This window comes from Brienomyrus brachyistius, chromosome 25 (genome assembly GCF_023856365.1).
Source record: "Brienomyrus brachyistius isolate T26 chromosome 25, BBRACH_0.4, whole genome shotgun sequence".
Taxonomy (NCBI): Eukaryota; Metazoa; Chordata; class Actinopteri; order Osteoglossiformes; family Mormyridae; genus Brienomyrus; species Brienomyrus brachyistius.
This window is the reverse complement of record NC_064557.1, coordinates 7,271,473-7,343,561: the sequence shown is the minus strand read 5'-3', so window position 1 is coordinate 7,343,561 and position 72,089 is coordinate 7,271,473. Positions and strand designations below refer to the sequence as shown.

Genomic DNA, 72,089 nt, shown 5'->3' with positions numbered 1-72,089 from the left:
CATTTTCTGCATTCTTCCAAGTATCACTGCTCTCAAACACACCCCTCTGTTTCGAGTCAATAAAGTTATTCAGTGCCACTGAGAACTTACCCAATGGTGGGCGCGGGGCCTGTGGAAAGGCCAGTCAAGTGACATTTGCAGACCGATACATCGGAAAGCAGCGGCAGATTCCAGCTGATTTTCTCTCCATGGAGAGACATCATACTTTCAAAGGCGCCATTTCAAAACGTCTCCCCCCATGCCGTCCATTTTCCGCGCGAGGAACCAGCAGGACTAAGCTCTGTTCATTATAATGGAGCCTTCCGATGGACAATGCTAATGTGTTTGTCGCCGTGTGGAAAATGTAGGGTCATTTCCATCCTTTATTTGTGTTTAATGCCATGGCAACATTGAAAAACATTTAAATAACGGCCATTGGCGTGTTTATCAATTTAAAGGTCGCTTTGGGCTCTCCTGTTCTATTATTTCTTACCATAAATGCTCGATTTTATTCTATTTTACTTCCGGAATTGGTAAAGGCTTTTCATCTTTTAATATATTTGGTCACATAATGGTGGAGTTTTTAGTTCAGAAAACACGACTGCTTATCTAACATGCTGATGTAGCACGATTGGGCAAAATAACAGAATTCCATAATAATGTTTTGGCTTCCCAGATGCTAGTAGTGATATCTGCTTTTTGTCCAAAAAATGAACCACGGATCCAGTGATATTAGAAGACTCTTCATTTCAAGGTCTTGATGCAACGAAATGACAATGCAGCTTAACATCCACTTCCTGGCACTTTAACGTTTTTAGTCACCTTGGTACTGGAGAGCAAATGAAACCTGAGTGGTAAACATACCACTTTCACACAAATGAACACAAAAAAATACGTGATTGATAATCCCTCCCCAACCACCCCCACCCTTGCTCTAGAAATCTCATTTAATGAGTGTTTTTGATTCAGAAGAGGACAAAAGGTTTATAAACTCTTCAAACACAGTCCAAACAAAATAAAACTGTTTCAGTCCATAATTTTAATGTTTAGTCAAGTAACGTACATCTTTGACTGAGAAGTTGCCTGGTTATCATCTGTACATAGGCCCATCCCTCCATTTTGTGTAACTGCTAGTCCAACTGAAGATCACGGGGGTCTGGAGCCTATCCTGTTACCGGCGCATGTCAGGGAACATCTCAGGATGGGGCGCCAACCCAACCCACGTCAAGAAAAGTTTCATGGTAGTAAGTGTATGTTAAAGGTACCACCTGTGCACATTATGATCGCAAATCTATCAGTTTTCTGTACCGGCTCCTCCTATACTGGGCTGCACGGGTCTGGAGCCTATCCTGGAAGCTATGAGCACAAGGCAGGTAATTACCCAGGATGAGATGCCAATTCAGCACAGGGCACACACACCTCAGCATAATTTTGGTGCTGTGAGGGGAAACCTCACAACGATATGGGTGGAACACGCAAACTCCACAGTCACAGGGCCAGAGCGGAGACTCAAAGCTTAGAAGCAGGGACAGGAGGCAACAGCGCAACCACTGTACCGCCGCGCCGTCTATTCACAAATCTACAATTTGCAAATATCATGTTGCAAAATGGTGTACGTAAAGCTAAAATGAAAATACAACGTCTGAAACCACCGCTAGGAAGGATATCACTTAGCGGGATGGACTGACTGCTTCATACAGCAAAAACTATGTACCTGCTTTACTGAAAATGTCTGTGGACCCAAGGTGGGCCGTTCACTTATCATCCACTTCCTGTTTGCTTCCTGTTGTTCAGAACCAGGCAGTGATTGACACCGACCACGGGCTCGCATGTTCCGCTTCGTCCATTACCGTCACCCACATCCTTGCCAATTTTATTATCGCCGGCTGTTTTCCTCTCTGACCCTCCTCGTTCTCCTTCATTTTGCTCGAATTGCATTTGCACACAGCTGGACGTCGTCTTTGTTGTCTGGAGGCCACAGGCCTGTGTGGGCAGTGCATCTCTTCTGAACATATAATTGGAAGAACGTGATGTGGAGCAGCAAGGTTTTTATAAGCCAGAATACAGTACATAACCCGCATCTTCTACATCGTCTTTGTAGATTTATTGATGGTGAATAATTAAATGGTTCATCCACCTTTCAGCTTATATGGTTGTTTTAATTTATTTCATTTTATTTATTTATTATTTGGTGAAGAAGATCTAGTCAGATGTGCAAATGGTCGTCTTTAAGCAATTATTTCATGATTTATTCATGCTAATGAAAGTCTGATTCTGTTTCTCATTTTTGTAACACTTTCTCATATATCAAAATGATTTGTATTTTTTTTAACATTAACACCTAAGAGGAATATAATACAAAAATCCTTTTTACAGACCAATAGGAAAAAGACGGGAGTGCTGTGACAGATGACCTGCCCCCCACTATCCCCCACGCTAAACCCTATACAGCTGCTTTGGGATGAACTGGATCGAAGTTTGCCCAGAACGTACCTAAATGCATTACGGACTGTTTGTACGCATTCCAGGTGCCGACATCCGGAAGCTGGATGAAAGAATGCAAGGAGTCTGCAGTTCTGCCATCACTTTGCAAAAGGCCCGATGTTTTGAAGAGTCTAGAATAGTCATTTGCAGACCGCAAAGGCAATTCACAGAAGGATGTTTATTTTAAACATTCTACAGTTATAAGCACCACAGATCACATTACTGTATGAAATAGACTGAACCACCAGAAACATGGGGGGGGGTTGGAATTTGTTTGGAAGACTGAGGTATTTATTCTCTCGAGTGATGGAACAGAACATGGAGATTAAGCAGTGATGAGCACAAGCATTGCGGTTTTGGAAGAAAAACCGTAATCAATTATATAATAAAGACGATAAATCGCACTAATTAAATATGAAATTCATGCACTGTTTTAACTATGTTTAATCAAAGATGTCACAAGTAGCTACGTTATATAATGTTAATGTATGGTGAGTGCATTGCATTCTTGTTTTGGTGTAATAGAATAATATTTTTACGGTTATTTTATTTCTTCCAAAAAGCAAATGCAATCATAATTTCACTGGAGTGTTTCTTCTCTCTAGAGGTCGTGTGCAGTTCAGCCTTAATGCGAACGTTCGCGCTGGAGCTGGTTTGATTTTCCTTCCTTGCAGAATATCCGCCGCTTGTTTCCTCCTCCCTGGTTCGCGTGTTATAATCTCATGTTGTTTTCCTAATAAATCTAAGGAGCTGTAGTATCGCTTAGGGTGGAATTGAAATATTTATAAAAATAAAGAAGCTTTGGCACTTAATTCCAGATTGTTGTGGCTTTAATATTGCGTATGGTGAGCCGTGTGAATCATTTTTGCAGGCAATAGAGCTTCTTTATTTACTTCATATCGTAAGAATGGCAAATCTACATGCAGTACGTAACCATTTTCTTACTCAGTCATGTGAAGAATAGCACAGTATGGAGTAGAACTTTATTGACACCAGTGGTGAAATTCTCTTTTTCCCTACTTTGTCTTCCTCTCACACAAGCACAAATACAGGCGAGAGCAAGCTGGGGGGGGGGGGGGGGGGGGTCACAGCTCAGGGTCTGCCAGCATGCAGCACCCATGTAGTTGGGGGTTAAGGGCCTCACTCGGGGGCCCAGAGGTGGAGCCGCCGAGCCAGCAAGGAGGTGGCGTATTCTAATATTCTTAGGTGCTGTATACTGATATGCATTTGCTTTTTATATAGTGATACTAGTGTTTGATTTGTATTTTCTCACTTGTGCTAATAAAGTGTGAAATTTATCGCATGCGGCTATGAGCTGCTTTCCTTGTTTTTCCGGCACTTGTCTTCAGAGGAAGCTTTCAATGCAATCCGAACTTCCCAGGGTGTAATTCCTTAGGTGACAGAGATGCAGCTGTTATTTATAAGTCCCAGTAGTGGCTGTAGTGCTGGGCTGGGATGGGGGGGGGGGACATAACAAGAATAATCTGATGGCTGCAGTCTGAGGCTGCGAAGTGAGAAGGTGGTTTAATTAATTTTCTTATTTATTATTGTTACAATGTTTTTCGTTTTTTCTCTGGAGCTTTCCGGGGTGTTCCACACATCTCTGTGACACGTTCTTAAAGCTCATTTGCCAGTGTTAAGCTGAACCAGAGAGACTCTCCTTTCAGTCCAGCAGCGCACATTCTGAAAGCGGCACAGAGTCAGTTGTCTGCTCAGCTCTTTCTTCCCGTTTAAAAAGACACGGTGAGAGTAACAAGGTGGAGATGCAGCCCTCATTTAATAAGAGGTAGCAAATGTAGTTTAACAAAAATGCAAAAAGTCAGAAACTAAATTTAATGACTTAATCGTAACCATATTGTGAATATAATTCCAAAATAAATTAGTAAACAAAGAAAGAACAAGTAGTCAAATAAAGATATACAAATTACAATCATTTATTAATGAGAAATCTCAGCCCTTTATTGCGAAAAGTTCTTTGCTGATAGTGTAGCATCTAACATTGCAGATTTTCTTTTTAAATTAGTAGCGATAACATGGTCTTCCAGCATTAAGCTCAAAGATCAAGTGTGCAGTCTGCCCCTATCTAAAGTAAAACTGCAGACCTCCAGGCACTAATTAGATATGACCAGAGAGACATTAGTCTTGAGTCCTCAGAAATCATGTCTGACAAATTGCTTTACCTTCAACAGTCGCTGAAGGTGTCAGCAAAACAGGCACATTGTTTAAGCAGCCGGTTACTGAAAACATATTACTGAAAATGATAATGATAGATAATTTGACAGCAAAGACTCTGAAAGTAATTAAAATAAATCCAAACTTTGATTAAAAGAGTCTAATTCAAACCCTTTTAGTCCACATGCAATCCTTTTGTCTATTTTCCGGCTTTATTTATGATCTTGGTGGATGGCAGACGTTGCTCCTAATCCAGCTTTACAAAGAGCACTCAGAGACATCAAAAGTAGCTTTATCCGAATTTCATTTCATGCAACATTTGGTCTGAATGCGTGCTACATTCATCACACCGGGCCTGGATCCAGCGATGCAATTATTAATAGAATGACGCAGCAAAGATAGCTTAGAATCCAAGACAGGTTCAAAATATAAAAATTTGCAGGACGTAACATATTAAACAGATGCATTTTTATGAAGTTGATGGTAAGTACTCCAAGCTTTCCCACTTCCCACGCCCTCTTCTTGCAAAGGCTTCCTAAGAATTTCGAAACCAAGACTGAAGACTTGCCTCCACAAATCAAAAGCCACAAACCGAAACAAACTGCAATACTGCCATATCTAAATTACTTTCATTGACTGGCATACACAATAATACTAATATTTAGATGAATATTTTTTTTTAAAAAAGGGGATAATTAATGAATTTGTCATCCACCCTCGTATTGGTTTAAAACGGAGCCTGTTCCGGAGAGCAGTGTTTGCCAATCCGGACACCCACAGTCGGTCCGCGTTTTTGCTCCCTCCCAGCTCCCTATCAGGCCGTCCACATTTTTGGTGAAGGTGGAAGGGAGCAAAGAAGTGGACCGTCTGTGGGTCTCCAAGGACCGGATTGGCAAACACTGGCAGAGAGTGGAGTTCACAAGGCAGAGTGACACGCTGGACAGGATGCCAGTCCCTTTCAATAGCAGCCAATTTGAAATATACATTATTGTACAAAATATGGTGACAACGTTTCAGTGGTTGGTAGGTGGTAGGGGTTTGTATATATAGGCATGTAGCTTTCTGCTTACTGACAGTAAAAAAATAAATAATAATTCAGCATAGGTATTTAAGGCTCTATACAAACAACAGGGATCTCATCATGTCATAGCGTGATGTCTAACACCTGTCACGCAAGTCTCTCCGTGCCACTGCGGACGGCACCCACACTGACAGGTACAGAACCCGGCAGCATCTCCAAGCCAATATCTATAACGGAGTAGCTGGCTTCACAAGACTGTGTCTGCCATTTCTGTGCCTGTAAAATCCAGAAAGGCACTACACTGCATCTCCAGCCCTCTGCTTAAGACCGATAGGAAGAAAGAGTCAGTAACACCTGATGATCGATTTTTGATACATCATTGGTATAAAATTTGACACTTTTGTGTTTTAATGAAATGCAGAGAATTTACATTGTGATTACACGAGTTGAGCTTATACTGAAAACTAGAAGTACTGATCAAACACGCATGCAATCAAATTTATGCAAGACGTAGGTTAGTGATATTTAAAAACAAAACATGCTTTCAAAATACAAAATGAATACAGAAGCACAGCATAGTATAGTAAAGCATAGCATAGCTTAGCATAGAATAGCATACCACACCATAGTATAGCTTAGCATAGAATAGCATACCACACCATAGTATAGCTTAGCATAGAATAGCATACCACACCATAGTATAGCTTAGCATAGAATAGCATACCACACCATAGTATAGCTTAGCATAGAATAGCATACCACACCATAGCATAGCTTAGCATAGAATAGCATAAAACACCATAATCTTCTATGTGGAAGTTGCCGCCATTTGCTGTACTTGCTGTTCCCTACCTTACTGTGGCACCACACCTCATTCTATTTTTTCTTTTTTCAGTAATTGTTAAATGCAGTCTACCCCTCCTTTTATCCATCCATCCACCCATTCATCCATCCCGAGGCATCTTAAGCTAAGCAAAGTTGGTTCATTTCATCCATATGTAGATGGCCTATGGGGGACATGGTTCTTCCAGTGGTATTGGTGTTTCAACAGGGGATACCCATAGATGACCAGTTTCCCAGGGGGTTGGGGGGGGGGGTTGGGTGGCATTACTGCAGAGGGTGCCTTCCTCCCTCGGGACGTGTACATTATCTGACATGTTGACTGTGGTGACTCACGTTTCCCATTGGCCGTTGGAAAGTGAAGAGTAACACAGCCCCCCCCCCCCCCCCCCCGCGCCCCCCCCGAGTCAGGCTCTGATATCTGCCATTTCATACAATGCAACAAAACGCTCTGAAGTCTTTTGCTTGTTTACAGTACTTTGTAAATGTCTATGCTGTTTAAAATGAACAAATAAGATTGAGAAAGTGGTAGATTCATGTAGGTTAACCCGCTTCCACCGTGTCTCGATGGCAATTTCAATTTCACATAGTGAGCAAACGAGGCATGTCGCTTGTTATGCGCTATGTTTGTAAAATCATACATTTAAGATTATTTAAGTATAAACATTATAATTTACGAGTGTGTGTTTGGCTGAGGGGGTATCTCCATTCCTTCACACCTCCAGGAGAATTAATTTCGAAATAAAAATGGGTTTTTTAATTTAGTATATTAGAATTAGAATTTTTGACTCCTGCTCATGGGCTTGCAAACACCTAACAAAGAAGATAAGCAGGACTTTCTTTTTTGTTTCCTGCTGCTCAGTTGCTGTCATTTAACAATTTACATTTTTATATGCCATTTTACATATGAAACTTTGCTGCTTAGTCTCTGAAGCATTAACATTCATTTATACACATGCGGTATCACAGTCAATATGAACTTTGCTGACTAATTTGATATTCAGGCACATACTGTAGCTTCGTTATTTTTTGGAACCAGGATTACTTTAGCAAACTAACAGCCTAAGAATGGAATAAAAAAATAATCGACACCTTCTGTAGCAACACTTTCCGATATTGTTCACACATGGAGTTTGGCGACGATGCCAGCATATGAAATGTTCATATTACCACAGATTGCAATTACAACTTTTGCATTAAAAGAAATCCAACCTTGAGCAATGTCGTGATAATAAAGTAGTTAGCGTTTGCTTTACTTTGCTATAATTGCATTACGCACAGATGGGAAAACTCATGGGTATTACTCACTGGTACCTGGAGAGTCAAACTTCCCCAACAAGGATTTCTATAAGCCCAGTCCTGTCTCCCTGCCTGTCACATTTCAACCAACAGGCAGACAGCACATGTGTTAGGAAATCATGGCAGTCGAGCGCGCTCCAGCCCCACGGATAATGAAGAGTGGGCATCTGCGCGGATTGATAGGCCGGCGCTGGAAGGACATCCAGGGCGGCTGCCATTCCCGCGCGCTGTCGGTAAAGGCGCGAGCCAGATAATCAGCACGCGCCCCCACCTCGCTCCCAGGACATACCCGGGCACGTCATCGCAAAACAGTTTCGAAGCATGCTCACAAATTGTTATGAAATATGGTTACTCTACCAAACAAGCTATTTATTCAGCATAAAACATAAGCAGGTGTTCAGTGGTACAAACGCCGTCATTTTTCAAGGACAACAACTTAGGCTATTTTTTTTTAGCCATTGCTCGCAAATAAAAATAAATAGTAGGACTACAGTAACTGCTCTTTACTATTGCACAGGGCTCATGAAATACAACTATGAAATATCAAAACTTCAACAGGTGTGGTCTTATAGTGTAACAACAAAACATAATATTTTCATACAAGCAATCGAATAGATGACCTTCTCCTACAGCATGTATAACATTTCTTACATTCTACTTCTCTCCCAGATTGCAAGAAGCACTCTCGGCACCACCCGAAACTCTTGACGTGATTCGCCGATGACCTTGACCATCACTTACTGCCAAAAGTGCTTCTACACTTATTTTTTTTTTCTGCCTGCCACTAGACGGAAAGGTGGAGGGGAAAGTAAAGGTGTCCATCCCTTTTTGGCAGCCATGTGGAATATGCAGTAAGATATCGATGAGGCGTAGGGCCGCTGCTGTCGTCAGTGACATCGCGGCGTAACCCACCTGCGCATTGACAGCTGAACAGATCTACTAGCGCCTGCGGCCACCCAGATGGAGGGTAACGTGCAGAGTTATCTCAAAATACCTCCAGGTTTCCTACGGCAAATAAGTCTCAAATATAAATCAAAACTGAGCTCTGTGGACACACAGTTTGTTGAATTCCGTAGTCAGAAACCACCAGTATACAGACACATGATAACTTAATTGCATACATACCTGACAATACTTCTTTATTTGAAAATTGAGAGAATTCCTACTTTAAGAAGCAAAAAAATAACCCTTCGCAACAACAATAATAATAAAAATATATTACCTCAACTCCATTACTCCCCAAAGGTAACTGAAAAAGTGTGTGTGTGTGTGTCAGTAGATTTCAATTTGCCTGAATAAGATATTAATAAGAATATATCAGAAAATGAAACATGAAAATGTTTTCAGCCCTATAAATAAGACACACCGTTGCAATTTCTGATGTAGGGTGTGTGTCTGCGTATCTTAGAAAGAGTCATTTTAGTTGCAGAGCTTCTGCGTTCTAATTAGCAGCATTAATTCAAGATCTGCTGCCTTAAAAAAATAAAATAAGCTATCAACCAAAAAAACTAAGTGATAATCAGTAACTGACATAGATTCAAAAGTGTTTAAATATGCAAAAAGTAAACTTGAGTTGTCCAATAAAATGCATGTAAATACACGTGATATGTGTGAATATAACTCTCTGAGGCAATGATTAAAATATAGCAAAACAACTACGAACAAAATAACTCATATCCTGTGAGTCTCCTCACTATGGGAAACAAATTCAGGTCTTAAATTAAAATGCAATGAAAGCCTGTAACATAACAGTTGAAGTGAACCTGAAGCTATCAGTCCTTCTGTGTCTCTGATGAAAACTAGAAAAGTTACGGGGAGTTTTAGCCACAACGTGGGAAAGTTTTGCAACATTGCGTTGTGTAAAATGGGATGGACAATTATGAAACTAAGTTCATTCATGTCAGCAGTCTTGTAAGGTTCTTTTTTCCTTTCATTTTATTTTAACCAAGCTGTAGTTTGTTTATCCAGGGTTACCCTTATATTACCAGCAGTTGCATCAACCCGCAACTGAATACTCCAGGTAGATACAAAAAAAAAAAAAGATCGTGCAGTGTTTCACAGTTTTCTATCTGAAAAAAGGCTTCAAACCTTCTTTGAAAAGCTTTTTTTTCTGACGTTTTAATGTTCGTAGACTGTTTCATTAGCAAGTATATCATACGTTGCTGTGTAATAACAGACAGCATTCCTCTGGGCATTTCCTGTTTCCTCCCACTGTCAAAATGAATAAATTATGCAAATCTGTCCGTAGTGTGTACCCTGTGATGGACAGGTATCGCTTCTGGGGTCTCCTGTCATGAGAATTTGGATTAATACTCACCCTAATTCTTACTTTATAAGCGGTTGTAGAATATGGATTGAATTTTGCATGTGATAACTATATGTATGCTAGCTAAATAATTTTGTGAATGTTGATTTTGAACGAACTGGTGGACTGGCTCAAAAGGGCCCTAAGACTTAACTGAGAACCACTGTCTGAAAATACATTGCCTCAGCATATATACTACATTTTATTTATTTTATTTTTTAAGAGTTGAGGTTAAAACAATAATTCTACGATTGCGATAAATACAGTAAAAAGTGTTCAAGTTCACAAATCCTCCCAGTCATCAATCATAAATTTACTATCTGTCAAAAATGATATGAACCCAGCGTGATCTAATATCACGCCATAAATCTTTGCAATTTCCTTCGGTTTCTCCACACATACAAGCCATTCTCATGTTTATGTGTGTCTTTCACAACTAAATCTATTTCTTTATTAATTGTATAGAGCTCTGTTAATTAGAAGTGTAGTTGTTGGTTTATTATTATTATTATTATTATTATTATTATTTATTTTCTTATCACTGTAGGAATGCAAGCTGACTTAGCTTAAGGACACAACCATGTGACTATAGGAATTTCTGGGAAGGGGGTCAGAGTTTTATTTCTGGAATTTTCCCTTTTCAGGGTGAGTGAAATCAGGGAGAGTGAGGGGTTAGTAACAGAAGGGAAAGGGGGAGGTCTTGAGAGCAGAGTACTGAGAGGGGAAGGAGCCTCAGCGTGTCCAATCAGGACAGCCACGCATCCCACCAATAATCAGGGGGGAAAAAGATCAGCTGACTCAGAGCCACGTGGTCACATGACTTTCCCCCCTCCCTAACCCTCACAGTCACCCCAGAGATACCAGCTGCAAACCCGAATCGTACATTAATGGCTCCTTTAACAATTATACAACTGAGTTGGCTGTGTTTCGTCCTACTGAATCCTTCACAGTTCTGTGTGCAAAGTCAATAATAATGAAAAGTCCCAATTCTGGCTATTAACTAATTCGTGCAGAGACAGCGATGGCGTGAAGTAGCTCAATTTGATAAAGTTAGACAGAAAGCAATTTTAAGAGCTTACTTAACATTATACAATAGATGTAGATTTAAAGTAAATTTTAAACTTTACATAATAATATTTTACGCCTGTTGCTAACGGAGAGTAGACAAATTATAGACACTGCGGTTAACCAGTTATGTTACTTACTCATGGAATATGAATGGAAACTCAAAACTGCACGTTTTCACCTACCTCTCTTAGATTGTGTTAACCTGTAAAACCTATTTTAGTCTAAATTCAACAACATGAAAAATCTGCAGTAGGTTCACGCTCCGTTCCCTTGTCTCACCTGTTAAGAACTGTGGTTAAGTTTTCCTTATTCTTAGGATATTACTGCGAGTTACCACTGTTGAATTAACCTACATTTAGTTGCCTAACTGAAGTTATGTGTCCACAGGGATTTAATTTTTTTTTTACCCATTTTTAGAGGATGGATGCTTTACTGGAGCAATTCAGGTCAAGCACCTTGCTCAAGGGTGAACTATCAGCTTTCAGGTTATGAATCCCTGTCCTTAACCACAATGTTACCTGTTACCTATAAACCATTCCCACTCCCTGTATAAATTACACACATATCTTGTACCTAAGAACCCTGGTTTAAAGTACAGAGTTTGGAAGTGGTGCTCACAAATGGTTTGCGTACTCTTTCAGCAACAACAGTGTGTGCCCTCAGTCTTCCGTCAAACAGGTGATATTCATTCATCCACATCATTTATGTCTCTCCTTGGTAGACGGCTGTCTATGCCCTGACACACAGCACACCACACCAGAGGGAGAGAGTGAGATATAACTCTGTGGAGGAGGTCAAGCAAACTACACCAAACCCCAGTACTAACTAACCTTCTTTATTTGGAGCATGACAGCCATATCTCCAGGGAGTAAGCAAGGCCAAATTAACAAACGGAATCCACCACCAAATCCACCCCACAAACTTACTAAACTAATCGAATCTAAAAGAAAAGAAAAGCAAAACACAACATAACCTTTCTTCCTAACTAATTCCAAAAACAAGACAGAAGTTAAGCACAAAGGAAAAGGCGCCTATACCCCCTCCTGCACCTCAGATTTAATTTCACAAACTTAACCAAGCAAGCTTAGCCAAACATCAAACTACTCCAAGCAAAGGCCTCCACTCCAACTCCCGCCCAGAACATCTCTCCAGCTCTCCACGCAGATGTTCAGATCCCTGCTCTTCCTTTGCTCTCAGGAAGCTCTTACTGCATGTATCGTCCCCCCCATGTTTCCATCAGCACCACCGAGGGGAGCACAGACATACACACACAGGCAGAGTCCGCTCCTGTGTGCGAGGAGCCTGCCCCTCTAATTTATCAAGTTATGCAAGGCTTCGGACTGACATATGAACCTCCCTTTTCCTGTCTTTTTAGATTATGTGAGATGGTACAGATTTACACTGCAGCAGGCTTTGCCAGCCGCATAACAAACCACCCAGGGTTTCATAAATGCGTTGTAATCAACCGTGTATGTTTTTAACACCTTCGGAGACAATATGCTGACAAACACCCCGAGAGGTTTAGCGAATGTGAAGTTGCACATAGCCTGTAGTATTATGCCGGGATCCAGACAAAAGTCAAAAGATTGGATTCGCTCCACATGCTGTTCTTTTGGCCTAATTGGCACGTTTAAGTGTCTTTCTGAGTATTGAGTTTCTTCGTAGCACAATAAACAGCAAAACGGGGCTTCTGGAAGCCTGACAGACTCAACAAATCATTTATTAGCTCATAGTCAAAGCTAAGCCCCCTGATATTTATTTTGGAAAACTATATGCACAGAAGGATGGTTCCACAACTCATAGTTTTTTTCATTGACATTTATTGGTTAGCTTTCTAAAACAATTCATAAGTTATGAAAAGAAAAAAAAAAAAAAATATATATATATACAGTATATATATATACACACACACACACACACACACACATATTTCCAGCACATGCCAGTGGTCCTCATTCAGCACCACACAAGTGGACAGCAACAACAGGCTTCTTGCGGTTGGCGTGGAAACCACATGTGGGCTAACAGGCTAACAGGATGCGGCTGGCAGCCACTAATTACCCCAACCAGGGGGTGGGATTGTCTATAATCTGCACTGGGGAGGTGGGGAAAGCAAGCAGCTTATGTTTTTTATCCCTGCCCTAGTAGACAGCCCAGAGGGTGAGTGCCACCTCCCGGGCCCCCTGCTGGCCCGCTTGGGGAACAGCCACCACTCCCTACATTGACAACCACAGCCGCTCTATTCTCCTTCTCCTGTGTATTAATTTCCTGCTTCCCTAAATAAAGCTCGCTCCTCCCAGGGTATTTTCCTGCATCCACGTCTCCCGGGCCTCCTTGCCCACCATAATTTATTTTTTTGCTGCACAATAATTCATGTATTATTTTGTATTATGTATTCATGTATTTTTTTTTTGTTTTATTTTAAAACAGTGAGTCTTTCAACACATCACTTAAAATTAGCACTAAGCAATCTCTTTTTTGCAAACGTGTATTTTCAACAGAGGTAGGCATTTCAGGTGGAGAAAGTAAAACTCCTGACTAAGATTTTGTTTCAACCGACCATGTGAGCTTCAAGAGTCACAGTCACAGTGTTGTCAAGTGGTTGGTTGGAACAAAATCAATACAGTTAGCCTGTGCAAATGAATCCGTTGTGTCCTGCCCCGATCGTCTGCTACTTCCGCGTGCCACGCCCCCTCGTTAACCTCGCGTGGAATCCCCGTGTGATCAGCTGATTCTGCTTGTTGTCATTAGTCCTCTGTATTAATCCGCATCTCCATTTGTTTCCCCAGTCCGGTCATTGTCTTGTTTTTCTGCTCGTTCTTCCATTAAACCTCGTACTGTATCTTCCCCAACGCCTGGCATTCTGATCTCCGTTGTTTGCGCTCCGTCCGCCGATCGGTGTGACACATTGTTTCGGAAAACATCTTTTCTCGACTTCACTCTGCATTTGATTTGATCATAAAACGCAATCATCTACAATTAGGCTACATATTAAGAATTACTGTAAATGGAAAATAATCCCTAAATACATTACAGTACAGGGAATGGTTATAAATTGTGTGTGTCCCCTTATATTTAAAATCTATGTATTATTAGCACAATGTTCTACAATGTTCTTGAGCTGCAGCAGCTTTTTAAAATACATTTCATAAGCAATACCTGAGAGGTGCAGTTTAATTCAAAATGTTAAGTATGCTTTTGCTATACCTATTAGACTGGGATGACCACAGAAATGAACGTGAATTAGCCTAGATTAACCTATCTAGACATCTATCTATCTAGATATCTGTGGATAAAAGGTATGGCCGTAAGGAATGAGGGTGAATTCATCGATGTAGTCTCACCAGCATGACATTTCTACATTCAAAATCTGAATTGGTATTTGTCACTGTTGACGATTCAGCTGAGGTCAAGATGAACAATGACCCAATAATCATGAAACACTCTGGAATGAACTTTATAAGTCATAACTCAGCAATAGGTCAGAGTTTTACATGCAGAAAGGAGCAAAATGCAGCCACCTTTGACCAAACGCCACTGTACAGCAAGTTTTCTAATAAGATACAGCTTGCATTCATCTCAGGGTCAAGTTAAGGACTTCTGTATTGATTCATGTGCCTTTCATGGCCAGAATTTCTCTCGAGGCTAGACAATTCAACAGTAGGGTAAACATTGCAATACTATATACATCACAGTATAGATTAGAATAATAGGGAAAACATTTTAAATGGGATGGTTCTGAACTACTGCAAAGGTCATGTGGTATTCAATTTACTCATACGGACTTAAGAGTGAGAAAAATCCGCGTCTTTTTCGACTTTATTCTTAACACGTATGTTATTGTAAACGAGGACATACTTAACACTCACCCTACAATGGATCTGTATAGAAACGCCTGTGGGTGGTAGAGTCGATAGTCATTTCCACGTTAATGGAATTACTTGAGGATCGATCACATGCACGTCAAGCCAAACATATATAAAGTCAAAGATCACGTAATTCAAAGGCACTGGGAGGCTGAATAGGCTGTGCATTGCCAGAGAATGGATGGCAAGTTCCATCGAAACCAGAACCATCAGCTGCAAATGCAGCACACGTCTGACTGCCAGTCATCGTTATTACCGTCTGCTACTTCTTACAGCTTGAGATATCCAAGCTCTAGTCTCCTTTGTCGTATTGCACTGAAACACATACAATTATCAGTAGTGTCAGACAATGTGGGATGCAAGAAACAATGTTATGGATTCTCTAATTATGAAGGTTAAAAGTCTGTGGTCTGCCTCATATTCACGGCATGTGAATAAAAACGTAGATTTCGTATTTTTATTTGTGTTTTAGGACACTTGTACATGTAGCCTTTTAGATGCTATAAACGAACTTATCAGTACTTATGGTTTGCTGATTATGTAAATATGACGTGCAAATGTGCAAACAGTTATGTTATTTTGATTTATATCGTAGCAATTATATGCTTTCTGTGCTCACGACAAGGTCGGCCTTTTATGAAGTCTGCGGATGAAAGGGAAGTTGAGATTGAGGAGGTGCGGCTGCTGATTCGAACCCGTGGCGCGTGCCGGGCAGATTCGTATCCCTGACGCGCATATGCCTTCTTCCCGAAGGATCAATAACTTGCTTTCTTTCAAATTCAGTCAGACGCAGTGACATCTTAATCGGTGCGATTCCCAAGAGACGCACATCTCTTTCCAAATCTGTCCCACTTTTCTGCATAAATTTAAAGAGTCCCTGACTTCAGTTTGATTCAAAAACAATTAGTTGTCAGTATAAACAGTGTATCCGGAATTAATTATGTTGTCTTTTTCACCGTCGTAGATTAGGAGCTTGCATTTAAAAGGCTGTTTGAAAAATATGAAAATTAGTTCTAAATTTTGATTTTCATCACCCGCTCTTATAGTGTCGTTAGTGTTTGCGATGATTTTCTTGCTGCATGAAACAGCTTCACTTCCACCTGCACTTATGGGTGACCTTCTGACATCCCTATGCATATTTCAGTGGTACCAAACAGGATTCAGCAGAATTTCTTTTGTTTTCTCTTCTGATCCTTACTGTCCTATAATGCAAACATGACTCTCTTTTGCTATCTAGCAGTAGATGCACCTAAACCTTAAGTTCTCACTTGGTCCAGAGTTCCAGCTCTTTATAGACCAACGTATTGCTTTTGCTGCCTGCCCACTGCTTTTGTTAATCCCACATCCACTCCTGCCACCTGGGGCAAGTGCAACAATGTGTTATAAACAGCCTGTCATTGCTTTTTAACTAAATCGGCGCAATATATGCATTTTTAACCTTGTTAATAAATCAGTGATCCATTGGCAGTCAAGAAACATTCTTTGCTTTTGTTTCCAAATCAAATTGCAGTTTATTGCCTCTCTCCTCTGTTCACATTGCTTGACACGCCGGTATGACAATGTTTTATTATTATGCTATTTGAGATTTACTATTTGTAAATTCTGTTTCATTTGTGATCAGATACATATAGAAAAAAAGAATGTTTACATAATAACAGTATGAAATCACTTAGCAACCACATCTAATGAAATTCTACATATCTGCCAATATTCTTTTGCATTTTTAATGTTTGCAAAAGGTTTTTTCAGGATGTAGGTTTTTTTTGTAATTGTTTGCATTTATTTTGTCTTCAAGCGCTCTTTCCTTTCACCTTATCGAGGTGCAAGTGTGGCCCAGTTTAATTTGACTTGCTATTGGCAAGGAGAGGTAAATTTAATTGATGTCCTTGTTAAGGAGTATTGACATTTCCTGAGGCGTATCATCTGCCCAGAGAACACACATGGCCACAACAGCCGCAATTTATCCACGGCAGAGCTGCTCTTTAAGGATGGATTGAAACGTCTAGAGGTGCCTCAGAGTTACTGTTTTGGCAACTGTGGCAAGAAAGCCGAGACTATATGTACACACCTTTCCCTGCTACCTGCTGTTGTATGTGTGTGTCTGTGATTGTGTTAATATCACATTGTGGGGAACCCCACAATGTGATACAAACATGTTATTTTGACATTGTGGGGACCGTTTTTTATATCTGAGAATCTCAGAAGATCAGATCTGAGAGAAACTCTTATTTTGTTTAATTACTTATGGTTAAGCTTAGGGCTGGGTTGGGGTTAAGGTCTTCATGTTGGGATTAGAGTTTTCCCCATATAAATGAATATAGAGTCCCCACAAAGATATAATTACACACCTGTATGTGTGTGTGTGTGTGAGTATGTGAGCGGGTATACCTATCCTTATGGGGACACAATGTCCCCATAACGTGATAAATATCCGTTTTTTTCCCTTATCGGGACCGGATTCCTGGTCCCCCTAAGGGAAAACTCTATTTTATAAAAATCGGTGGCTGCTATGAAAAAGTGAAAAAATGCAAAAACTCATAGTTAGCGTTAGCATTTTTCCCATAGAAGTGAATGAGCGGACCCCATAAGGATAGGTATACCCTACATGTGCGTGTGTGTGTGTGAGAGAGATGGTCCTTTCTGAACATACTGGGACTACGCAAGATCAGGTGCCGCACAAAAGCAGGAAGAATGTTAATGGCCATGATGGGTTAATGGCCATAATGGATGTCATGACATTGTCTTTTTAATGCAGCGGCATTCACACCAGCTTCACCGACACAAGAAATTCATGATTTTTATGTACCTGCGATTTGGATATAAGGGTGCCTTCACTGAATATTACCGATAATAGCTGACGTAAAAATATACTATTTGACAGCTCACATCCAGAGACCTTGTTCACATTGTTACCATATTATCTAAACCAGTGCTCATACAGTAGAGGGCATCCTGGAGGAAAGACCTATCACCAGTTTGGCTTGATTCTTACATTTGTGAATCTGCGATTTTATCTACCATAGAAAATAACGTCTAGTTTGCATCAAACGTAGTAAGTTTAGGCATCTGCAAAATGGCCATACCATAGCACATGTACGGATACTCCAGTTGTTTGGAAAATAACTGGTTTCTGTAGACGAAAACTATATAATTCATTGCGCAACAGTCACAGCTGAATCACATTGAATATTAATTATTTAGCCATAGCATCACATAGTCAAATTGATGTAAAGTCTTTTCAGGATTGCACTCGTAAGGGTGTGAAACGGTGAATTCAAATTTCGGTCACTGACTATAAACAGAAACTCTGTTCATTTCAAATCTCGAAATGCATGTTACATCACAACTTGGTCAGTAATAATATCTATTCTGGCGCTGCGTGCAGGCACAAGTAAAACAATTAAATAAAAAATAAATGAGTACAATAAAGTCGTAAGTTCAATTGCAAACGAACATTGTGTTTCGTTTAATAACCCGTGATTCAGTCCAAATAGTTGAAAACAGAGGCTTGGAAAGAATATTTGAATTGTGTGGAAACCAGCAATTATTTATTAAGATGATTCTGCAGGTGCAATAAAGGCAATGTGAGGTTCATATGGGGGAGGCAGGTGGTCAGCGCAGGTGGTAATTATCAAGTTTAATTAAGTAGAATATATCAGTCCAAGAAAGATAGGTATATTTAAGAAAGGACGGGTTCTTCGGTATAATTGTGAAGTTGAATCGTATGTTATTTAAAGCTAAAGAGGAGCTGGTTCAGAGAAGATAGATACAGTAAGTTGGCTGAAGGTATCAGGACCTTTGCATCTCAAAATAGACCCCCCCCCCCCAACTTCTGGAATGTTCCTGCTAGGGTCATGGGTCACATTGTATCCTTCTAGTATACTCACGCTGGCCACCCTGCCCGTTGACGTACACGAGGAGACTGCAGAGTGTACCTTTCAAAGGCAGAGCAGATACACCTACCAGGAGGGCCAAAGGTTTTCTACAGGAAAACAATCTCGGAAGAACCACATTCCTGTCAAAAGATAAAAGTTTACACAAGGATGACTGGCACCAAATCTAATCAGATTTGTATGTCTTTTCAATTTTTAGGGGTGGGAGCCAGTATTACGTTTGGTCAGACAACTGGAACCAAATCAACAGGAATGTATTGGATCAATACAAAATAACAAGATATGCAACCACTGCATGGCTGATTAGTTTCTTTGTCTGTTCAGTTGCATTTTACTGACTGCATATAAGGTATGTGAATTCATGTCATCACCGTCCAATGAAAACAAACAGTTTATGTCCAGTGTTTCATGATTGTGACATTTGAATATCAATGAAATGTAGCCATTTTCCTTCTTCTGAAAGCTTTAGACACAAAATTGACCAATGAAACGTGTTTTTCGAAGTCAAATATTTAAATCGTATTTATGTTTGTTTGTTAGTTAACGTTCATGTTTATGGTTCTTTGTATGGATTACTTTATAATATACTTTATTATTTTTGACAACTCACAGTTGAGAGCCTGCTAACTAACATCACTGACGATTGATAATTGTTTGATTCTCGTTGGCACGGACATATTTGCCTGGTTGACAACAATCCATGTATGTCCATTTAAAGCATTCACTGATGGCTATGCAAAGATAGGTTTCTGTTTATAGTGATAAGAGAGTCCCATTAAGTGGTTATAGGTTTATTTTGTAGAGTAATTTCAGAGAAAAAGTGTTTTTTCACACTCCTGAAATAATGGAAGTTTGGAGATACGTGGTTTTAATCGGACAGTGACGATATATCAGAATAATCTCTGAACATCCAAAACAGGCAGGACCACATTTGCATTTGTGCTTCTTCAAGACACGCTGATGCCCAGAGGTACATTTATTACTAAGTGGGTCCCTTTTGTTTCCCATTGGCCTCCCACGTTTTCCCCTTAACCTTCTCCCAGTCTCTGAACAGATGGTGTTTCTTAAAGGTACGGTCCACCGACACACATGTCACTCTGAAACTCTGCCTGCACTCAAAGCCGGAATCACGAGTGCTTCACTGATTTCGCGTAGTTCACTTGTAGATTTTCTCATGCAGTAAAAAAAGAAAGAAAGAGTAATCACTGGAACACAAAATTCTGCAAACTACCACAGGGGATCATGAACGTTGAGGAATTTAGCAAAAACACGTAGCTGTTTCTAAAAGTATCCACTCATGATAACTCAAACCTGACATAAATTGGAAAATTTCCAGTCTTCAATAACAGTTACTGATGTTATGTGTTTTATTGTATAGTTTTTTTTAAAGTACATGGCCTGGTGATGTTAGATAAAATAGCTTGTGGATATATGTGCACTTTAATTAAACTGAGTGTACAGTTGGATCTACGCATGTGGTTTTCATGCAGTGCAATTTTTTAAGGCTAAATGCCAAGGTCAACTTGCGCGTAATTAGTCAGGAACGCCACTGCATTTCCTTCCCTCCCTACTACAGCACACCTGCGTACAATTAGGACAACTCATGTGTTATACATTATATATGAAGCAATTCATCTGCTTCCATAAATGTACTGTAGTTTCATTACCTAGTTTGCAGTTTATAGAGGGAAGCTAGTTAAAAGATCAAGATTTTTCTGTTGCAGCCCACATTTCGGATGGTTTATTCACCGGTACCTCAGAACACAAGCTGAATTTGTTCCAGAAGGCTGGTCGAGTATGCAAATGAATTTAATCCATTCCAGACCTCCAAATGATTGCCTAATTAAACCTACCTACCTACCAAACTAAAAGATAAAAAACATTAACAATCCATATAAAACTAATACACAGATGAAAATGCACACAGCAATAAAATGAAATAAATGACAATTTTACCTGTATTGAGGTGAGCTGATGGCACATTGGAAGTGGCAGGTGGAGAGGAGGAGGGATGGAGGGGTTATTGTTTGGAAGGGGAGACGCGACTCGATCTGTAAACTTGATAATTACCCCTCGACCTGTGATCTTAGCAGGACTGTTTTGTTTTGCCGTGTTCCATATTTTTGGTCGAGCTGTGGCTCGATTTTTCTCATCCAACCCATTTGAGGTTTGATTTGGTAGAGTTGAATGTGCCACGACGGTCAAGTTCCAAGATTTTGGTGGAGGTACGAGTCGAGAAAAATGGCCCGTTCGATGTCCGAGTTAAGAGGCGTTTGAGTTCCAAGGTTCTGCGGTTCTGTAGGTGTTCTACACCAGCTTTGCTCTTTAATGCAAAAAAAAAATAAAAAACTGGCAGTGTTTGGTACCTAGAGTAGCGGATGATAATTATTTTTTGGCTGCTGAGCACAGATTTCTAACTGTACTCCTGAATAATTGATTCCCTTCTATTAAAGGAACTATCATCATAATGAATATATCAATCCATCCATCCATCCATCCATCCATCCATCTATCCATCTAGCCTGGAGTCTATCCCTGGCAGCAGTGTGTAGACAGCAGAAATGTTCCCCGGTTGAGACACCAATCCACCAGAGACTATATAAACACACACATGCACAATCATACACTTGGGAACTTCAGAGATGCAAATTTGCCAAAACATATGACACCATCACAGAGGATCCGTCTCTCCCCCACACGTATAAGATAAATAAAGTATCAGCTTCCTACATTACTGAGTATGTTCTGTATAATCTGATGACAAAATGGTTGGATGATCCAGACAAAAAACAACACTGGGCTAATGGGTCTGACAACATCTCAGTATCAATCCCAATGTTCTGCCGAGTGGATTCTTCGGTTCCTGGGCGTTTAGCTGAGCTTCGCTGATCTGCAGAACTTCCTCCAGTCCTTGAAAATGCAACATTATGCAGGCCGTTTCTTCTGCTGCCGAGATGTGCTGGCACTGCAGACGACACAAATACACTCTCCACGTCCTGGCACAAACATACAGCTCTATTATATATGACGTAATACATATTCAAATCCCAAATAATGAAGAAAACCAGCCTTAATTGCTCATACTTAACCATCTCACGTATAATTCTTTATTGTGCAAATAATCGTGTTTATATATTATTAATTTCTGACCCCAAAGAATAAACGTTTCCCCACAGGACTGCCAGTGTTGGGTTATATTGCTGACTCATCGCTTTCATGTTCTTAAGCTGTAGATCTTAGGGAATCCACAAATAGCTGACACTCTCATACGACACCAGTTAAAATATTCATATGCAAAACTGGAGGCATATTCCATATATGGGACCGGGGATGGGGTTAGGAGAGGGTCAGTATTTCTCAAAGCTTCTGGCAAACTGGAATGATATTTAATCATACGGACACATTCTTTTTTTCTCATTCTTTCATTCTCTTACCAATCACAGTATAAATAGGTACTATGCTATTGCTCTCTCTCTCTCTCTATATATATATATATATATATATATATATAATGTCTTTGTATCACTTATTGAGTTTAATTATATGTGTGTCTTTGTGGTGTGTATTATGTATTATGGTGGTGAAACAGAAGTAGGTTTATTGGACTCGATGAACCAAAGCAGGTAGGAAACAGGATCATGATGGATCAAAACAGGAGGACTGAGACAGGGTAGAGCACAGGCAACAGGAAGGTTTGCTATTAATGACTGGACTGGGGAACACAGGACTGGGAAGCAAATTTATATGAGACTAACGAGGGAGCTAACGAGAGGCAGCTGGGTGTGATTTCTACAAGAGGGTTAGGAATGAGAGACAAGACAAATGAGTAACAGGTGTGGAGGGTTAGGTGGACGTGGTGGATAGGATGTGATAAACACACACACACACACACAGTATATTTATGTTATACATATAAAAACTACAACAGTAATAGAATTTTTGCTGTCTTTCTACTGTATTGCATCACATTTATTAAAGCAGATTACTTGCTATTCCCTTTTGTGTTTCTCTTAAGCTAAGCAAACATTACATAATTAGCCTAAAGATATTTGCAATACCTTAAAGATGTATGAGATACAAAACAGATTTTTGAAACGAGAACAGCATATAGGTATGAAACAAAGGAAAATGTTTTAAAAACATCAAGATACACATCTTGACTGAAACGGTAGATTATACAGCTGAGAAAATTAAGAAATGGAAAGAAATTAAAAAAACTACGTCGTGTTTTGTGGAGAAAGTGTTTTATGGATATACCAATCATTATCTTACCAAGCAGTCAAAAGATTCTCAGTGTATAAACAAACAAGGCCTCTTGAAGAATCGGTCGACTATTGCAGGCTACAGAAATGAGGCATTCTCCACAGCAACACACTCCCCTGCTCCAGTGGAATCGCATTTAAAACTGATTGTTCTCATTGGCTGCCGGCCACTGGAGTCTGTTTGTCTGTGATTGTGCTGTAGTTTCAACGCCGCCAGGTGTTATTTTCAGTGACTTAGCATACAGGTGAGGTTAAATCATGTAAATCATAAGGTTTTCAAGTATAATAGTCATTCGATATTAAAATACAGAATGGGGAACATTATAGTCTCTCTTCAAAGGGAAAAAGAATCACAAAAAAGACTATTAGATAAACAGTGATTCGGAAATTTTATTCTAGGACGAGCAAAATGCATTTGCCAGGTGTATTCTTTTTTGTGAAATTTATACTTGCAAGATAATATCCACTGTCTGGTCATTTTCAGCTGATGAATCCCATCATTATTGTCAACGATTTGTGTATGTAGTTCTTCCTGGTCTCTCAGAGGGATATGAAAATTATTTCAATTGTGAGGATAATTGCCTTAATCAATTTGGAATGGAGCTTGTATATACGCTGGCCCTCTAGGACCGAGATTGAGGATTATTATCAAAAAGTTATTAGCAGCATAAAAACAATATGATGGGCAATCAGCAGAGCTGCTCATCGACACCATGACACCGTGACGGGAGTGCGCTTTTGTGATTACTGATCTCTTAGTTTTCTGGGTTTTTTTTTCTTCCTGGCGAATAGTATCATCATTTTGTTGACTTTCCAAGTGCTCCACCACAATAAACTCAATGTAAAAACTTTATAAAGTCAAAACTAAATACTTCTTTGGGCAGACTTTTGGCCTTTGCACAGAGACCCTTAAAATCTCCAGCTAGTGAGCTGGCCAGTTAATTCTGCCCGACACGGAGAGTAACGTCAAACAAAGAGAAAGCTGGAGTTTCAACGGGGCATGTCAGTTTCCAAGGTGATGGACGGGGCCGTCCTGGCAGATGATGTCATGCGGCAGATGATGTCATGCGGCGGATGGCTCCTCTCACCTCAATTTCAGACAGCTGGCTCCCAAGTTGACCCCATTCATTTGTTATTCCAATCAATACGGAGGGGCTCATTGGCTACTTTCTGGCTCTCATTGGGTTAAACCAGGCAGTGATTGACACTGAGAAGTAATCCTCACTACTGTGGATTTCCAAGCCTTAATTCTCCCGTCAGTAGTTGCCAACCCTTGACCGAGTGAGATGCACCACATTCTTCAGGCTTCAACTGGATTTCTGTTTATTTATTTATTTGATGCTTCAGTGTGTAATTTAACTGTGAAAAGTACAGTTGCTTCAGAGCAATGTCAACGTACTCATATTGAAAAAAAAAAAATATGTCTAGATGAGCCATAGATTGGAATAAATGTTTCCATGAACCCAGTCAGTAGCAAATCAATGTGTAGGTCTGTGTTTCCCATCCTGCTCCTCAGGGCCCCACAGTTGGTCCACATTTTTGCTCCCTCTCAGCTCCCTGCCAGACAGTCGGAAGCTGGGAGGGAGCAAAAACGTGGACTGTCTGCAAGATCCGGAGGACTGGGTTGCGAAATGTCTCGTAGGGTATAGCCTAGGGCCCCGGAAAACATCAGGGCCCCGCCCCACCTTGGGAAAAACGTAGCGGACCGTTAAATCGCAACACCTGAGTGTTCATACTGATGTCGCCTCGGGCTCCCCGACAGGTTAATCTGCCCCTTAACCCAGACACCAAAAGGGGGGTTTTACTCATTTTTCCTCATTTTCTAATTCAGACTCCTCGCAGCAAGAGAATTTGCCTTATGGGCCTCAAGTTAAATGGATGGGGGGATATCCACACATGGAATATCAAAGTATGCGTTGGGGGCAAAGGCTATACTGACTGAATCTCTCTAGTACAACACAGCTGCTTTTCAGTTACAGTCAGAATTTTGAATAACGTAATGATAGTTTATAATATAAAATGCATCACGCTTGATACTGAAAACGTCAGAGATTGACGTGATTGAGGTTGAGTCTCATGGGGGTTTGTGCGGGTCTGGAATGCTGAGTTCTAAGCCCGATGGGAGCATTCGACAGTGTTGATTAAGCCCAGACCTAGATTTACAGCAGACACTTAGAAGAGCATTTGGATCAGTTCTTTTTCCACCAAGGGCTGCTGTCAGAGAGCCATAACGCTGGGATCTGAGGATGAATCATGCCACCTCTATGCTGATTATAAGTTATCACTCCTCCTTACGGTTTGCACAAGGCCTCAGCCATCTCCCGGAGACTGATGAATTGCACGCTTCGTCATAATGCTGCCGGATGTCTGGAAGGCATTGTGTCATCGCTGACAGAGGATCTGGCTCGCCGTCTTCAGAGCGCGGTACCCTACTCCCCGCTCCCCGTGTTTCCGAAAAAGCAAACGCACGTCCTCTTGGGGGCTGATAATTATTCCTTCTGTCAATGGCACCAGCATTACTGCACCTTCTGTGCAAAGATTGCAGGGTCAGGATATCCCTAACATATGGAAGAATTTGCTTTAGTTATTCTATTAGGTTTTCCGCCGAGTACTTTGATGCCACCTTTGGGTTTCGCCTGTCACATGAAAGGCCTTTTAGGGCTTAATTTCAAAACTGGATATTGCCCCTCCCTCAAGAGTCCCACTTAAAGCCTGGTTTCAGGAGAACATGATTTAATTAATAACCTTTTATACAGCAGACTGTTTGGTTATTGCGTCGCAACTGGATATGTTATGAAAGCACGCCAGAAACAATGACCGGCTGCCTCTCATTCGAATGGCAGCCCTGTTAAGCATGAAATTCAGAGCGTGTGACAGGAAGGGCAGACTGACAGCCCCCGGTAAACGCTGTCTGTAAAGGCAGTGCTTCACAGAAACAAGTTGCATTTTTAGTGACTACTGGTGTGTGACTTTACACGGTTAAGGCCTTTACCGTTGCAATGTGGCAATGTTTTTTGAAGTGTTAATTGTTATATTTTCACTTTTTTGTGGGGTAGGGGGGCACTGACATGTTCCTTCACACCTGTCCTCAGCATGTGACATTCTTATCCCATGTGAAACCAGTGTGTCACACACTGTCCTCTTTATGTTTTCAATCGATTCTGACAACTTCTACTTCTTAGCCGGTATCTGCCTCATGTAGCACTAATGTTATCATTCCACCCCCACCATCCTAGGCTCTTGTTTAAATGCTAATCCGTTTTGACGGGTATATTGGCAAATTCCATAGGAACCTTTTTTACGGTCTTTCATATTTACTGCCACAGGCTGAAATACGACACCCAGGGAACCGGGAGACCTCACCGTCTTCTGTTTCAGGAAGTTCAGCCTAACCTTTATCTTCCACCTGTAAGGCTAGCTGGTCTTTCTTTTTGTAAAATACACCCCCCCACTCCCTTAGCCATGACTGTTTAAGACCTCCCACCCTCTGAGCTCTCCTGCAGAATATTCTCCCCCCGTACTTCATACTGGACTACCAGCTGTTCATCAGCACAAACAACACATTCTTTCACAAAGAAATGAAAAATTAATTGGCACCCTGAGGCCCAATGTTTTATTTTTTCTTCTTCACAATAACTTACCGCTGCAAATAGTGATTTGTTATTAAATTTAAATCAATTCTCATACAAATGGTATGACCACTGGCTATATCAAATATTCTGTTTGGACCAAATAAAAGGTGCAGTGGTAAATATGGTCAGTGCAACCCTTTGGTTAGCTGAAGCAATTTGTTAAACATGAAGGTGCACAGAGGGTCTTGATCGGCACGTAATTTGCAAGAAGCCATTCAATATAATTTTGTGCCTTTTGTATGAGTATATAGGAATTGTTCAGTTTTCTCATTTCCCATTCTGCTCTCCTACAAGACACACATACACAGGTGACAGGAAAGCATGAGGTCAGGCAGTGTTTTTTTGCACGCCTGGAGCAGTTTTCACAGTTAAGGACCTTGCTGAAAAACCTAACAGTGATATGATTACACTGCAAGCCATGGGGCTTGAACCAACGACCTTCCGGAAACAGATTCCTAACCTGAAGATCCACACACCACCATTACCCCTTTGTTAAAATGTTCTACAAATCGAGTCTGGAAAGAGGCTACAGTTGATTAAAGTCATTTTGCTCCTGAATTTAGCCTGACCCAATCTATATCCTCTGCCTGCTGACGACCTACCTACTTCTTGAAATAAATCCAAAGTAGGCATGTTTGTCCGCTGTCCTCTCTGTCATTCCTTACTACTGAAATAATTAGCCCCCGTTTCCTCTAGCATGCCATGACATACTATCCTGGATTAAACCCATCCAGTGATGGATATTTTAAAATATTATTGCAAAAAATTCGTTTTGTCTACAGATCAGCTCATTTGAGAGATTCTTCTCTCATTTTTCTTTACCATAAATTAACATGGGAACCTGCAAATATTTTTAATTTTGTTTTGTCTCTTAATTTCGGTAAATCATTGATTCTGTAAATCACTATGGCTCCATCTCTTCCCTGCTCTCTGAGTAAATGAGGTGCTTAGATGCTCAGGAAAAATCCAAAGAATTGTCCCAGCAAGTCACAACTTACATAAAGTGTCGATCCTGGAAACAGACTGAGCATGTTCTCTCTTTTTAAATATAATTTCATTTCTTATAAGCCCATTTCTATGTGTGATTTGCTCACCCTAGGAAGTGGCTAGAAGACTATTTTGATTCCCAAAAGCACAGTAGGATATATGATTGTCGTCTAAATTGCATTCTAAAAAAAAAATTAAATAAAAGTTCATCTATTTTGTTTTTGAGGCCCAAATTTGTTTTATTTGCTCAATGAATGTAACTGTAACATGAAAGTAATTCTGAAATCGCTTTTTCTAACCTGCTTTTGTGACTCCTTTTTTGGAGGGTGCCCCCCCCAGGCTGGGAGTTAGAACTGAACCTCTGTTTGTGTGGAGTTTCATGCCCTCGCCATATCATGTCCGGTTCTCCGCTACACAGGGGCGCTGCTAAAGATATTGGGCCCCCGTAGCAAGACTACAGTATCATATTCAGCCCCCAACCCAAACAAATCCAATTATACTGAACAAAAATATAAACGCAACACTTTTGTTTTTGCTCCCATTTTTCATGAGATGGACTTAAAGATCTACAATTCATTCCAGATACACAATATTACCATTTCTCTCAAACATTTCTCACAAATCAGTCTAAATGTGTGATAGTGAGCACTTCTGCTTTGCTGAGATAATCCATCCCACCTCACAGGTGTGCCACATCAAGATGCTGATCTGACATCATGGGTAGTGCACAGGTGTACCTTATACTGCCCACAATAAAAGGCCACCCTGGAATGTGCAGTTTTTTGCTTTATTGGGGGTCTGGGGACTCAGAACCGGTCAGTATCTGGTGTGACCACCATTTGCCTCATGCAATGCAACACATCTTCTTCGCATAGAGTTTATCAGATTGTCAATTGTGGCCTGTGGAATGTTGGTCCACTCCTCTTCAATGGCTGTGCGAAGTTGTTGGATATTAGTGGGAACTGGTACACGCTGTCGTATACGCCGGTCAAGCACATCCCAAACATGCTCAACGGGTGACATGTCCGGTGAGTATGCTGGCCATGCAAGAACTGGGACATTTTCAGCTTCCAAGAACTGTGTACAGATCCTTGCAACATGGGGCCGTGCATTATCTGTCTGAGTGGCTGGTCTCAGACGATCTTGGAGGTGAACCTGCTGGATGTGGAGGTCCTGGGCTGGTGTGGTTACACGTGGTCTGCGGTTGTGAGGCCGGTTGGATGTACTGCCATATTCTCTGAAACGCCTTTGGAGACGGCTTATGGTTGAGAAATGAACATTCAATGCACGAGCAACAGATCTGGTTGACATTCCTGCTGTCCGCATGCCAATTGCACGCTCCCTCAATGCTTGTGGCATCTGTGGCATTTTGCTGTGAGACAAAACTGCACATTCCAGGGTGGCCTTTTATTGTGGGCAGTATAAGGTACACCTGTGCACTACCCATGATGTCAGATCAGCATCTTGATGTGGCACACCTGTGAGGTGGGATGGATTATCTCAGCAAAGCAGAAGTGCTCACTATCACACATTTAGACTGATTTGTGAGAAATGTTTGAGAGAAATGGTAATATTGTGTATCTGGAATGAATTGTAGATCTTTAAGTCCATCTCATGAAAAATGGGAGCAAAAACAAAAGTGTTGCGTTTATATTTTTGTTCAGTGTATGTTGCCATTTTTAGGGCCCCTGTCACTCTGGGGCCCCTGGAGTCATCCTAACCATTCCTCCCTTTACAGAACAGTTCAAAGTCGTGCAGTTAGAGCTGCCCGCCAAGCTCAGGACACCATGACCACGTTACATGACCAGCAGATGGATGAATGGTTGAACAGCTTCACTGCTGAAGCATAGAAAAATTCTTTTATTTCTGTTTACAGATGTTTGTGGCACAAATAAATTCTGAAAATTATGATCTTAAAGTGAGTATGCCTTCCATTCTGTCTGCTGAATCTAAATTTATTTGTCCAGCCGAACAATATATTTCAGAGAATACAAAAGTCCACACCATGCTCATGAATAGTATACAAATACTGACAGAGAATTTTTTGAATATTACAATCACAGTGATACAGTATCAGCTTTGATCAGCTGACTGGAGTGAGATTTTCAATTTGAGACCAATCATTCCTTTACCTGTATGTAACAGTTTTATCACCTTGTAAATAGTCTGTATGGTTCGCAGACTGTCCTAATGCTATTGATGTAGCTTATCTTTGGTTTATAATGGAATAACACAGATTTTCCGTAGAATTTCTTATGTGAGCCTAAAAGTATGAGTGTCAGGTCAGATGCCTGTGATCACAATTGCTGAGAAACCGGACAGTACAGACATTTCTTTCCATACAGTGTAAGCATTTTGCATGCAGCTGTGCAGATGTTTAATGCAGCAGTTAAGTACCGGAATTACTGTTCGAGCAGCGGGGGGGGGGGGATGCCATTTTTAGCCTAAATGGATGATTATCTAATTGCTTTCATTGCCTGAAGCTACCCTGTTAGCTGTGAAATATATAACCCTAACAGAAACACTTTTTTATTCTCCAGACAAACGTTCAGGGGAGAGACGTGAGGGGTGGAGACTTATTAGGCTTTATTGTATACGAGCCCTGATGCACAGAGAATCTCACACTCCACGCGAGCTCTTAGCATATTCCGGGATAAATTATCAGCGAGCCTCCCCCCCCCCCCCCCCCCCCGACTGTTAAAGCCGCGATTAACAATGGAGCCTCAGAGCATCTGCACACCAAGCCGAGGAAGCGGCCAACATCTGCGGTGACAGGCAAAGGTGCGACAGGCTGATGGGAACCATACATTTCCCAGACACGCAAACAAATGGCACTGCAGCAAAAGGGTGATTCACGTCGAAAGCAAAACAAATGGTGTCACTCCCCCCCCCCCGACACCCACATCAGCCTGCGGCTCGGCGCTCGCTTCGCACATTTACTCATTTTGCCACTTAGCTGCATGAAATTAAACTCAAACTTGCTGTATTCTGCACCCCGTGGATGCATATCTGACCCGATAAACATGCTTGCAGAGACATCTCATGCATGGTTAGCCCAATTCCACTCATTTACCTCTTCGTTTTAGCATGAATTCATTTTTATCAACACTTTAGAAAGTCCTGATTTGGTCAATAACTGAACATATCTTTCTATGAATTGGATTTAGTCATCGTTTAGGCACGCTGGTAAGGGTAGATCTTCCTTAAGTACATGCTTCAGTTCGACATACAGGACCGAAGACCGGGGATGATGTACGGACGGCGTCGTTTTCCTGTGAGATGCGCAGGCGCGTCGGTAAAATAGCGGCGCGACGGAGAACGCGGCTCATCACTTGCGATAATTAAAAAGCGATCGGCGGCGGAAGTCGGCGGCGTGAAAATCACAATGATTTACGCTCCGCAAATGAACATTTCATTGCATCTCAACATAGGTCAGAGCTTTATCCTTATCTGTTTATTGAAAGAAATAGACATATACTGGTTGAATAAGAGAGCAACATAATGACTTAGTATTGTCGTTGATTCACCTGACATTTCATTCTGTAACTAAAGGAAATGAATCCGCGGTTACTTATCTGATTCCATTATAGATTGCTGTGTCCAACATTCCGTTTTGGTCAAACTTCCATTTTTCATTCCTTTTTAAATATCAAATCTGTTTCATATTTGTTTGGGTAGATTTGTTATTATGTACCTTATGGCCACATACTTATGCAATCATCTCCTATCTCTTCGACATGGCAACAATATATTAGACTTAGAAAATATCTATATTAAAATAATATTATTATATTGGTAATTTAGTGATATTTACATACAGTACAACAAACTTATGTATAAAAGTATAGAAAAGCAGTCACTTAAACAGAGGAGAGAGCATCTTAAAGTTTACATCAGTACAGTGGACAGTTCCTTTCTGTCATGCATTCTGACGGGTGGTTAGGTTGCTGGTTCAAGTCCCATCCTTGGCTGAATGGTCAGATGTCGGTTGCGCCCTTGAGCAAGACCTTTAACCCTCTTAAGGGGCGCTAGATAAAGAGCTGAGTCTGTGCTCAGGCCCATACCTTTGGTCTCAACTGCTTATATGAGAGTGTGCATGTCTCAAAGGACAGAAATGTGGGGAAAGAGGCATTCCGATGTACTTGTGCAAAAAAAAGCATCACTTCAAGTACACTAATATGGCAAGTCGGCGTGATAAACCATAGGGAACAGAATCAGTGAATCCTTAAATGTTATTAATACAGGCAAGTGGAAGAGAATTCTGATGGTGTTGGGGGAATTAAAAATTCATTACTCAAAATAACAAATGTAATATCTAGCGCAAGTAGAGAAACATCTCTTGATCCATTTAATTTGTGGAGAAAATCACCATCCGACGAATGTAAGGAAGAGAAAATAAATAAATCCATGGTAAAATCTGCAAGATTGTGTTAATCATGATTTAATTTGACTTCGCTGATGTTTACATAATGTGAACATAATATTACAACATAATGTCCGGATAATATCTGGACATTTCGGAGGATTATAATTATCTCAGTAGACGGAAAACAGCACGAACGTAACAAATAGCTACCGGTTCGTGAAAGCAGGTCCGCTTCTCCACCTCATTGACCACATCATTCCTGCACCTGTGTCGACTGACATCAAATGAGCTGAATTAATGGAGGTGCTAATGCATCTGCCTGGGATTCAAGTTCACCGTGGATAAAAGGCCCTCAGATCTTCACTCAATAGTCAGTCCCTGATACAGTTATCAACATGCTTTCCAAATCATACCATTCCCTCTTTTCATTGATGCTACCTTTTCCGTGCTTCTTATTTGCCATGTTGTCTTGTCCGAAGCTAATTCCCTGTGATAATACAGTCCGTTCTTATAGGTCACAGAGTTCTCTTAGGTTAAGGGTCAGCAAATGAATGTGGTCGGCATCCATATTCACAGTTAATGGTCTTTTAATTTATGCCCCACTGCTGATTCTTGTCATAGTAAATTTGAAGAGCTGCACTGCCATCTATTGAAAATGAGACTCTCCATTGTCAGCGCCGTCCTTCTGCATGATTCTTTATGATATTTTGTTAATTATATTGCAGGAGATTAAGTAAACAGCGCTGTTACGGGATTGGCTGGCAACGCGGGAGGCCGCCCTGCCAACCGGCCGACGTCTTCATTTCCAGATATCTGTCTGTTGTTTCCCCCGTAAGCCAATATTAAAGCCACAGAGCAGCGGGAACTGATCAGATGGTCCGAGTCACGTGCCTGCGACCGGACCCTGCGAGACAGCAGACCCGCCCCTGCTTATGCTCGGCGTCCTCGCAGTGGCCATTGTGCGCTGGCATGTCATACGGCGAAGCAGCATTCGCCTTCCGAACGACATCTGTCACCCGGCTGTTCCACATCTGCGAGGCAGACAAGAAAGGACTTTGATAATATGCACTCTCCCTGGTTTATTTCTATTTAATTCCCAGTTCTTAATGAAATTAGAGATCATTTTACTGGTACACAAAGTCTTAAATGGACAGGCAAAATTCGCAAGCGGACAGACGGACTGAAGGAATCAGATTTATAGGAAATTCTAGAAAACGAAACCACGCTTTTATTGTGAAACCATGGTCCTTGAGTTAGAATGCCTCAAAATGAGGAAATAAAAACAAATTAACAGTATGGTGACCCCCCCCCCCCAAACACCACACCCCAATTTCATCTCCTCAGTTGAGTATCAGCCAAGCTCATCTTATGCCTCCACAGATATCCTGCTAGGAAAAGGAAAGAAAGGAAGAAGGAAAAGAAAACGAATGTGACCTGATGCGGCAAAGGATGCTCACGTGTAACCGAGCAACGCCTGTGTGGGAAAACTGAGGTAACATGTGACCTGGTGGGCGGAGCCGGCGGCGACACAATAACGCTGGCCAATAAAATAGAGAATGGGCAGCAACTCTGCGTCCACTCCGCAGCACGGCCTTATCTGCTTGGCGGCTGTGGGATGGTGAAATGTGCGGAAACACTGTGACAGCTGACACCTATGCAGAACCAGACAGATTCTGCAAAGCGCATTACAGCAGCAATGGAAGCATATGAGCCTTCGTGCAAAATGAAAATATATTTTATGTAAATCTGCGCGCGTGTGTGTGAGTGTTTGTGTGAGTGTGTGTGTGCGTGAGTGAGCGAGCGTGTGTGTGTGTGGTGGCTCTCACAGCCATAGGCCTTCACACGCATCCCAGCTGATTTGAGAAGCACTTGACTGGATGCCACAGAAGTCGGTTCCTGTGACTCTCGCGCTGCGGAAATGACTAATCATCAAAGGAAAAGATGGAGAGTCAAAAAAATACAGAAATGTGCTCTTTCCATGAAGAATCACACAGCTTCAGACTTCTGAAATGAGAAATTAAACCAAACTCTAATCTCAATTTGTAACCTGACATTTTGTCTTAACGACAATCAGAATCGCTGTCTGACAGATTTAGTTGCACTTGTCATTCTGTAATCTATATTTATGTTTTTGCGTATAAATAAAACATAAAGCTACTCAAAAGACCAAACTCACAGCTCTCTCAAAGCAATTAATGGAAGGATACCTGTCAGCAGAGATACAGAGAGAGAACACGCATCATTCTTGAACTACTCTCTGTTTTTTGTTTTGTATTGATATTCATCCAAAGGCTAATTGAGCAGCAGGTTCTCTGTTAGACAGGCGACATACATTGAAACACTTATCAAGCAGAGGGTCTCCAAGAGACTGGACCATCTCCCAGAGAACAATTTATCACCATGAGTCATAGTAAAGGTAAAAACGGGGTAGCTACATTTAAACGGCATAATTGAGTGGATTAGTGTCAGAGACAAACACAGCAGCCTTCCTATATAGGATAGTTTCCCTGTCTGTTGTCGTTTTCATTTATTGCGCATTAAGCGCCGATGTGTAAAATGTAAAAGTATCATCGAATTTTTATAATGCATATTGCAGCGAGCATCGTAACGCTTCGTCTGTGACTGGTTGGAGGCTATGCGTGTCATCGGTGGCTGTCTGCAAAGGGCGACGCGCCCCCCAGACCGTGTGACGAAAGAGGCGTAGGAGACGGGGAATGCGAGGGCAGGGGCAGGGCCTTTGGGGCGCCATCAGGGGAACGCCGGGGCACGCCACTCTAATTACCGAAAAAAATTAGAGCGAATGAAGAACGGCAAAGAAATGTTAGATAGCGACCTGTTCCTTGTGGAAGATGAGAGGCGGAGGAGGAAATCGAGCAGGACCGGCAGAACTCTCAGCAGAGTCATTTTAATACATCATCCTTCGCCCAATCCGATTAATTATTCAGACGTAAAACTAGGTAAGGGGCTATGTTTTCCCACCTAGTCGGAACTCCCTGAATTCCAAGGATATTTCAGCTGAGCATGAGCCCTTAACGAAGGCTTCTGATGAGATGTTAAAATTATGATTTGGTCTCGGCGTTGACTGCGGACATCGGTGTCCCACGTTGAGGGGAATTCAGCCACATATCACACAGGGAGCCGAATGCATCTCTTGCAGTTTTGAGGCAGAGCAGTTCTGAATCGGTTGATGCAATTTGTCCCAGAAGCAAAATTTCAGGCCTACCAATAAACAGAATTCAGAACCACCTGTAACTAACTAAATGTAAATAAGTATTAGCTAGCATTTTTGAGGCAATATACAAACATGATTTCACAAAATAAAATAAATCAGTCTCCCCTTGTGTATTTATTTATTTATAATTGTAACCCATGCTGATTTCAGGAATTATTAGTCAGACTTCCACTTTTTCATCTGCAGAATCTTGTTTAATTGTGTTTTTCTTTCCTCTTTATAGCTAGCACACCTTCAGCAATTGCACTCTACATTTGCTGCTTAAAAAAAGATCTTTAAAATAAAAATTACCGAGTCTCCTTGTCGCTTAGTTAGAATGGTTCTCTGTGGGTCACAGTGCCCATGTACAAAAAGGCAGACAGTTCGAAATAAACTAATTTCTCTGCCCAGAAAAGCCGCACGAAAGCCCTGACTTAAGATGAACCACCCAGCTATCTACAATTTCCAGGAATGGCATTTAAAAACTGTACAGTCCATTTACTACCAAAGACCATTTAATCACTCAAACACCGTCATCCCATGAATACAATTTAGATCCATTATTTTCATTTTAGAGAATCTTTGATTATGAGACTAAGGTAAGGTAGCCTATAAAGTGGACCAAACATCCCCACAAATGCTTGATTTTTTTTTTTTATTTCTATTTTTTTAGCGACCATATGTCATTTGACGGCATGTCAAGTAGGTAGTGCAAATATAGTTCATTTAGCTAGGATGTGGCCGCTCTGCACTCCTCGGGTCTTCCCAATTTTCCGCCATAAAGAAGAGGCATCCAGGGACCTTGTCTCGACTCATTTGATGCCCCCCCCCCCCCCCACGCCCCTTGAACAGATGGCCATTCGTATAAAGGCCGGGGTAGCCACATTGAGATGGCGCTATGCTTCGGCTTGGATGCCTTTTCCCCACAGACAAACCGTGGCCTATATTTTGAATTCCACTTTGTGATCTGGTCAAGGACAAGCAATTAAGCACCTGTGTGCTCACCAGGGACCACAATCACAAATTAATTTCATTTATACAAAAGAGCCTATATTCAATTCTCTCCAGGGATCTATTCACACAGAGATACGCTTTAATCTTTTGGTTTTATGTCAAAATAACATGAACAGGGGTAGGTTCTACCAACAATTACCATCCATGTTATTCGTATTTAAGACATTGTTATATAGAACAAAACAAGCCACAGTGCCTATAAATGTAGTACATGACGAATTTTAAAAACCTGAAAACTATTAGTCCCACTTTGTACAGGTGTCATGGTGTTACTCCTGAGGATCTGCATAGGGGCAAATATTACATGTTATACTGTAGCCAGCGAGAACGAAAATCATGTCAGCGAAAAGGCTGGTGATTCTGGGAGAGAGAATTAAAGACACATTTATTCATTTATATTTATGCTAAACATGATGTTTCTTGTGGGTTCCTGCTTCCATCCCCATGACCCTAACATTATAAGTGATAAGATGGACGAATGGACCGACGGATAGATGGAATCTTTTTTTAATGGGAATCATCTTTTGAGCGATGATAATGAACAGCTGTGATGAACTATATACATGCTACGCAAACTACACTGGGTAACTCGAAATCACACTGAGATAATGATCGTTTATTAACACTTGAGCCTTTTAAGCAGTCATATGAAAAACGTTAGATAGATAAGCTGATAAACTTTAGATAAACTTCATTATTAATTTTTGAGAGAATAAAATTAAAAATAAAAAAATTAAAAAACAAGCAAACAGAAAAAATGACTTTATCTGAGCCATGAAATCTTGGTAAAATCTTTGGAAAAACAGCAGCTCTCTGGGTCACAACTCCAATGCATAATCCTTAATGAGAAGGTCGGTCCTGTGACCTCCGGGGTCAACGACGTGCGTTTGTTTATCAGGGCATTTTCTGACCTCATCGTCATCTCAGCAGAACAGCGACTGTCCAAATAAAACCAAGCTTTTCTCGGTATCTTCCGATAGCAATCAGCACCACATTGCTAAAGGGTTACGCTATTTGGTACCTTTCCATGAAACGGTGATAAAAATCTGCATGAGGCAAAATTAAATATGTCTGCTAATGTATGTCAAGCCGTCCCTTTACAAAGGCATTTAATCCACTGAATTATCTTCCTCTCTCTTTATATATTGAATACTTTATTTCAGTTTAGCGATCTGGGGATCTGCCTTTTGATAAATGGGACTTCCGTCCACCTGTTTTGACATAGGATTTGCTCCAAAAGTAGTTTTTCCTCCATCTGGTATTCTCTACATTATGCCAACAGTTATATGTAATACAGTCCTGTTCACTGCCCTTCTCCAGGAACCGGACCATGTGACATGTTGGGGGGGGGGGGGGGGGGAGCTTGCCTAGGGCGCCACTTGGGCTTCGACTGAAAACAAGGAAATGAGGAAGGGAGTAGGACTTGAGCTTGAGTATGTACAGCTCAGTGATCCATTCCTGCACCCAGAAGTTTGTGGGTTCGAATCCCAGGTCCTACTGAGTACTCGTATCACTGGTAGGCCTTAGAGCAAAGCCCTTAACCCCGTGAGTGCAGGATCCTGCTGTCTGACCCAAACTGTAGTAACTCGTATGGAACTTTGGGCAGAATAAATAAATGCAAATTGAATGGAGAGGGGTTTGTCAGGAACAGCAGGGGGGACTGAACCCAAAAAGCCGTTGTTTAGGTATCATCAAACGGGAAAACACAGCAGAAAGCAGAAGAGGGAAATTTCTGGGTGAAGCATCAAGCATTCAGGCATCGGGATCTGGGTGTGTTAACTGGGGGGGGGGGGGGGCGCCAGGGAAGTGAGCCCAATAATAATGCACAGGTCAAGTAAATGCATGTGCTCATACCTGACTCCTCCCCCTCCTATCCCCCACTCTCCCCTCCCCCAGCAATAAGACCTGTTTGTTATTTTCTTTGCATATAGTGCCAGTATTACATTTGTGTTTTTGGCAGTCTAGCTCTGGGTTTAATGGGACGCGCCACCATAATCCCATCAATTTACATTAGCTGGTCCTAGACATGCACTCTGCTGACATTCAAGAAAAACACCACAAAGAGCGATGCATCTACATGCGCGCAAAATTATTATTTTATTGATGGAAGCGGAAGGGAATTAGCAAACAATACACTCGGCACTCCAGTGGAGGAAGCCGTACAGCGGAATAATGCATTTAACGCGGCATAACGCTTTATCTTTACGGCGTGGGCTAAAAGACGAATTAGCACAGGAACTGCGCATGAACCTCTAACCTGATGTTATTTATGGCTGTTTAGGTTATTGGAGACAGCCTTTATTTATCCAGACAGCTCTAAGTCATTCTCAGATTTTGTAAACACTGTTGACCGTCTGATCTCCAACAGCATTTTACGGTGCAGATCTGACATATTGTCACTGCTGTGCTCCGAGCTGGCGCTCACGGTGGAAATAATTAACACGTGTACTGTGATGAATGCCATTTACGCGAATAAAAGTCCAATAGCAAAGTCGCGTATATTGAATTATTTTATTGTGCTCCTCAGAATGGATTAAAATATCTTCCTCTATGCATACAGTGCATTTTATATAACGGATGGATGTGGTTGTTTTTGTGTAGTATTTGTCTGCACCAAGCATTTCTAATGATTTTATTGGCTGTTTAACGTGAAGGAAAAAATTATATACTTATCATAATCACAAAAAATTATAAGCATCTAGAGTAACCATATATTCATATAACAGGTATAAATATCACAGTTGCAGTCTTTTGTCTAGCCTTCTGTTAGACAGTGCCTATTCTAAGACATTGTTTACCCTTATATAAAGTAAATATGTTCATATTAATCAAGCTGGATTCATTCTGTTCATTAATTGTGCAACTGGATAGCACACACATAAAGGGTTAAACTGGTACAAAGCATTCTGGGAAATCCAAAGTAGAATATCTGTTATGCAGTGTGGCAAAGCACGATATTTGTTTCGATGCATTTATAAATAAATTTCACTTTCTGTGATTTAAAACATATACTGATCGTTACGTGCCGTCATTTCCATTAAATTTTATTCAGTTCATCGAAACATTGTGTGCATGACTGATTGAACTGTTAATTTGCTAACAGCAAGTCTCGGGTAGCATTTATATTAATAACGTAGCAAGTTTTTGACGAGCTAAGCTCAGGTAATTTGCAAAATTCTCTGAACTAAGTGGTCGGGATGCCATGTCACATTATGGCCAGTGTTAGGTATCTGCATGACTCTGCCTGCTCTTTTTGTAATTATCATTCTACAGGTCACCAAAGTAAGATTATAGGTTATTATGTGCTGTCCTTTAAATGTACCCCCCCCACTTCCATTTTAATGATCTGCACTGTGAGATCACCCAGCTGCAGTAATTCATATGGAGCTCTGGGTAACCAGCAGGGGAATGAAACACGCAATGGTTCAGCGATTCTGCGTTTTCAGAAAAGGAACTCGCTGTTCACCTGTAATGCCTCCCTTTGCAGAGAATAAGGGTTATGGTGGCAATAAGGATCTGTGGGGATCTGAGAATTAGTAGCTGGAAATGGCCAGAAAGAAATTCAGGTTTTTAAAAAGCGCACGAGCAGGAATGCCAGCTTTGCTCAGCTGGCCAGCGTGAGATTTGCAATTTGAGAGAAGTCTGCACTTACATGCACACACATTTACATGCATGTAACAGTTTTTATTACCTTGTGAATAGCTGTAGGGGTTGCAGATTCGTCCAATGCTTCTGATGTAGATAATTTTAGGCTTAAAATGGAATAATATAGATTTAGGCGTAAAATTTCTTGCTTCAGAAAGCGTGTCACGCCAGATGTGTAAGAGTTGGCAACCCTGCCAAAGTTATTATAGTATTGTGAGGATATTATAGCGATACTGTCCGTTGATGCTGGTGTGTGTGTGTATGCATGTGTGTACAATTAAAACACATACATTTACAGTACCAGTCACACCAAGCCACAAAGGAGAGTGACGGTGTCGCGTCACATGACCTGGTCACCTGACCTAAACACAGTAGAAATGGTTATGGAGGAGTTTGACCAGAGATGAAGGAAATGCAGCCAATGAGAGCTCAGCATATGTGGGGCCTCCTGCAGGACAGCTGGAAAAGCATCTCAGGAAGCCACCTCATGGAACTGGTGTAGAGGAGACAGTAGGGCCAGCCGCTCCCTGGGGTGATTGGGGTTAAGGGCCTCGCTCAAGGGCCCAATGGTGGGATCACTCTGCTGAACCAGGGATTTGAACCGGTGACCTTCTGAGTCTGAACACACAGAGCAAGAAATCATTTATTTATTTATGTGGGAGGGTAATATTTTTGTGCAGCGCATGATCCTATGTATATTACCTTACAGTGTTGATGTCTTTATAATTATTCAAAAATGTAGAGAATATAGTTCTGTTGGTAGTTGTGTCCGGACTGGTGACTGGTGCCGTATACCCGGCCAGAGATACAATACCCATACAGTGAAATGCGATACTTTAGTCAGTCATCAAATGCAAAATGGAACATATATTCTTAATCAACAATGGTATGGTTTATTGGCGTAGACTTATTTCCCCAGAACAAAGAGTTCTCTGTTTTTCTTTTGGGGTATACTGATACGATCCCCTTCTAACGGCGGGTGACAAAGCAAGCCACCGCTGCTCAGTCTGCGTTTAAGCCCCCACCTCATCGATGCCGCGTCTCTCCCCAGGCAGACTGACTCCAGCAGCCCTGGCAGACCCCGCTCACCGCGCGCGGCCCCACTTTCCCAACACTGCCGACTTCCCCCTCTTGCCGCCCTTCCTCCTCGGCCAGAGCCTCGGGCAGCAACTAAAGGGGCACTAGCTGTCCGCAGCATCGCTCTCCGGGGGGGGGGCAGGGGAGGTCAGGGAACATCTTCATGGCTCAGTTCCCTGAAATCTAAGTTTTCCTTTTTCCTGTAAATTCACCTGAAGTAGAGTTTCAACTTAAAAACACAGAAAAAAACTAAAAAAACACTATTTAAATCCTTAGAATAGTTATTGGAATAGAATAGAATAGAATAGAATAGGTCAATAAACTATTTATGAAATAGATGCTGTCAAATTATGACAATAAATTCCCTAGACATCACCCCCTCATCTAACTCCCCAATAACTTCAGTCTGTAGTCTCCCTACAATCCCCCCCCCCCACCCTTCAATAAAGTCTGTACTAAAAGCCCAACTTTGCAAGATTCGTCTCAATATGACCTGGTTCACCAAATCCATGTCTGGGGCTGCTCTTCTCTTTGCCACCACTATGTGGTGTAGCTTCAAGTTTCATGCCATTAGTCTCACTATTAAATGTGCCCTGTTCCACATCTTCAGCCACAGGGTCTGCAAAGTTTGATCAAAAATCAGTCAAATGCTTTTTGAGTTATGGCACTAAGGAGATAAGTGTATGCGGCAGTGAAGTTCATGAAAATAAATGTTATTAGAATGTACGTATTTGAAAACTGGATGTGTAATGCATAGAATAATATATATAAAAAAAAAAATAGGAAGTAAAAATAAAAATGGAAATAAATGAAAAGCAAATTTGTTTTTTTTTGATCATCAGTATGTTGCTCTATACATAATAAGCATTTCAACCAAGAATGATTATGAGTCTCTCGGATGGACTAATCAGCGATAAACAGTATGTCCACACCATCTGCCCAGGGAAGGAGGTCAGCTGATCGGACATGTTCCGCCCCCCCCGCTGCTGGCTTCCCCTGTTTATACAAACAATTGTTAATGACGAATGTTATAATGGAGTGATTCATTTTCGCTTTCCCCATCCATCTTCCGACTGCCTCTCCAGGACAGGCTTGCAGGTGGCCTGGAGTCTATCCCAGGCAGGGCTACACCCTGGATGGTATGCCAGTCCATCGCAGGGCACGTGCACAAAATCGCACACCAGGGACAATTTAAAGAGACCAATTATCCTCACTGCATGTTTTTGGACTGAGGAAGGAACCCGGAGAACCCAGAGGAACCCACACAACACATGGAGAACATGCAAACTAAACAGGCAGCCAGAAGGTGTGTGTCAACACTGATGCCCCATAAGTCATCCTGTCTAATTTATCGCTTTCATTACCTTCCTATTGTTTCTGTCTCTCACTTTCTGAGTATAACGTCCTTTTCTGACTTTCACGATGTTCCGCACGGGGAACACAGCACCAGAGACTGACGCAGAAGACTTACACTGCGTAGCTGCTTAATATTCTGGATCCTCCACAATCGATACAGTAATTAACATTTGGGTCTTACAATCAAAATCTTATTTGAAGATAATTCAATAGCCTTATCAGTGAAAGACATTTGCTGACACGCTGTGTACATCTCAGAGATATATAGGATACGGGGATGAAAATTAACTGCTTTTATCTACGGATATCTCTATCGGAAAATAACGGACCTGGGTGCCATTCGCGTGGCTATCAGGAGAAGAGGAGTTCTTTCATTCAACTGTTGCCACATGAGGTTCTCCTACTTTTTCCTTCTCACCGACTACAGAAATGGTGTCATGTGACTATTCACTTCCTCTCTCGAAGCCGGAAGGAAATGCAGATATAAAGTGTCACGAGCAAATTGGGCCTTGACACCCAATACCGACTTTACTGCCCTGGGATCACTGAGTCCACGTGAGAAGATACCATGGGAAACAGATGATTGACAGGACTTGAGGCAGTTGACTGGACGCAGGAATCGGGAAGAAGATGGGCAGGCGAATGGGAAAGGCAGGAGACTGAAACCAACCGGGTGACTCGAATCCAATTAGGACCCATTGGGAACCAGTACAACTGGAGAAATTGCAAACTACACACACATTATTTCAACCCTAGAGGAGGGAGGCAGTGGCAGCACTGTTCACCAAGCCACCCAGTGAATTAACATACATTCACAAACCCCATAACCTGGTAACATGCGCACCTAGAAATGATGATGGCTAAGCAGGTGTGCTCCGGCCTTACCTCCTCAGTCAGGGACCGGGACGGACGCCCCTTGGCAAGCAGCCAGATTGGACAAGGTTGCCGTGCACATGCACTCTGCACGAGATGGATAGCCAGCTGGGTGGACAAACGCGGGGAAGAGGAGCACAGAACCAGAAAGCGCAGCCTCACACCATGACGGGTCAGCAGGACAAGAACCCAACCAGCACACCTGCCCAGACCCAACAGTACGGCCTTGTAATGTAGAAAGAGTCACTTAGCAATGAAGGACTTTTCACGGAAGGTCATGGGTTCAACTGATTCTCTCGTTGCACCTTTGAGCAAGTTTTGGCACTAAGACGCCGATCAATGCACTGTGTGAAATTCTGACAACCTTTATTTTTCTATACAAGGTTCTGCTTAAAAACTTTTGTATTCCTAAAGTTGGTGGACATTACCTACAAAAAAAGGAAAATATTGCAGAAATAACTTCTTTGTAATGCATAAAACAGCCTTTAATTGTTTTCTGAGAAAAAAAAGAAATGTTCTTTCAGGTGAAATACGGACATAGCCGGCCACGGTTTCTCTTTCTCTCTTGTAGAAAGTATTACGATTCTGTTTCACAAATCTGTTTCAGTGCTGTATTTAGTTTCGCTAACTACATATTACAAAAAAAGCAATTCCAAAAAGTGACATAAACGCATCCCCAGTGAGATCCACGACTCCTTTGAAACTTCACAGGCTGAACTTTTATATTAAAAGAAACACACATACTAATGCAATTGTTCGCTCTCATCTCCACATAGTGACTGACCTGTTGACTCCTTGGTGCAGCATTTAATCTCTCCATTCATTGGCCAGTCAGATGTTGATATGCCTACTTGGGACCAATCCAGCTGGTGATTGGTTATCTGCAACCAGGCAGCCAATCAGGAGTTGTCCTACTTCATTGATGCTGATGTGTTGACCCTCCTCTAGGCTATCCAGCATCATTACCTCTTATTGCAGTTGTTATTCCAAAAATGCTAGGGACCCTTGATAAAGCATTTTTATTATGAGATGCCAGCCTGACCTATACTGTTATATTCATTTGGGAGCAATAAATTCTCTTGTATTTTCTCATCTGCCCTGGTTTGCATTCATATTTGAATAGAGTGCCATCTACTCTAATTCTGGAAGTGGTACAGTTAAACCAATTTAACTGTAAAGTAATTATACCTAATGTATGAATATTTATTCCTCCTATGCTACATCTCTGTACATGTTTTTGAATTTAAATATATAGGAGGAATATACGAGGGAAAGAATGATTACAATTGGGAGGAGTTAATTTAGGGTTTAGTTCGCAGTATCTACAGTATATATTGTATATTGTTTTGAATCATATCATACTTAATTCTATCATAGGACTACATGTTGTTGCTTTTAGCATTGTGATACTGTTCTTCAGGCGGCTAAATGAATAATAAGCATGATCTGTATTAATATGTATAAAAGGTCTAGAAACAGAATGGGAAAAAAGTTATTCTGCACCCCCTGTAAAGACACAGTGTTTTTGACGAGTAGATTTGGAGTAATGGAGGGCGTGATGTGTTCGTAATACTGTGTGAAGTATCTCGCTCCTGCAAAATCCTATCTGCCAGTTTTCATTTCACGAACTTGAACACACAGACAGTTTTAAAGGTTATCTTCAGCGACAAGATCTAAGTTGCACGCCTAATTGTTTGAAAGGACCGGGTGCTATCTATGATAGTTCCAGGAATTAAACAAAAATACCGGTTCCATCCCCGGAACTTGCAGCATTTAGATGCAGGATGCCCGTTACCTAGATAAATATATGCTCCAACGTTAATGCTCAAAATGTAAGATAGCGCCTATATCGCCATTGCGGGTATTAGCTCATATCGTTTATCTAGTGTTGCCTTTTCGCGTTTGATGGCACATTATTGCATGCAGAAGTGGAAAGTTACTCTAGAAAGTACAGACCCAGAGCAGGGTTTCGTTTCAACCAACTAGTTCAGCATAAAGAGTCACGGGCAAAGGCTACTCACCCCAATCGCTGAAACAAAACTTTCTGAACCTGAACCTTTTCCCACCTCTGATTGGACGTCAGGCCCATATAACCTTAACTAAGCAAATGAATAACAGCAAGTATCAAATGCATGAAGATTAGGTCGAAGCTGCAGTAGTGATATAGTGCCATAGCATCTTCAGCTGGAGGCGACACAGACTAGCAGGTTCTCTGAAACTTTTCCTTCACGCCTGGTCTCTTCTGTTTGCCTCCTGTATTTCTATGTCATTCCCTGACAACTAGTCTCTGTTCTGCATTCCCATTTAGCCTGTTGCTGACCTAGTCTTGCAACAAACATGCCTTAAGCTGTTTAGGTGATCAATCACATTTGCAATAAAAACAAATATATATATATATATATATATATATATATATATATATATATATATATTTTTTTTTTTTTTTTATCGTCACCCACATTATAGATTACAGTGAATGTTATTTTGTTTTATATAGCTGAATGTCTTCTTTTTTATTCGTATTTCTACCATGTACAGGTATACGCTGGGTTCCGCCAGCACCTACTCAGGTAAATTGATATCTTCCTGCAGGTCGAGTCACTAACTTGGCAGCAATTTTACTGTTCAGTAGCCTAACAGGAAAACTGTCACCAGGCTGCACGCCATCCTACTCTGCCGTTGATTTACTTGTCTCTTTCTCTCTCGAGTTTGAGAGGACTGATGTGCAAAGACCTACTTAGATTTGGGAGAGTCATATTTTTTTAAGATAAGTGGCAGGTCTCATTCCACTAAGAACTTGTACGGTCTTTGCATGTCTGTCAGAGACGTACTGGCACCAGTAGGTAAGAAAAAAGACCTTTTGTTCTGGGAGTAAGTCACAGTGTCTACTGCGAGTTTTGTGTCATTCTTTGATCTTTGACTATATCTTTCTTTTGCACCCTTGCAATATTGTTTTGACCCGTCCAACTTTTGTAGCACATTAGAGGCTGCTGTCTGTCTCAGTGGCTTCTCTTCTCTTCTCTCTCTCTCTCTCTCTCTCTCTCTCTCTCTCGATCATCCTTCTCTCAAATATACCAGGGTCTACAGCTTGCCTCCAACATAGTAATTCCAGTGAGTTGTGTTATGTTCAGGGACCAAGATAAAATGCTGGTTAATGGTTCCTTATGCATTTCACGGCTTCCCAAAGCAAGACGTCTTTCACCTCAGAATCTTGTCCATTGAGCACTTCTGTAATTTTTTTTGTTATATCATAACATATACAGTACTGTGCAGAAGCCTTAGGCACTTAGTAATGTTTAACGCTGTCTATCTTTAACGCTTACCTGGGTAGTACAGTAAGTGCACATTTTCTTAGAACAAAAAATATAATTTAGCATAAGGACATGTGAAAATTACGAGTAACACAATTAAAACTAGTAAAAATGTCTTCTGTTCTCCAAAAAGTTACTGATATATACTTGGATAACTAGACAAACTCCGCTTCAGTTCCCGAACTTCTCCTCAGTGGCACCCGAACCATTCTACGTATTTATTAAATTTCACCACCAGCTCGCTTAATTAATTAACTTAATTAGATAAAAAAGCGAACGAGATTTTGAATAGATATACTGTATGAGGTGGGCTAGTGGTCAGGTCAAATAAAACACACGGGTATATTGTATGGTTGCTGGAAATAATAGGGTTATTTTAGCAGAGGTTTTGAAATGGCTGAACTGACACACTTTGCTAGGCGTAACAGCATAGTTTTACACCATTATCATCAAAATAAGAAGGAAAACCCATGTAACACAGGAAACTGAATCACTCAAAAGAGAAATCAAGATGGTCAACAATAATATACAGAGGTGGAAAGTTCAAGTGCAGGAAGTACAAATCTAGAACAACCAACCTGTTGAGGATAAGGAGTCACAGTCACAGAGTAATCAACTGGTTGGTTGAAACAAAATCTTGGTCTGGATTTTTTGCGTTCTGAACCTGAACTTTCCACTTCCGCTGATACCAGCGGTGGCAGCAGAACAGAGCAAAGGCTGTGAAAGTGGATGTCATGTCCATGTTTATGCCGTGAATGGGGCTCCTGCCAACACTATCTTGCAGAAGGCGGCGCATGTCGGTGTGCAGAATATCATATTGGGCCCCCAACCCAAGTCAATTCAATTATATTGCAAATTTTGTAGGGCTTCCATCACTATTTAGGGCTCTTGAAATCTCCCTAAACACCCCCCCCCCTTGTGGCACCCCTGGGCATACATACACAACCCATGAAAAACCAGAGATGTGTATATTCACAGCAACCATCATGATCATTCATAACTGAGCTGTAGCTAATTCTAGCTATTTGCATTTGGGTATGATGACAACTGAATGTAACCGCAATGATTTTTTATTTTTTTGAGATTCATCCCTAAATATCCAAGTACATTTTTGGCAAGTGGAGACGTACTTTTCATTTCCCAAAAGGTACTGACTATACCATATTGTATTGTGAAGAATTAATAAAGCTGTCTCTCATTTTTTTTAATTATTAGGAAATGTCATTCAAGGTGTGCTCTAATTAAAAATGCAGTAATTAATCAGAATGTGCCATTAATCTTTATGGTTAGTGTCGCCCGGGTGATAATCAGGACCTTGGCAACAGCTATTTAAACAACTTTGCTATACAAGACGCTCCTCCTTTGGTGTCATGTGACTGGAAATCTAGCCAGATATTATATGACTTGGCTACTAACTGGCATATGGGCATCCCAGGGGGCACCCTCGTTTGTGTCCTGTGCTGCTCTGCATTGGCCCGGGCTCTCCTGATCCAAAGCAGGATAACAAGTTAGAGGATGGATGGATGGATGGATGGATGGATGGACTGCCTGGAATACACGTGGTCCTCAGGTCTCAAGTCTGTCTCTAAGTCACAATTGTAGTAAAAATAATAATACAGTAATGAAAAAAGTAACTACGTATGACACTGTACTATACGTTGAGCTGATGAATCGCTGAAACAAAGTTTCCAACAGCATTACAAAGCAGCGAGTGTGTTCATCATTACAACCATTATATTTGTCCCGAATTTTTTATGTCATGGACTTTATGACGGTCTGTTCGTAAGTGCGAGTTGCCTGTACGTTGGACATTGTTTGCCCGGGGAATCTTTAGAAATCCTCTTTCTTTGGAAATCCGATCGCATTACATCCCACAAGCAGTCCATCCAAAACAGACGCTTGATTAAAGTACCTAAGATTATATGTTGTTAGGTTTCCTTATGCCCTAGCTCACTGAATAAGTCTGACAGGGACCATGTTTGTCATTGAAGTGCACTGGTGTGTGGAAGTTTTGCTATAAAGTTAGAGAAATGCTTATGGTATTCTAATGCGGTGTCTTGTTTTTACTGTATATCTTGCAGTCCATCACCTTTGTGAGGGTTGGGTGATGTCAGGGTAGATTTAGCCAGGTGACCGACAGATCCAGACATCTTCTCGATATTCCAAATTGTAGTTGATGTGAAAGACATGAAGGTATTAAATAATACTGTTTTTCTTCCTTTTAATCCCAGTATACTGACATACAAAAAATGTCTAATAAATATCTGTTATGTTTAAATGCTTCCATTATATGCAAGTTAAGTATATCATGTGATCAGAGTTCTTAAACAGTAAATGACTAAAGCTGATTTATGCTACGGATCTGCAGTATGAAGTGGAAAGAAAAAAAAAAGAGAGATTTTACAGAAAATTGCAGGAATTCCAGCCAGCAATAAAAGGAAGTCAGGCTTTCCCCAATATCAGGGCTTTGTAAGTAATATCAGCGGTGTTCAGCAAGGTCGCAGCTGTGGTCTGCTCCGTGACCTTTACCTCGCAAAGTTTATTTGCAGCGTGGTCCGACTCCAGAGACATTAAGCGATGGACCGAGGTGGTGAAGTTAAAGAGGATTACGTCGTGGGTGCAGAACCATCTGCGACGACAGACGCCCCTCAGCCCAGAGCAGCTCGTATAATGCCTGGCTGGGGAAGAGGATAACAGCTGTTCATCTTCAGAGATCAACTGGACCTTTTCGCTTTCAAAAATCAGTTAAATATATCCTGAGGAAAATCGTACAAACTTATAAGACATGCTCCCCAGTTACAAATAAGTTTATAGCGATTTTTAATAATCAAAACATCTTACTAATAGTGGAGCTCCATGCCTGAGTAGTAAATGATATTCCATATATTATATTTCCCCCCCAGGAACGTAATTATGGGCTTGGTTTTGCAAAATGTGTTATGCCCTGCTTACTGTAAAATTGTTTACTAATGGAGTTATTCTGGGAGTAAATGAAATATATGCATAACCGAAGTATTTGTGGTAGGGATGATCTTGGGGTAATGGGTCTGACCAGTCAAATTACTGAACACAGAGCATTGGTCGTGGTGCAGAACACCTGGGCGATCGAGAGCTTGCGTTCATGCCGAGTTCACCTTCGTCCGCGCTTGAAGCTAGCTAAATCGAGACACTTCCCTTCTTCTTACTGCCATCTCCACGGCCGCAAGGAAACTTCTGTTCTTGACATTTGTGTTTAAGTGTCGGCAATAATGAAACGTCAAGCAGACTTAAAAGTCAGGAAGCTATTAAGCTTCAGAAATAACTTCCTCTTCACATGCAAATGATGTGATGTCGAGGGAGGGAGTGGGGGATGTGGCGATGTCATGCAGAGATGTATGTCGTGTGTTTATTGTGTAAGAAATCTGAAACGTCAGATGGCGAATGGTGGCATCCGTTACAGCGGTGGAGTCGTCGCTCTTTTTCCTCAGTGTCGCTGCATGAAATTAGACCTGATGGAACTCAAAGACTGAAAGGAGGAAAAAAAATTACTGAAAACAGTTTATCGTATTTTATTCCAAATGGAATCCTTCAGGGACTTTTCCCCTCATTTCATCTTAAATATCTGCATTGCGGAGCATTGCACAGCACTTAGGAGTTTTATGTTAGGATAATACCAATGTATAATTTTAGGCACGTTATAGATATTCAGAGCTTTCAGAATATGACATACTGACAGCAAGTACAGGTTAAACCGAAGAAACAGTCTGTTGTGTGACTTTTCCGGTTTTTTTCCATGCTAAAATTGCTCAATCATCATCTGAGGGCGGTTTAAACCATACAGCGATAAACAACGTAAAATATTCATTTGCACCTGGTGCTGCGGAAATGAACAGGCAGGTTCAGACCGTCGGGTTAGTTTACTGGGGATGAGTGAGGTAAACGTCTGACCTTCATGGTTATGAATGCAAACAGAGATCAGGCCGAATGGAAAAACACGTCACAGCTGGTCAGCTGACTTACCCTGTCCATCAAGCTACGATGCAGACTAACATGAAGCCATATCGTTTGTTCTGCATGTCCTCGAGTACTTCTATAGAGCAGCTATGAAGTGACACATCATAAAAACACCTTTACATTTCCGTTGCGGCGGAAGCTTTATTTGATAGTTAGCGTCATCGTTTTTGCTTCTTCTCATTATTGTAAGTGATTTTCCCGTAGAAACTAAGTCATTAAGGCACTAAATAGGCTTTAATGATGTTCTAAAAACAGCCAACACTTACAGTTTTGATAATGTTTACCGTTAAGCATACTTTTCCCCAATTATTTCTTAATGCCTTGGGAATTACAGACAACTGAAGAGCCGATCCACGTTGCACCACTGGAGGACAGTTATACGAGATCATCAATATTGAAATGAATATTTCCCCTTGGTGTGTGCTTCTGGAACAAGTCTGCAGTAGTTTCGGAAAATTATTATATGTTTTATCAGGTTGGAATGCGCTCTTCATGTCTTCTTCTTGCACAATGTTACTCATTAGCTGAAAGGTGGAAAGACCCATTGAGGAACTGAATCGGGTGATGGAAGGGTAGAGTGCAGGAATGTTCTGGTGTTATAGCTGCATGAATCAGTGGATAATTACCCCAAGAGTTTGAAGACTCTTAAGTTTTAAAATGCAGAAGGGTTATTTCAGATAATTATATCTGCGTGGATTACAAGGGGTTAAGCTGTAATTGAGAACAAGCTATATAGTGCATAAAGAAAGTATGTTTCTTTGACTGATTCATTCAGTTCTGTTCTTGCCATTTTGCTATTAATCACAGTTGTAGTTATTGGCTCTCAAAGTGATATAAACACAAATGTCTGCTGTTTTATCTTATTGCAAAGGTGCTACTAATTAAAAATCACCCAGTGATGATTGTCAATGAACTTTGTAACTCAGAACTGCTCTTGTAGAACTGCAATCTCTGAGAACTTAAAGTGAATGTTTTACTTTAAAACGTCTGGTTCATTCTAATGTGATATATATTTTTGTGCAGGAATGAAGTAATGATTTTTGTTATAAAACCAATAAATCTGCAGTCTTTTTTTTACTGAATTTAGCAAGCATCCCAAGAATTTCTGTGAACACTGCATAATACAGACAAGCTGAATTTTAATGGTGGTTTTCAATCCTTCTTCCATTTTTTTTATAAAAATCATGTACAAAAGAAGCCAAAGCATTATTTCAAATATTATTTCAGCCATAGCACAATAAGAAAATTGTGAGTCGAAGCGATAATAAGCTAAAAACATCGAAAAATAATCATTTTGGGCTGCTGAGAAATTTTCAAATAGCCATCTTGTCTCCTTGAACCATTTTCATTCCATCCATCCATCCATCCATCTTCCAGTTGCTTATTCAGTAGAGGGTCGGGGGGGGAGGGAGGGGGGGCTGGAGTCTATCCCAGGCAGCATATGGCACAAGGCAGGGGGACACTCCAGTCTGGATGCCAGTCCATCGCAGGACACACGCTCACACACTATGGGCAATTTAGTGACGCTGATTTGCTTAACTGCATGTCTTTAGACTGAAGGAGGAATTCGGAGAACGGAGATGAAATATACTTGGGGAGAAGGAGAAACCTTCAAAATCACACGTCTGGAGCCTCAGCTTGTGATGTGCGAGACCACAGAGTTACCCACTCGACCACAGTCCTATCCTTTTACGCATTAATATTTTTTAATTGTTACAGAAACCTATACAAAAGACGTGTGGATCTGAAGTTCAGGTGAATTGGCAAGTCTTTACTGTCCGTAGTATGTGACTAAGATCTAACCAAAGGTGCAATGCTACACTGATTGCAGCACCAGTAACCAGCATAATTCGTATCTCTTACAGATTCCACATTCCCTGCAATAAATATTGGTCTCTCCGGTTTCGGTTCACCCGCATTACCCCGGAGACCAACAGTCATCGTCCCCATAACCCATAATCACCTCCCATACAAAACGTCCTCCTTTCTGACCGACACATCAGTCCCACGTTTACTTATTTTCCCATTGCATCCATGACTTGGCCTGTATTCCCGCTGTGATTCATTAGCTCACTCACACCCTTTCCCTGTCCAATCCTGAAACAGATACACCCTCTATAAGCCTATCAGTTTCCCTAGACATTCACAGATTACTATCATGAATGAAATACCTGTCATCTGTTGATTGCTAAAATTAACTATCCAAAGTGCATGCATTACGAGGTATATAAAGGCCTTTATTAACACAAATCATTGAATCATATCTCGTAGATGGTTTCCAGCCTTTTGAACAATTTCTGGCTGTGTTCCTGTGCTTATTAAACTAAATACACAGTATGTCAAAATAGTAAATGCTTGAGTTGAGGTCTTTCAAATAAATGCTTTTTTTATTTGCCATTCACACATTGGAATGCTTCTCTTTGCCTGCCCTATCTTGTTCTCCATTGCTCGCGGAGTCCCAACGCAGGGTCAGCCAACGTGCAGCGCCCCCGGAGCTGGGGGTTAAGGGCCTTGCTCAAGGGCCCATGAACATGCGACTGTTCTGCCAAGGCTGGGACTCAAACTGGCGACCTTCTGATGATGGGCACAGAGATTCAGCCTGCTGAGCAACTCACCACCCGCCGTTCAGTCATATGTGACTGAGAATTAAGCATGCCATCACATGATGATGCCAGCACGCTAGCATGAAACGAAATGAGCACCTTTGACAAAATAACTCGATTTCTATTCCGGTTTAAACTGATTTGCATTCCCCAGGGCATACCGCATCCCTGAGCCCACAAATGAAGGGCCTGCACGGCTTTGTTTAATTAAGTTCCGCTTACTGTCTTTTAGCCGAAACAGTATTATTGAAGAACGTCCAAGCTTCAGTAAAAAGGCTTTAACTGCAGAGATAATTTGCTCTTCGGGTGTCTCAGCTATCAGTGGCCATAAGTATTTATAATATTTTTAATAGCTTTTCTTCAGATTGGAGCACAAATTTGTATATATATATATTTTTAATTATACCTGCGTTCACTAGTAGAAACAACGGTGCATTCACTGCTAGGTGGTGAACATTGTAATTGAAAGCCCAAGGTCAGTAAACGGATACTCTGTAATGGTTAGTTGTGACTTTTTATCCACTCGTTAAGTCGAACGTGTAAATTGTTCCTGTCTGCACTCACGTCTTCCGGACGTCAGAGATTAATCGTCTGTGGTCTGCGTCCATCCCCGGAGTCCTGTCCACAGACGCTTCTGGATCTCGCTGACTGCAGAAACACAAGTCCCACAGTCACTGACATATGCTCAATGCCGGACCTGCCATCTGCACATTCTCTGATGCTTGCACAGCTGGTATGGAAACCGGGAATGTTTGTTTGTCACTTTCGTGACAAGGGGGGGGGGGGGGGGGGGTAGGGGGGATGGCAAACACAGGTACCGCTTCCTACAAATTGTCACGTGTGAGGCGATAGGCACTTGCCCCGAGGCTCGGTGGTCACGTGACAGAAAACATGTTTACCGCAGACCTGTAACATAAAATGTTCTGGCTCTTAATTACGGCAGGTGCACGCATGCATCCTGCCAAAAGGAGAGGTGCTCTGTACACATTACTGCCGCACTCAGGATAAACAGGGCTGTTAAATACGCATGGATGGATGCATATACTGTAAGTATGTTTATTTGTCTTCTCGCTCACCGGGGCCACACACTGGCTCACTGGGTATTCCTTTCGCCTCGCACCTTGGGGGCTGGGGGATCTCACTTTGCCTCTGCGATTGGACGGTTCATATGCTCTCTGTCCCGAGCAGGTTTTCTCTGGGTAATCAGTCCAACCACAAGTGTGTGTGCGGTTTCGCCTGACTTTTGTATGCCGTTGCCTGGGCTGTCCCATGATGCCAAACAGGACAATCCAGTCCTTGTTACATTAGTCTATGATGCTTTCAGTTTATACTCACATTCTGAGATACATTTTGGAAAAAAAAACAAATTGAACTGAATAAATTATAAGTAGTTCTCAGAGAAAACCTCTTTGGTCTTACTCCCACAACCAGTATGTACGATTAAACATTTTCTCTCCATCCATTTATGTTCCTGCTCTCTACTTATCCTGCACTGGGCCACTGTGTTCCTGGCACCTATCCCAGGAAACACGGGGTACAAAGCAGGGAACCAGGGACACGATGCCAGGCTATAAGAGATATCATGCATTTGTCCTGTAGCTAATACAAATATTAATATCCCTTTCCTGTTTCAATTCTTTTATGCGTATCTGTGTGGCTTATGCATATATTAAACTGTGGGGACCAAATGTCGCCACAATGTGATTAAAACCTGTTATTTTGATGTTGTGGGGACCATTTTTTTCAGGCCGCTCAAGGGAAAACTCAATGTTATAAAAACTAAAAATGCCAAAAGGATTTTGTTTGGTTACTTACAGGATGGTTAATGTTAGGGCTGGGTAGGGGTTAAGGTTGCCATGTTGGGATTAGAGTTTTCCCCATAGAGTTAGACGGTACCCACAAAGAGTGTTTGTGTGTGTGTGTGTGTGTGTGTGTGGGGGGGGGGGGGGGGGGGACATTTGCAATTTCTTTTTGCATGCTCACTGACCCTTATCCAAAAGCACGCTGAAGTAATATTAAACCAACACTTCCCAGTAATTATCGAGTGGATTTACAATCTCGCTGGACGTTTCGTCTCAGTCTGCATGAACACACAAGCGCCTCTGAAATATCGATCCCGCGCACAGCAGTTCCGTAAACATAAACTGTGTGTGGAGCTCAGGATGGGGGTTGAGAGGGGCCGGGAGGGGGGGGGGTATATCAACTGTTCAGTGAGGCAGATCATCCCAGGACATTTCGTCCATTATTATTTGCTGGTTAAATTGTGCATCCCGCAGTGGATCAAGAACAAGGCCAGCGGCAAAAAGGAAGGAGTTTACGTCCACTGGAGACCTTTGAGCTTCTTGCGCGATGCATTCTGCATTTTTCTTTATCGACGAACATGGACCCGCCCATGTTTAATCATGCGTCGGCCCCACAAACACGCCTGAATCTAATTTAAGCTAAAGTGATTGTATACGCAGCCGTAACACGGCGTAATCCCCATTAATTTCATTATTTGAACTTAAAGCAATCTACTGTAAGAGTTCCATTAAACCGACTAATTCTCGTCAGAGGTCCGGAGATCCAGACCTTAATGGGTTTAGGGAGAAAGAGAAGGGCTGTGGTCCGGATCGCAGTCCGACTTCTCCCCAGACTCCCGGCATCTCGGTGTCACGCTCACGTCACCCACAGATTGAGGTCTGATGGCTCCACAGGGTTCAGTGCTTCCTCCGTCAGTCAGAGCTGCCCGTCCAAAGCGCATCTGTCACTCCCATGCATCAAGCTTGGCTTTATCACAGCAGCGAGTCTACAAGGGCTTATCTTCACTATTACTTAGTGCGACCGAGGGTGGGGGGCTGGGGGTGCTTTGTGGACGATGGCAGCGCTCCCATTACAGTTAAGCCCTTTACAGTTTTACTCGAGAGCTAAAAGGCTTGTTAATTACACTGTGTTCAATTAAGTAGCCAAAGCGATACCTACGCAATCATGAGCCATTGTGCTAAAGACTGTCTAAAGGATGCTTCATTCAATATAACTCATTTAACAGTAAGTCTATTTTAATAGATTACTATTAAAATCTAAATTTGCGACTGAAGTCAGTCTCATTCAGACTCCCGGTGGAATCCTCCTCGTACATTTGAGCAAGGCACGTGAACCGAATTGAAATCGCTCCCCTAAAATAATGTTCTCTAAGTAATTTCCAAATCTGTTAGCTCCTGAAATGCCTTTGCAGAGAAATGGCAGGACTCAATAGATGCCTTGTTTTGTAGGTCTGAATTTCGACTTTTGAAGTTGGAAAGAACCGTCCATTGTTTGACCTCTTATCCTATTGAAGGGGCGGGCGTTGGGGGGAAGGGGGGGGGGGGCAGGGGCGGCACTACAGCTTATTCCAGACAACTTAGGGCAGAAAGCAGGGGAATACCCTGGATGGGATGCTGTTCCATTTCAGAACACCCAACAAATACCACACATGGTGGCCAACGCCAATTAGCCAAATGACGGCTTTGTACTGCGAGACGGAAACCCTACAGCACAAGGAAAGCGTTCAAAGCCGAAGGTGGGATCTGAACCCACAGCATCATGCATAATTTCCATAGACTTATGAGGCAGCAGCACACAAGCTGCACATGCAAAGCTGAGACAGTGACGAGTTCCGCGCTCCACTTTTAGCTGCAGGATCACGCAGGTCATCGTTTCTGTGTGACAGCTGAGATGAGTAAGTGCTTCGCACCTCTGATGGCCAGGACCCTACATGTGTTTTTTACAGTACATTATTATACGGCTCATTGTGCATTATGCTGAAAGGAGAGCTGAATCGGCAGAAACGCCACCCGTGCAGGTACATACATAATTTTTATAGTCATGTATGTATAGCACATTGTACCTTTTATTGTACCTTAACATCCACAGGATATTGTACAGTGTAGCTTTGCAAAAACACCGAATGTTAAACTAATGCTCATTCTATTATATGTACACTGTTAAGTGTTCTTTAGATAATATTAAGCTCTAGCGATACTGTCGCTATACCAAAATGTGTGTATCTATACAGGGACTGGAAAATGAAACTGATACACTGGTCAAATGTTTGAGGTTTCTTGCCTATATGTGTGCTTCTTGGTGGCCAATCTTCACTGATTACACATTATATCAGTAAGAGCAGGGTGTGAAGGTTGAATTAGCAGAGCAATAGCAGAGCTGTACATAATAGGCTGCAATCCACACAGAATAATGGGAGACGTACCACAGCCCGAAAAAAGACCAGGACCAGTGTTTGTGGTGTATTGAGAGCTACAGTATCCAGGCTGAAGGTAAAGGACGGATCGCATCCAACTGGGGTAACTGTGGATTCACGAGGATGCTGTCTGCACGGGATGTCTGGGCTCTAACCCGGACTGTATCCAAAAATCATAAAACCACAGCTGCCCAGCTCACTGCAGAATTAAATGTGCACCTTGACTCTCCTGTTTCCACCAGAACCGTTCGTCCGGAGCTCCACAGGGTCAATATTCATGGTTGGGCTGCTACAGCCAAACCTTTGGTCACTCATGCCGATGCCAGACGTTGGGTTCAGTGGCCCCAGAGGAGTTATGGTGTGGAGAAGCCCCAAAGAGGCTTACCACCCGGACTGTGGTATACATGCCTGTATATATGGAGTTTCCATGCATAATCAAAAGATGACCATACAAATAAATTATTGTGGTCTAAAATCAGTTTTTCAGTTTCTCTGAATATTCACTCACAGACACACACACAGTTAAAATGCACATACTGCATACAGTACCAGTCAAAACTGCCAAATGCCAAGCAGCCTACAAAGGAGAGTGATAGTGTCGCATCGCATTACTTGGCCACCTGACCTAAACACAGTAGAGATGGTTTTGGACCAGAGAGTGAAGGAAAAGCGGCCAATGAGAGCTCAGCATATGTGGGGCCTCCTTCAGGACAGCTGGAAAAGCATCTCAGGAGGCCACCTCATGGAACTGGTGTAGAGGAGACAGTAGGATCAGCCAGTCCCTGGGGTGATTGGGGTTAAGGGCCTCGCTCAAGGGCCCAATGGTGGGATCACTCTGCCGAACCAGGGATTTGAACCAGCACCCATTTAAGTCTTTGAATTTTTTGGTCAGTACATAACTCCGTATATGTTATTTTATGTCTTTATTCTAAAATGTAGAGAATGGTACAAATAAACCTTTCGATGGGTATGTGTGTCCAAACTTGTGACTGACTATATATGTATATATATTTGCGTGTGTGTGTATGATGTATATATTATATTGTGATGATCAAATGTCCCCACAATACGATAAAATCATGATATTCTGACGTTGTGGGGACCATTTTCCAGTCTCCACAAAGGAAACTCAAACAGTGACTTCAATCAAAAATCTAAGACTGCCAAAAGTCTTTCATTTGATTACTTATGCTTATACTTACACTCTGGGTAGGGCTAAGGTTGCCATTGTTGGGATTATGGTTTTGCCCATAGAAATGAATGGACAGTCCCCACAAAAATATCAATACAAATGTGTGTTTGTGTGCGTGTGTTGCTCCAAAAGTAATGGTTTCATATTACTTATAAATTTATCCTGAATATTATTTCTAAGAACTATTGTTCTTCATATCCTTATCTGTTGTTTTGACAATATCACTTCTTATCATGTCAGTTTTTCATAGAATTACTGTATATCTTGGGTAATGAGCACCACAGGAAATTAGATTAAAAGTTCACAATGTTTAGACCAAGTATTTCCAAACTGGAAATAGTAATTATGTCATGTTTGTATTATTGTCCGAGTAGAAAGCATGATTCACTTTGTTTTGATTCTGTGCCTTACAGTACCACATGTATTAAAGGAATATACATGCATGGCCTGAGTATTTTACAGCTAACCTGCGAAAAACAATTAGCAGCTTTTGATTTCAGAATTTATATAAACAACATTATGGTTTACAAGACCAAAACTAAAAGCTAAATACGCAGAAGAGTATCGCGTCCGTCAGCTATGTCTTTGACGGTTAATTTCACTGAGAATGGAAATGCCATGCGTGTTTCTGCAAAACAATAAATAGCTCCACACTTGGCACAAAATCAATGAAGCGAATCTCGTCAGACTAAACGAAATAATTCCGTCACAGCAGCAAGCAACATTGATCTATACGGCACGCGTTTGATCCCTAACGATGTAATTGTAAAAGAGGGCTGTAACTCTTTGACGGTACGGCTGAGCAGAGGGAAAAAAAAATAACCCGGATGGAATATTTACCTTATTTTAATAATTTCAGAGGGTTGGGAACAATGCTGTACATTTGTCAATATGCGGCCGCGGTGATAAATGGAGTGGAGGCGGCGATGTGGAGCTCAGACCTCATTAACAGCACCCGCGGTTTCCTTTTAAAGGGACCTGCTTTGTTCCCGCAGCGAGCCAGATGTGAGTGCAACTGCTGTAGCAGCAGGTGCCGCTAGGAAACTCGCATTGTGTTGATTGCGCTTTGCTTTTGATATATTATTTTATATATCTGTGTGTGTTCTTTATGCGTATATATATGGAGTTTCTATGCAGTTTCAATTCCCTGTTTGTTTCTTCAGAATACTGCAGCGGAGATTATTTTCCAATTTTCATTCCTATTCTGCACAGCTTTGATATGAGCATGAAAAAAACACAACTGTGTCCTATTCTAAAAGAATATGAGAAATGTGGCCTATTCCTACAACCTTTCATTCCGTTGTTCTCCTTAACCCAGTTCTCCTTAACCCAGTTCTCTATCTATCTATCTATCTATCTATCTATCTATCTATCTATCTATCTATCTATCTATCTATCTATCTATCTATCTCTCTCTTAGTTTTTGTTCATTTGTTTTTGTTTGTCTTTTTGTTTGTTTGTCTTTTTGTTTGTCTGTCTTTTTGTTTGTTTGTTGTCTGTTTTTGTTTGTTGTCTGTTTTTGTTTGTTGTCTGTTTTTTAAGTATGAGCTTCACAAACAATATGCCTTCATATTAGGCCTTTAAACATTATCTGTCACTAAACGAAACATTGACCATCGTGCTCGCCAATCTTCCCAGCTTATAGACTCTCACCGGAGAAAGGAACTGCATTACTGTATCTCAGAAAAACCGCAGTCCTGATTGGAATGCCTATCATCATTGACGTACCTATTTTCATAAGGCAAATAGCACTTTCGATTTTTGATATGCGTAAGGGGGGGGGGGGGGGGGGGCAGGTCAGTGTAAAACGGAAAATGACCCTCACTGATAAGCCATACTTCTACAGACGCCAATACAGTGAGTACAGCTCATAGGCTATAAATCACCCTTTTATTTTATCGTACTGTAACTTAAGGTAAAACACTTTTCATTTTCTGTATTATTTCTGTGCAGTTTCTTATTTGTCCATATGCTTTGTCGGCAGCTAACCCTGTTCCTTAGAATACGTTTCTCATTACCTGCTTGACTGCCTTCATTGTTGTTCGTGAAACAGAGCGAATCCCAAACCCCCCCAACCCCCCCGGCCCCCCCGGCCCCCCCGGCCCACTCAAATCTTTTCATTTTTCCTCTCCCATGTTGACATACATTCCGCATTTTATATCTCAGACTTTTTATGGATTTATTGATTCGACGGTTATGATTGAATTGCCATTGAATCAGCCTGACAACAAAGACAGGATCTGTCGGCGGACGGCAGAATTCGATGCATGTGAAATATGAGCTTTGTGTTCGCTGCTGACATTTAAATTAATGATTTTTTTTAACAAAAAAAATCACTTAGTAAGTAAGTGTGCGCAAACAAAAAAAATGTGACCGAGTAAATTGATTTGGGAATTTGGGCAGTAGAAAGGGCTTTAACATTTGGCTGTTGTATGGCAAAAGTTACACTTCACTAACAATAGTTATATTAATGATTCATATCGCTCTAATATAAAATGTCTGACCATCTGTCATGTGCCTGTAATCTACTATAGTGAAAATCATTGAGGTTTTCCAAAGTGAGAATGCCCCATCACTCTGGTGCTTTCAAGGGGCACTGGTGCTCCAACTGTGTGTGTGTGTCAGGGGAGGAGGGGGGGGGCAGGTGGTTAGGCAACCCCCCCTCCAGTATTGGCCCCAGTACTGCAGAATATCATTGGCCACTAAATCTCACTGGCCATTTTCATACACTGCAGTATCCCTGATGAAGAAGGTGAGAGCACACGTGTGATACCACAGACCAAACGATTATTGTTCCTTTGCATGGGATGGCAAGAGCATTTATAACTCTGGTCAGGGAGAAGTTAAAGGCACATCCCGGTAGTCTAACTGAATTCTATTCTCTGAACAGCACAGGAGCCGTTTTCGGTACAAAAAGGCAAAAAGAGATTCTGTGACTAAAGACCTTTTGCATGCTGGTCCGCTGGGCCCGTCACCGGGACTGGGTATTAAAGCTGCAGATGGAGGATACAGTACCTCTGTAAAGAAGGCTTTCCTATTTCCCCTCCGCAGGGAAATGCACTGACCCGAGGTCAGCTCAGGACAGCGACTCCTGCCTTTTTTCTCATTCGCCTCGTTTCATTCACCCAGTACATCGTTAAGTCACCTAACCACTGCTTACAGTTACATAAATACTACTTACGCTTAATTACTTTCTTTAACAATTTGACATAAAACAGTTTGGCTTTTAAATGTTAGTCCCTTAACGGGCTGAAATTAAATATGTTCAGTATCCGTTTAAACAATACAATTAAAACACTGCCGCGCAGTGCATTTCAAAAAGCTGATTGAAAATTTTCAGGGGATTAATAGACTAAAGATGAAAGCTGTCATGGTAATCAGGTCTGCAGGCTGAACACCTTTTGAAAAACAAATGTTTGAAGCATGCATGACAAAGGCAGAGGGCAATTTGGGCAAATTGGGAATAGCAGATTGACGTGTGTGGATACAATCTATGAGAGTCCCTTCACACATTATTGACTTGATGTGCGAGCCAATTACAGAAGAGGTTTCCTCTAGCTGGATGTTTTAAGGGCAGCTTGAGGTAGCAACCTTACACTTTGACTCTAAATCCTAAAAAGATGGTCTAATTTTAGGGAGAAATAAAAAGGGAAGAACATTTAAAACAGAACTTTGCCAAAAATACAGTCCATAAAAATGTGATATTTTAATACAACATTCATTTAAAATTATGTTAATATAGCTTTAAGCTCGATTTTTAACAGAACTGCATCAAAAATAGTCCATGAAAATGTGTAAATTCAATGTAACTTTCATTGCATTTACGCTGTAGTTTCTCGTCCACAATGCAGACGTACAAGAAGATGATTAGTGGTTATATTAATCGGGAAAATGCAAAATTACTGATTTATATAATGGGTTTTACACAAGCCACCAGAAGCAGTCGCGTGTACAACACCCTGCCGGTGGCCTTAACTGTGAATCCCTCACTTCTCCCTTGGGCTTCAGTTACTAAAATACATTTTACTCAGTGATTCGATCCGTCTCCAGGTGAGTGAGCTGACACCGGCAAACGCACAGGTGCAAAACACAGGAATAAAAATAACGGTGACGAGGGTCACTCTTCTGCTGTTCAACCAGGTCTATCACAATAACATTGCATTAGGGTGGAAAAAAAGCTCAAAACAGCCTTTTTGTTGTATTCATTCACAGTACAAGTTGTTTATTACAGATTCCCGGCTCTCAATCACCGGTCTATTGAACGCACTCACAGTAGTGATCTGTGTACCTGCAGCAGAAGAATCTTTAATCATTGCTTTACCTTATTAAATGTAAGCATATGGATTATGGTCCATGTGCAGGTCGAGTTAATGGTACCGTAAGGGTGTGTGTTATGGGGGCCCAATCAAGCCGGCCGATGTCTGCTGTCAAGCCAGGGGAAAAATGCAGGCCTCAGCATATCATCTTCGGATTTAAAACCCTGCAATACAACCGCCTACATCTGCTCTCTTAAATCAAGGGAGAGAGCGAACCTCAAGCCCACACCTCGACTCTCTCCCTTGCAGCCATGCTTACATCACCCTGGCCGCACACTGACTGGTTTGTCACTAAGACCACGACAGGGTTGGACTTTAATAATATCTACAGGGGATCACACATCTAAACCTGTTTAAGGACAACCTGCTTCAGCATAAGTAGGATTCAGAATACACTAATTGGGTCTTCTAGCTCTTGGTGTCCATTTCTACAGGCTTTAAGAACTGTACGTACTGTAAATCACACACACACACACACACACATACAAGCAAGTGGTTTGCATGGAGTTGTTCAGCTGAAACAGGTACAGAAGTCTCTTGTTGTCTCTTTTTTGACTTATTCAGGCAACCAAAAATTGAATAACTTCAGCTGATTTAAATATATATGGCAGATCATAAAATGTCATAAGGAAACAAAGTTATTTTGAATGCCTTTTAAAACGTACATAGACTTTCCTGGTGAATGGTGAATGAGTGAGTGAGTGAATTGTGTGTGAGTGAGTGGCGTGTGAGTGAGTGGCGTGTGAGTGAGTGGCGTGTGAGTGAGTGGCGTGTGAGTGAGTGGCGTGTGAGTGAGTGGCGTGTGAGTGAATGGCGTGTGAGTGAGTGGCGTGTGAGTGAGTGGCGTGTGAGTAAATGGTGTGTGAGTGAGTGGTGTGTGAGTGAATGGTGTGTGAGTGAATGGTGTGTGAGTGAGTGGTGTGTGAGTAAATGGTGTGTGAGTGAGTGGCGTGTGAGTGAGTGGTGTGTGAGTGAGTGGTGTGTGAGTGAATGGTGTGTGAGTGAATGGTGTGTGAGTGAGTGGTGTGTGAGTGAATGGTGTGTGAGTGAGTGGCGTGTGAGTAAATGGTGTGTGAGTGAGTGGCGTGTGAGTAAATGGTGTGTGAGTGAGTGGCGTGTGAGTGAGCCCAGCCATTGGTTGATGGCCCATGCGGGATCATTCTCTGCCTTGCACCCATAGGCTCTGGACCCCCTGTGACCCTAAATAGGACAAGAAGATGAATGGATGGATGGATAGATGGACTTTGCTTTGCCTCTTTAGGATGTAAGTATTGATGAAGGTTAGAGGTTAACCACCAATTATAAAGTGAGAGACCACAAATTAAGGAGAAAAAACCTGACACATTTTTGAGCCAGTGTTTAATTAGACTGACATTTCTGAGCCAGAGATTTAATTATACTGAAAAAAATAATTAACGGTAGCCTGAATTATACCAAGCGCGGTTGCTGTGCACATTTAACCCACATAGCTGTAGAAGACTCACTGAAGGCAGCCCACCCGTGACAAAAATGGCAGCAGTTATGGCCGTAATTAATCTGAAAATAAGTATAAAAACTGTAATCAATCGAGTTATTAAATAAGTCAGTAGTTTAAAGAATGGATGTAAAATTCAGGCATTTTCTTAGCCAGCCGGGCTGTTATGGCCCAAACCTGTGTAGGACCTCACAGGAAAAGGATGGAGCCTCCAGGGCACATAGAACTCAGTATTTCTGAAAGGTGAGTCTATCATGCATCTCCTGCTTAGCAGGACCTTCTGGTACGTCTCCAACAAGAACTCTGCCAATTAGGTGGCACTTCAGCTCACTCCACTGCCTGTTTTATTTTATTCCCCAAAATACGTATGAGAAATCAAGCTCACGGGAGGAGCTCTGAGATCACCCACTGCATTGGCTTGTGGTCATCTGTGTAGACCAGTGTTTCCCAATCCGGTCCTCAGGGACTGCCAGACGGCCCACATTTTTGCTACCTCCCAGCTCCCTGCCAGACAGCCCACATTTTTGCACCCTCACAGCTCCCTGCCAGACAGCCCATATTTTTACTCCCTCCCAGCTGCCAGCTCACCCAAACAAAGATATTAAATAATCAACAACACTGACACAGGTGTGTTGGGAACACGGAGGGAGCAAAACCGTAGACTGTCTGTGGGTCCCTGAAGATTGGAAAACACTGGTGCAGACACACCGCCAAGCTACCCCAAAAAGTTACTCCTCTAGCTACCAACGGGGATGATGCTCCAAGTCTGCGTGTTCTTTCAAATCCTCCAAATGCTGCCTCGTTGTTTTAATTTCGCAAGTCTTCATGTTGTACAACTTTATGTGTCACTCAAGTCGGGAAGCAGGGGATGAATTAACAACACCAGGTCTTTAAATCAACAAAATTCTAGACCTTCTGTTTGACGGTTTTTTTTTTAGTACTGCACCTTTCTGCAGTAAATGGCTGCAGGCAACATTAATTACCTGAAGCAACAGCAAGAATAACAGTAACATCATTGTTTTAATAATGCTGCTATAAAGAATAAGGAGAAGAACAACATTCTGGACACTGCACTTCCTGCGTCTACTGACTAAAGCATAATACAATAAATTTATGTGCATCAAGTTGTACCTTGTTTAATTCTGGAAAATTCCTTTGGCCCCAAATAGGCCAAAAGACAGAAACATAAATTGACCGAGGTCTCAAAACACCATCAACTAAATAGAAGCATTAGAGACCTGCGTCTACTTGTTTCAGCCTCATCTAAACTTTCAGCTAACTTATCGCTTATCGACGTGTGTTAAGACTCAAAGGAGACACTATGTGCGTATTCGGTACGTAAAAAAATCTCAGCCCTATAATCTTCTAAAAATAAAAGGGATAGAGTTTGCGTGTCTCAACTTTGATTTACCGTGCAATAAAGCCAGTGGACTGCAGAGGAGGTGTCGTGAGGGTGCAGCGTCTCAGGGAAGCCGATCTGATAAAATACAGAGCAGAACCGACTGGCCAAACGTGTGGAAATGAGGCTCACCTTATCATTTGGAAAGCACTGCTCTAGCAGACACTCTTCATCAAAATAATCCTGCTCCCATCTTGATAAGTGCCCCAGTAATAGGTTTATATGGAAAATCTGGTTATTGTTGATCCTGTCCGTCACAGAAAGTTCTTAACTATTCCATAAGTAGGCTTTGTTTACTGCATGACGTCTGAAAGCTCCCTGCCTGATGTCAGGTTTTGCAGGTCTTACACCGCAGCTCTGATTTCATTACCTATTGTGGCAGAATCTCTCAATTTGCCGCTAATCTTCAGACCCTCTTGGGATTTCCAGCCTGGCTTGTTTCTTCACTCCACTGGTGCTCTCACAGCCCCAAAGGTTACAGCCATGTGGGAGGGCGAGGATCTCAGCGGACGCGATCCAAGGAAGGAACTGATCCACATGAGACCTCCGAAAATACTTCCGACATAGAATCTTTATTGTATCTAAAATAACTCGACAAAACGTCACTGGAACAACGACTGCACTTTTCCAGAACGCCATACATCTGTGGATGAACTGGCGGTTAATTAGTAATGGCCCTAATTTGCAGCATATTGTAAAGCTGACAGATAACCAACTTGAATGTAACAGTAATACCTTTGCCAGTGATCATTTCTGCAGGGAATCGCACTCATGCACAGAACCGGGGCGAGTGCATTGATTGGCTGCCAGTCCTTTTATTTTTTTTCTTTCTCGGAGGGAGAATGATCGGTCTCTTTCTTCTTGCATTTGCGGATCTTTTGCATCATTCTGATTGCTCTTCACATCCGCCGCTACACCGGCTCCCTAACGGCTCTGAACGAACTTACGGACATCAGTGACTATTAGATTAAACACCGTGACACCTTGGCACTGGAACTCCCTCAAAAGTTCCAGCAAATACCAAAGCAAATGAGGAAAACAGTATGGAGCTCACATAAGAATATATACCTAGCTTAACTGACTCTGTCCAAGCTGATTATGCACGATGTGTTTTATGTATTTTCCCAAGTGTCTACTGACCATAAGTCGAGTGCGTAAAACCTAAATTTAAAATGCTGGTCAGATGAGTCAGTGTTGCGCTGAGAAGGCAGCAGGCAAACGCCGTATGGAAATAGGCTGCCATAGTTTTTGTCAAGCTCATCGTAGACATATGCTCTCCTAAGAGGCACGTTCATCGGAAGGCAATGAGAAGCCCAGGCTGAGCGCTCTTATTAGTGCTTAATTGCATGTAGGGGCTGCCGCATTTAAATATCGTAAATGCGCCTTACAAAAGGTCCAGATTCGACTCAGAGGAGTCACGCAAGTTACCAAATGATGGGACGGAATGTACCGAGACAACAGCGATGTGATGATAATGATTCCGAGAAATTACAGAAAGGTCACCGGACTGTCAGTCCTCACAAAAGGATATTTCACTTCTGTATGTTTTTTTCTCATCCTGTGCTGTAGTGTGAGACGTTAACTCCGAATCGGAAGCAATTCTTCTCATCCCAGTCCTCAGGGACCCCACAGACAGTCTGCGTTTTTGCTGCCTTCGGCGGCCTGCTCACCTGAATGAAACTATTAAACAATCATCACCACTGGTACAGGTGTTTTGGAGGCAGGTAGGGAGCAAACTGTGGACTGTCTTATGGGCCCCAGAGGACTGGAATAAAAACACTTAACTGGACAGCATGGCCGACAGGGGTTCCAAACCCCTCCCTGGTCTGTGCACATGTTTCCACGTTAAGTCTATTCCAGCGTTTCTGAAAATTATTCGTCCTGGGGATCAGTCATGTCAGGCTTTGGGGCTGTAGGGCCCTGCATAGGCGACCACCCCCCCCCCGCAGATGCGTATCAGCATAGATTGATAGACCGATAGATAGACAGATAGATAGACAGATATTATTACTATAGATAGATAGTGTTACTATTATTACTATTATACCTGACCTGATCTTACTGAATTCTGATTGGTGCAGAAGCGAGGCTCCGTGGACCAGCAGGAACCTTCTCACGGACCGGCAGGAACCCTCTCACGGACCGGCAGGAACCCTCTCACGGACCGACAGGAACCCTCTCACGGACCGGCACCGGTTTACGGCCCATAGTTTGAGAATCGCAGGTCTATGCCGTGCGTGTTTACTGCTCGGTATTCCTGTCTCCTTCCATGGTCCAAGTACATTCAGCTGGAAAAGTCAGTGTCCCAAACTGAACTGCAGTGTGGAAGCCAAGAGGGTCTCAGGGTGCAAAGCTAGGCACAGATACGCTCTGCCACTCATTTAATTATGGTCTGCTTATGTAAAATTACCCCCAGTCACACGGTGATTCCGACTAGGAACAGCATCCTATTTTACACCCTCTGGACAAGCAAAACAGCCGAGTAAGAATATTTTTATTGGATAGAATTCTATATCCGGCACTACAATGCTATATCATCAGCAGGGGACTTGTAATTAGTGAATAAGCCCTCACTCAGCCTATTTAAATACCTCCAAACAGTCGACGGTGATCGTAAACGTAGGTGCACCTCAAGTTCACGTTCATCCATGATGCAGAAGCTTCTGCCCCCAGCAGAGAGCACAGGACAGCGCTAGTCTCAGCCTCTCCCAGAGCCTTAACACGACCTGCCCCCTTCAGCACTCCCCAGACGGAAAGAGGTCTTTCTATCATCCTTCTTCATGAAAAAGTTACTCTGTTCTTCAGTCTCCTTCAAAAAGTGTCCGAATGAGGTAAGCGTGGACATATGAGGGAAAAGCTCTTTTTTCTGAGAATGGTGTGAAAAGCTGTTATAGTGTCTTCAAAAAGTATTCGGAATGGAAGAAACTGCCTAATTCCAGGTGTGTCAAGCGGGTATAAGCATGGCCAAGAAAACATGGATTGGAAAATGGTTCCTGACGGTAACCCAAAGTACCGAAGCACTGAGGAGAGAATCTGAATACTTATGTAAATGAGAGATTTCAGTGTCCATGTGTATATATATATATATATATATATATACACACACACACACACATACACACACACACTGTATAAATACTGAGTATATATATATGTATATTTAAGCATGCACACACACACACACACACGTAGACATAGATAGATAGATAGATAGATAGATAGATAGATAGATAGATAGATAGATAGATAGATAGATAGATAGATAGATAGATAGATAGATAGAATTCTAACAAAGGAGTTGGTATGCGCTGATTAACGGCATAAAATGAATTGAATTAGCAATAAATGTGCCACCCCCTCACTTCCTCAGTCCATCTCACCAGCCTGTTCCAGCTTTGGGCTGTCACAATTATTACATTTTAATTGATGATTAATTGTCATACATATAATTGTTATTAACGTTTTAACTGTTTTATAGAGTATACCGACACACCTCAGAAAATGTAAACTTTACGAAATAAAATTCTCCAAATAAAAATCTTAATATTTCTCTCCCTCCCGCCTTCTCTCCCCCGGGGGAATTTCGCTACTGACCCAGGCCTTTACACTGTACATCACAACAGGACCAACAAACATTCTCTGAAACTGAACATGCAAATGGTTCATTTAAGTGTATCCATTACAGTAGATGAGCAACACATAATCTTTCCACAAAACACGATACATTAGCATCTCAGTAAATAAACAGCTCAGCGAAAAACCTCCAGCAAAAATGACATTTGCCTGCTTTTTCCCCCCAGTCTATAAACTCTGGACATCAACCACTTCAGAAGCTGCAGCCAGTTTCACATTTTTTCATTTTAAAGCTTTATTTATATCCAGTAGAAGCACTGACTGACGACAAAAAAGGTTAAATATAGTTTAATTATAAAGCTATAACATGAAACCTTGGTCATAAATATAGCATGAATATCTAGTTAGCAAAATAATATCGATTTGGGCACTGAATCACCATATGCTCTCAGTAGGGCACCGTTTCCCAACCCAGTCCTCAGCAAACACCAGATCGCTTATAGGAGCCAAAACATGGACCATCCAAGGATCGCTGAGGATAGGATTAGGAAACACTGTGGTAAACCTTAACGTTGAAACCTGACACATCAGCCATGCTGTAGTACACAAATATGAATACTTCTTTCCTGTATTTCCACTGTTTGATAGGGCATTCTGCGTCAGACTCCGCTGATGTCATACGAGTGAGTTCTTGAATGAAGTTATTGAGTGAGTAAGCATGTAAAAATGTCAACTGAAATATTAGACACTTTCTTTTATGGTTGGACATTCAGGGAAAATAAAGATCATTCGGGGACAATAACTACATGCCGGTTATACATGGTAAGAAAACTGAAGTACTTATTCACAAATATCAGACAATTACCGTTTCCTTCCTGAACCCCAATTAGCACGGGAAATGCTGCGATCTCGCATCAACATGCCTTCTCCTACAGTGCACAGGAAAGCATAAAATTGTGTTTAATCATTCTCCTAATGAACTACATAGATGAGTTAATTAATCTGCTTAGCAGTGCATTCTTTTTCAAAATAATCTCTGTAACAAAACATTTACAATGTTGTACAAACATGCGTCAACAGTCATCGTCGTTATTACAGGTAAACAGCAGCGCATTCGTGAGCAGTTGTTGCATCCAAACCACATGGAAAATGCATTAACTGAAAAATCTCGTTTCTAATGTCTAATTCTCTTCGTTATTCATTTTTTTTCCCTATTGCTATGATTTTATCCTTAACTACGCACAAGTAATGTGGGAGAAGTCCAGTATAACAAGGCAAACTAAGGAACTTTTACTATACTAATATATTGACTATATTGCTCTTTTGCTATGAATTACAGTGTATTCTAAAAGAATTAACCTCAGGATCATCATCTTAACACTGTGAAACACTGCAACTAAAAAACGAACAAACAAAAAAAGTTTTAAACTAAATGTAATGCACACTTGTGCCTCAAGTAACCAGATCAAAAACTGCTCACGTCTCTTACAATCAGCCCAGCTGGCTGATTCATGGAGCATTCTGCTTCAATGAGATCCATCTAGGGATTTTTAATTCAAGTTGTTCTATAGGGACAACTTGAATTAACCTTCTAAATTCCAGACCCATGACTCCAGTCAACTTTTCACCACGTATCTTTATACAACAATCATTGTGCTGAATCCTTTAACATTTTACTGGACATGTTCTTGGCTGCATGCCCATGTGACCTGCTGGAGAGCTATGTGCTGTTAAGGGTCTAAAGTAAAAATAATTGGCACATTCAATCCACAAGGTCAGAGAGAAATCATGTGAGAGCCAAATACTCATAGATGAAGGAGTCCGCTGCCTGCCACCCCCACCTCTGCTGAAGGAAACTAGATTGTTTTCACCGCAGAGAATCAACAGTTTGTGGCCAAAACTCTGCTAACCCTTAACTTCTCCGCTGTCAGTCAGGTTGCGCTAGAGTAACATTGCCGAAAGCTCAACTTCCACCATTATCTGCCAATCAAGATCACCTACCAAGTAAATCTGAACTAATTAGCGGGTTCAAAACGAGGTTTATTATAACAAATGCATCCAATGCATAATGTCATTTGTGCTGTATGCATATTATTTGTAGAGCTATATGACTGACAGGTTAGTATTATTTTCCTTTTCATATTACTGTTTTGTGTAACATGCAAAATCATTTTTCTTTCTTGTTTTATTGAGGCGATTTAATAAATAATACTAAATTAATAAACTTTCCCCTCATGGTGTTACTGACATGTATGACGTGTAGTGCGATGTGGAGTCTAATTCTAGGGGGACATACCGGTTTTACATTTTGCACATGCTTGAGCGGAAAATGTAGATAATATTTAATGGTGCAGCTTTTAATAATTTAGCCATTGTAATGGAAATCGCCAGCTTACGTTTCAGAAGTCTTAATAGAATTCGACAAACCAATTTATCGTTTCCGTAGCCTTCACATAAACCTGAAGCGGAGCGATTTTGTTGTGCCAGCAATTCTAGAAGCACAAAGTACACGAGAGAGAAGCTCCATTTATCAAAATGAATCGTGATTATTGCCATTGCGACCTTTTTATTTCGTTTGAACTCATCTGTAAATTGGGAAGGATTAAAGATCGGCACCATCAGTAGTAACTCCATCCATCCATCCATCCATTTTCCAAACCAC

The 72,089-nt window shown here is 41.5% G+C and overlaps 1 long non-coding RNA gene across 1 annotated transcript; it reads right to left on the bottom strand.

Moving 5' to 3' along the window:
- Positions 1 to 32,814: 32,814 nt before the first annotated feature.
- On the bottom strand, positions 32,815 to 66,105 carry LOC125720761 (uncharacterized). The gene is made up of 3 exons (XR_007385566.1): positions 65,987 to 66,105; positions 53,822 to 53,905; positions 32,815 to 33,205 (listed from the first exon to the last, which is right to left on the bottom strand). It is a non-coding gene; the product is annotated as an uncharacterized LOC125720761 (long non-coding RNA).
- Between the last annotated feature and the right edge of the window lie 5,984 nt (positions 66,106 to 72,089).